Source organism: Eulemur rufifrons, chromosome 25, assembly GCF_041146395.1.
Source record: "Eulemur rufifrons isolate Redbay chromosome 25, OSU_ERuf_1, whole genome shotgun sequence".
NCBI classification, from domain to species: Eukaryota; Metazoa; Chordata; class Mammalia; order Primates; family Lemuridae; genus Eulemur; species Eulemur rufifrons.
In genome coordinates, this window is record NC_091007.1 from 20,519,863 (window position 1) to 20,590,677 (window position 70,815).

The window sequence follows — 70,815 nt, forward strand, 5'->3', positions numbered from 1 at the left end:
CAGATATTTGTACACCAGTGTTCAGAGCAGAATTATTCACAATAGCCAAAAGGTGGAAAAAACTCAAGTGTGCATTGACAGATGAATGGATCAACAAAACGTGGTATATGTGAATGATGGAATATTATTTAGCCTTAAAAAGGAATAAAATTCTGATATACGCTGCAAACTGAATGAACTTCAGAAACATTATGCTAAGTGAAATAAACCAGACACAATACGAGAAATATTATATTACTACTACCTAAAATAGGTACATTTGTAAACAGAAAATAGAATAGATGGTACCAGGGGCTGAAGGGTGGGGGGAATGAGGAGTTATTGTTGAATGTTTACAGAGTTTCTGTTTGGGATGATGAAAAAGTCTGGAAGTGGATAACGGTACTGGTTGTACAACAATGTGAGTGTACTTAATGCCACTGAAATGTACGCTGAAAAAGGTTAAAATGGTAAAAAAAGAAAATACCAAGAAAAAGTGTGGAAAGGTAAATTTCATCTGCTCACTTCCTTGGCAAGGGCTTAGGCACGCGTTTGCCCATCTGTCTTCCGGCCCCGGGTTTGTAAGCGTGCTGCCTGCACCGGGAGAGGCTGGCTGCGCTGACTCTAGGACGCAGGTGGGCCGTCCAGGCTGCCTCGCACAGAGCTGTTAAAGTACTCCGCAATTCCAAACGTCTTCATATATTTTTTCCTAAGTTCAATCAAATACGAGGGCTGTCCGGAAAGTATCCAGCCATAGTTAATACAACAGGAACATATTACATGGCTGGGTACTTTCCAGACAGCCCTCGTACGTGTCCATGTTTTGCCTTTTCTTCTGGGCAAGCGAGTTCCACTGAGGAATGTGCCTTCTCCTCTCCCTGAGAAACCCTTTCAAAATGAATAAAACATGGGCCTGAGCAATTCATCCTTCCCAGCTGGTTCTCACCAACATATAGGATGCCTTTTGTTTCCTTCTCCCCTTGATGGCTTTGCTCTCACGCTGACTTTCATTCCTGTGAAGCTGAGGATAACAGGCCTTCTGTCGGTTCCACCACACCAGAGTTCAGTTTAGATCCCCTAATGGCCAGCGATGCCATGGTACCCAGCACCACGTGTGTCCACGCATTGTTGTAGCTGAGCAGCGGTGGCCCTTCCCAACTTCACTGCGCAACTGGGAAAGAGGCAGCCGAGCGCCCTGGGACGCCTCCCTCGCTGGAAAGGGAGCCTGTTTCCATATCTGGCTGAGTGTGACCCACGGTCTTGGGGGATTAAGATACTGAAATCCAGCTTCAGCTGTGGCTTCTGCAGTCTGCAAACACCTATACCTGGTAACTATTTTGACAAAATAAGAACGTTGATGTTCTACCTCTAGAAAGAAATAATTGTCAGATTTCTGTGTAGGTACTAAATGCTCAAAAAGTGCCTGTTTGAACCATCTTTGTAAGTTAGAAGGGAAAACACAAATGCCCCAGGAAGCACTGGGCCAATTCCATTTGTCATCTCGGTCTAGATGGTTCAGAACAATGACAATGCTTGGAAACGGGTGTCAGGGTGAGGACAGAGCAGTGGCACGTTGAGAAAACAGCACACACAGAGGCATGGAAGCAACTTTGCTTCTCACTCCGATTCTTCGGGGGGACTTCCTCCTTCCTCTCACGGACAGGAGCAAAACAAGAGCACCCCTCCCTAATTTCAAATGTATTTTTTCCTTCTTGCTCCCATCAGATTTTCTAGTGTGCTGCTCCACAGTCTGATGGCGTGATTCTGACAGGTTGGCATCTGCTGCTGTTTGACACTTCTGCTGTGACACTGGCTTCATTTTATGCAAGAATTTTTACCCAGAATGGATGTAGGTTCCTAGGGTGGGTTAAGGGCACAGCTTCAGATTGAAATCTAACAGTCAGAGCAGACCCTGGGTAGCTCTGGCCCACTTAGTAAGTAACAATTACCTAATGCTATCTAATGGTAATCTAACAATTACCTAATGTCGGTACCTAATGTACTGGCATGAATATTAAATCAGTTAGGCCATTCCATGGAGCTGGGATAAAGCTGTGTAAAATGGCACCAGACCTATAGGTTGAGAAGAGCATGTTGTTCCTAAAGAACTCAACTAAAAACACATTGGAAGCAAGGTATGCTGGTCTGTCGTGCACATATATAGCATGAGCTTGTTCGTGGTACAAAGGGGAACTCTAATCCCCTTAACTCGCTTCAGAGGTTAGAACAACCCCAACGCTTTCCATGCTGAAGTCCAAGGCCTTTTTCCTCATGGAAGAATAAGAGAGTTCCTAGAAGTCTATATGGATTTCCAGGTTGTGCAATCAGAATTGAAATAAAATAATTAAGCTCTTTAAAAACGAGTCTGACATGGGGAATGGACAAGTGGGTTGCTGCTTACATGAGAATGTGGTACTGGGTGGGATGGTGGCCGTGCCATGGGAAACACGTCCTTCATGGGGACTGTAACGTCTTCTACACCCTCTCTGGACTCTCTCTCCATGTGGAGTTTGCGGGCAGCTGCAGATTCTCTGGTCTTTTCTTGGAAATCATTGCCGTTACGTGTTTGGGTGGGTGGAGAGCTGTGCACATCAGCGTCACCCCTGCGTGACCCACCAATATGTAAAGGGGATGGCATCAGCCTGGGAACACATGGGAGCCAGGCCCGGACAGCCAGGTGGGCTTTTCTGAATGTTCAGGCCAGAGAATTTAGCTCAAGGTACACAGAGTGTAGCTGAACTTGAAATCACTGGAACTTCCAGTGAGTTTATAATCTGGTCACATTACTTTTTTAGCTTGGCCAGTTGCCTGCTTGGCATTGTCCCATTAAACTTAGAATAAATGGTGAAAGGAAGTGAAGTAATGTCCTAGCCACAGGTACAATGTGTGCCAATATCCAAAGGAAGAGTCACGCCAATTTATCATGCTGCTGTATGCCTCAAAGGACGCTTGGTTTAGCATCACATGGCTATTTTGTCCAGAGCAATTTCATCAAGATTTCCAACACATTTTTTATCCCCTCATCACTGGGCCAAGATTACTCTTCTGAACTCCAAAATCTGGCTTGTGTGGCCTACTTCACACACACACACACACACACACACACACACACACGGAGCCATATGATCAGATTAGCCTCTGTGATGTCACATCTCACATTAAATAAGAATTCTGTCATTAAAGTGTTGTCTCGGCATCTTGTGCTATCTCGGTTCCCCGGCAGAATGAAGGTAGCTCTAAACATCTGCCTTTCAGGGTAATGGAATTAAACGCTCTATGGTATTTCAATCATTTTAAGGATCTCTAAACCCTTTGTTTTAATCTGAAAATGCACCTGCTATTTGCAATACTCTTCTGGAAGGAAGGAAGGAAAGAAGACGGAAAGGAAGAGACATGCACTCTTGCTTTGCAATTGAAAGACGAAGTGGAATGGTCCTTCCTAAAATTTTTTAATCATCTGTTATCTCTGTAGCATTTTTCTCACAAAAAGCAAATGAATATAGAAAGCCTTTCCTCCCATGGTTCTCACCAAATGAGAGAACTGTGCCCATAAGTTATATTTAGCCCCCAGGAACTGAAGACACCTCCTGCTTGCGAGCTCCGTGCTGTGCCAGGTGCTGTGCTCGCCTCTCGTCACTCTCACAGGAACTTCACGGAGGGCGCAGCAAAGAGCAGCTGGTGTTTGTGGAATGTTGACTCCTAACTGAGTGGCTTCACACAGTATCTCATCTAACCCTCGTCCCCAGACTGTGGTTTGTTATCCTACACAAGGAAACTGAGGCTCAGGGAAATTAGGTGATTTGCCTAAAGACACTGTAAATGCCAGTGTTGAGATCCAACCCAAATCTGTCTGACTCCAAAGCCCATGTGCTTTTTCCTCCAGGTTATGTTACCTCCTGACAAGCAGGGAAATTGGGGAGCACTTTATTGTGAATACATTCATCCCCCCAAATGGGGCTGCCAGTTGCTTTGTAGTTAATGAGATCCGCAGAGCCGGTGAACAGGGTTACTAAGAGAACCCATCCATGCCAGGTTAATGCTAGGACTGGTCACACACCATGGTTCTCAAACTTTGGTGCACACTGGAATCAGAGAACTTGTTTTAAAATGCAGATTTCTGATCCCCATTTCTGGGTTCTTAGTCAATAACAGCTAGCCACTACTTTTTTTCAAATGATCCATAAATTTACTGATTTGTGCTTTAATAGATTCAGACTATGACACTTCTAGTCTTAACAGTTTATTTTGTGAATGCTGGTTGTCATTGGGTATCTTGCCATTAAGAAACTTACAATCTGGTGTGATGAACGTGATCTTTATGCTGCAGGAAGGCATGGACTTACATTGAGATATCAGTAGCAGTGGTGTGTAATAGAGCATGGAACATAAGATGGATTGTGTAACCTGGAAGATGGCGATGTTAAATAGATTGGCATTACTGAGTAGCAGTGGGACTCAGTTATGCACTAAAGATGTTTCATGGACTTTAAATTCCAGGTAAGTGCTTACAATACTAGCCTCTGGTCACCTGACTTTATGAGGAAGAGGAGCATATTTTGTTTTCCTAAAGCAATGATGGTGGCTGTGGAATACCTTTTTTTGTTGTGTTTATATTAGTGTTTCAAATCCACATGTAAGAAATGTACCTGTCTTTTAACTTTTAATATATTCCCTTAAACACAGTTATTAAGATCTTAAAGTGGTATATCACACGGCTGAAAAGTCAGATTTATCATCCTGCAATTGCTTCAGCATTCAGAGATTTTGTCCTGAGTCTATCACCATCTCGGGAGGTTCCCCACTTACTAGGGAGCTATCCATGTTACAGTTCATCAGGACAGCTGGGAAAAGCAAACACAACAAGAATAATGATATTAGGACAATTTGTTGTGAGGTGGCAGCAAGGAAATGTACATTTTTAATTAATATTATAATATACAAAATCCATCATGACCCCCTATTTCGATGTGCCTACAGATAAACACGTGGCCCCTGGTAAATAAATAGGTGGGCCCTGACCACGAATAAGGCAACGTTCCCTGAAAAAGATAGTGTTGGTTGTTTTTTTTTTTTTTTTTTTAAGAATAACGTCTGTTCCAAGACATATAAAAATGATGGCTCCAGTGGATGTCGTTTAAAGAGGGGGAAAATAGGGGTGGATTTAATACTACATCTGTGACTAGTTAGTTATGGCAACTTCCAGGTATTTGGTGGTTTCAGCAAAAGTTCTAATACACACATCTAATCAAGAACTATCGGGAAGACTGTAAAAAGATGTAGACAAGCAGTTAATACAGGCACTAGTTTGAGAAAACTAAAAAGTGCACGTAGGTCCCTGCTGACTTAAAAATTGCATTCAATTTGTTCTTTCATGAGGAAGTTGCTCCGGATACCCACACCGGGCTAGAGGTTCTAGTGCTGGCATGTGCCCACACAGGGCGTCCTGTAGGATCTTACAGCCGACTGGGAAAAACTCACTCAATTATCAGGGCAGGAAGGGAGAAGGCAACATTGCAACAGTTAGCCAGGGGCTTAGAGACCCCGACCAGTTTTCCCAGCTACATAAGACACTGGGTTTGTACTTTCTTGATTATTTTTCAACTGTTGCTGATGAAAAGCTGTCACTTGATTTATTTTCTTTTCTCAGACTTACATTTCATGTCTATGAGTGGCCTTCCTACAAAGCACTCTTTGGCCTCTCTTATTTTCATGTTTTGATACGATTTGCTTTTAGAAAATTTGATTGTTGTGGGATTAAACAAAACATACAAATAGCATGCTCTCTGCTTCGCATCCACATCATCCAAGGACATGAAAGGCAAACCAACAGGTTTTAGGGTGGCAAGCTGGGCTTAAGGTAGAACAAGGAAAAAGCAAAAATAAAACGCCAACAGATTTAAAGCAAATTGACAAAGAATTCAAGACAACCTAGATATTTTCGAAAAGTTCTGGCCATTCTGTCTTTTTCCTTTGGCCACCCCTGGCCTCAGCGGCCCTGCGGGCTCCACCCACACGGCGAGGAATCCCAGCTCAGGATTTTGATGGTGAGAGCCCACGTGGCCGTTCCTACTTCAGAGATATTTAACAACTCAGTTCCACAGCCGGTTGTGTCGCCTGCCTGTCTGAAGGCGTGGTGCCAGGCTGTGGTAAATAAAGGGACTGGTTTGTGACTGAGGATGACACCAGAGAGGCCAATGCTATTGAAAGAAAATACTAAAGTCACTCCCAGTTTCCCCAGAAGCCAGAGTGGCTGCGTGCCCCGGGGAGGGAGGGTGGGCAGCTGTGCTGCTCAAGAGGCAGAAAGCAGAGCGGAGAAGGACCTGTCCCCAGCCTCGGTGCGGTTCCACAGGCCGGGCAAGGAGAGCAGCTCAGGACCGGCCAGCTGGAGGACGCCCGTGGGCGCTGGGACAGAGCTGTCCCGAGTTGTCTGCTGCTCTGGGTCGCTGCAGGGCAGGGAAAGTCTTGGCTTGCTGTGTGAGAGCGAGATAAGGAAGTGGTCTGGAGTGCGGGCTCTGGGTCACAGGGAAGGTGTCACCAACTTGGGCCATCTTGTGATTAATGGATGTCAAATAAACAAATACAGACCCTAAGCACACACAGTTAGGACAGGGATGAGCAGTTCCTTCTACCAGGAACTCAGAATCTGGTGGCTGGCCAAGTGTGCACGCTGACAAAGCCAGCCCAAGGCAAGCCTCGAGCACGTGGTACTGTGCCAGCAGCCTCCATGGTTGTGAGGGGAGCGAGAGGGAGGCAGGCAGGTAACGACATGGAAAGTTTCCTCCGATGGGAGATTTACATTCTCTTCAACATTAAGTAGAACAGTATAGTCACGTGCTGCAAAAATGATGTTTTGGTCAACCGTGTACCACATATACGATGGTGGCCCCATAAGATTATGATACCATATTTTCACCGTACCTTTTCTATGTTTAGAAACACAAATACTTACCATTGCGTTCCAACTGCCTGCAGCATTCGGTACAGTACCAGGCTGTGCAGGTTTGTAGCCGGGCAGCAGTAGGCTGCGCCGTATGGCCTAGGTGTGCGGTGGGCCAGACCACCGAGGTTCGCACCGTAAGCGCTCCCTGTGACGTTTGCAGAAGGACGAAATCCCCTAACGAGGCATTTCTCAGACCATATCCCCATGGGTAAGCGACACACGACTGTACTTCAAGATCACACAACCCTGTTACTAAATGCCACTCTTATGTACGGGGAAGGACATAAGTCAGTGCCTGGCACATAGCGAAAATTAAATAAAAGGCTGTTCTCACCTCTCCTTCCCACCTTAATGCCATTTTTGTGTCATTAGCCATCGCTAACTTGATAAAAGCCCGATGCATCATTCTCTCCCCCAATGGAGGCATTCTTTCTGCCATTGGTTTACGTAACCAACTTGGTTCATAGTTGTTCACATCTTTCCCATGTAAAAAATAAAAAGTCACATAGAGTTAAAAAAAAATACTTGGGTGAATTTTGATTGACGATTCTTGAACAGCTGGTGTGTGATGGCGGGAGGGGCAGCCCCGGTGGGCCCGCTCTGGTGCCAGCCACATCTCTGCTTGGAGCCACTTGGCATGTCCCTGCACCGGGGGATCCCAGCAAGCCACTGCCATTCTCTGGAAAGCACCGCCACTTGAGGGCTTTCCTGATGAATCTGGCGAGGGATTTTATGGACTGCAGGCAGGGGAAACTCGGAATGTTCTGTCTACCACTAGTAAACAGCTATAGTGAGGGTGACAGAGAAGCTGTTTTCTATTAATGTGCAGTTTTATGTGGGGAAAAAGCTGACACAAACATAGCAATTAAAAACGATTTTTCTCATGCAATGACCATGCAGATTTAATCCCCTTAGAGTAAAGATACATGATTTTTTAAGAAGTTTGTTATCCTTTTCTTGGTCCCCAGGGTTGTGAGTCAAGAGTTAGCAAACACCTAATGCACCTGCTTCACGGAGGAGGCTGACGAGTGACTCTTCCCCGCCAGGCATTGATGTCGGCGGCCGCTGCGTTTGCAGTGGGAACTACGTCCATTCTGTTCTACTCTGGATAATAATTCCTATTTCTTGTGCTCCATCCCTGCTTCTCAGACGTTACTATGGGCAAGAACCATTTGGGAATTTACGTAAAGTACAAATTGCAGGATCTCACCTGCAGAACTTAGAAATTCCGATTGTGTCCATGGTGACGAGGTCCGGTTTAGTCAACCCCGCCCCAGCTGATGCTGAAGTAGGTGGTCCATGGAGCAGACGCTGAGAAACAGACTTCTAGTTCATGCTTAAAAATAACTGTGTAGTATAGCCTGAGAATTCATATAGAGCATGTCAATATCTAAAAATAAGTTTTATTAGCACATGTTGACATAAAACTCTTTTAGTGTTTTTTTTCCCAATTTGACATTTGTTTATTTTTTATTGATACATATTATATATACATATTTTCAGGGTACATGTGATAATTTAATGTATTTATATAATCAAATCAGGGTAACAGAGATATCCACTACCTTAAATATTTATCTTTTCTTTAAACTAAGAAACTTTGAATATTATTCTCTTCTAGCTATTTTTAAATGTACAATTGATTAATGTTAACTATAGTCTCCCTACTAATATATCAAACACCAGGTGCCGTTTTTTCTGAGTATGCTTCTGTGCCCATTAATCAACCTCTCTCTGTTCTCCCTCACCCCCCTTCCTGGTCTCTGGTGACCACATCTGCTCTCTGTCTTCATGAGATCCTTCCTAGTTTCTTCTTGTTTTTTAAAAAAATTGAGATAGGGTCTCGCTCAGTCACCCTGGGTAGAGTGCAGAGGCATCATTGTAGCTCATCACAACCTCAAATTCGTGGGCTCCTGCCTCAGCCTCCCCAGCAACTGGAAATACAGACATCTGCCACCATACCTGGCTAATTTTTCTATTTTTTGTGGAGACAGGGGTCTCGCTCCTGCTTGGCTGGTCTCGGACTCCTGATCTCAAGCGATCCTCCTGCCTCAGCCTCCCAAAGTGCTAGGATTGCAGGTGTGAGCCACGAAGCCAGGCCCCTTTCTAGCTTTTGTATAACCATCACTGTCTGACTTTCTAAAACAAGCCAACAAGAGAGACTTCAATGTTGTATCAAGAACATTAATTTTATTTTTTGGCAATAGGTTCCAAGTTGCAGTTAGGAGGAATAAGTTCTGGTGTTCTGTTGCACAGTAGGTGACTATGGTTAACAATATGGAATCGTATACTTTAAAATTGCTAGGAGAGAGGATTTTAAAGATTCGTACTGACAAAGAAATGATAAACATATGAGGTGATGGGTGCATTCATCCATTTTCTGTAGCTTATTACAGAGTACCTGAAACTGGGTAATTTATAAAGAGAATAAATTTATTTCTTACAGTGATGGAGGCTGAGGAGTTCAAGGTCAAGGGGCTGCATCTGGTGAGAGCTTTCTCGCTGTCTGCACACTGCAGAGTCAGTCCCAAAGTGGCCCGGGGTGTCATCGGGCCTGGGGAGCTGAGCGTGCTAGCTTGTCTCTCTTCCCCTCCTCAGAAAGCCACAACTCCCCTCCCAGGATAACCCATTAATCCATTAACCCATTAATCCATTAATCCACAAATTAATCCATTAATCCAGGAATGGATTAATCTGTTCCTGAGAGCAGAGCTTTCATGACCTAATCACCTCTTAAAGGCACCATTTCTCAAAACGGCCACATTAGGGACTAAGTTTCAACATGAGTTTTGGAGGGGACCAATATTGGAACTGTAGCAGATGGATATGCCAACTACGGTGACTTGATTAGTGCACCGTGTATACGTGTAGCACAGCATCACACTGCACTCCGCGAATTTGTACAATCATGTGTCACTTAAAAAACATTAATTTCTTTTTTTAAAAAAGAGCATTAATCTTTTTAAAAAATGATTACTGGTAGTGCTTTTACAGACTAAGAAAAAAAACCAAAGATCTAAATCAGCTAAAGAAAACCTTATAGTTATTAGAGAAGGGCCCTAATGCAGGGAGGGACGAGGGTCATTCTAGGTCCCTGAAAGGGTAGTAAGTTAAAGAAACAAGGCCTTTGCATTTTTTTTTCCTTGAGCAGGCTGTTAAGTAGTCTTTCTCTGGTCATCGCACATCTGCCCGATGACTCAATAATCCAAGTTCCTTCCTGTGCCTGTGAAATCCCTTTTCCAGGACTCAGAGGAAGGCGGGGACATTGGGCATCCGGGGCTGGATCCCCGCACGTGTTCCCAGGGCTGTGCTGGACTTCCAGCAGCATCGAGCTAAAAGTTGTTTTCAATCATATTTTATATTTTCCATCACATAAACGATAGGTACTTTTCCCTGTGTTTACATCTCTTAAGATCAGGCAGGTGGGATAAAGGGACACAGTGGCCGGAGAGTGGGAGGGGGTGCGGCTAGGGGAGAGGAGGTTGGCTTCTGTCGCCTCTCGCCCACGTGCTGGCGGCTGAGGGGGGAGGTGGGTGGCCCACTGGATTCGCCTTTTATCTTCATGTGTCTTCCTACGGTTGTAACCAGACGTTCACCTGCTCATACTCGCCCATGGTTTCTACCTTCTCCGCCTTCCTCTTCGTGCTTCCCTTCCCGCATCTTCAGGTAAACCTCCCCTTCCTCCTTGCCCTCCTCTCTGCCCACCTCCCCACTCCCCTTCTGGCATTTTTGCCTTCTGCTGCTTCATTTGAAACGGCCTCAGTCGTGGCTGGAAAGCGTCAGAGTAAGACTAGTGATTGACCAGCTCCGAGGGAGACAGAAACCAAGCATTTGGAAATGAGGTGGACATGATGGAGACAAAACCATCAAGAACCATATAAGTCTTTAAAATTGTGAAGTTACCATCTTTAGAATCTTCCATGTTTCAGTCTCATTACTTACCCTGGTTGAATCTGCCTTCGCCAACCTTTCTACTGAAACACAATTTCTTATTAAATTTTATTTGGTTTGGTTTAGCTTAGTTCCTAGCATTGCATCAATGTCATCCTCTATTGCAACTCTACAGAATTTTAGGTACATTATAGAACTTCTCTGGGGCTGACCCAGAAACCCAGTAAGATGAGATCGATCTATGGGAAACAAGACCTAATCTCAATGCACTGGCCGATAAATGACCTTGGGAACATGTGGCTCCATGTGTCTGCACAGTGCGGGGTACGTATAGTGCCCCACAACAACAGAAGGTTATTTCTTTGAGTTGGCAAATTGAGGAGAAACAGGAATTTTATTTTTTTATTTTTATTTTTTTTTTTTTGAGACAGAGTCTCGCTTTGTTGCCCAGGCTAGAGTGAGTGCCGTGACATCAGTCTAGTTCACAGCAACCTCAAATTCCTGGGCTTAAGCGATCCTACCACCTCAGCCTCCCGGGTAGCTGGGACTACAGGCATGCGCCACCATGCCCGGCTAATTTTTTCTATATATATTTTAGTTGGCCAGATAATTTCTTTCTATTTTTAGTAGAGATGGGGTCTCGCTCTTGCTCAGGCTGGTCTCGAACTCCTGAGCTCAAACGATCCGCCCACCTCGGCCTCCCAGAGTGCTAGGATTACAGGCGTGAGCCACCGCGCCCGGCCTAGGAATTTTATATGACATTGAAGCAATCCATCTTTGAACGATGCTTTTATGACAAGAAGTAGTATCACCACTGTTCGTAACTGTGACTCCCCAGAAAAGCCTTCTGCATTTCATTTTCCTTTTTAATTTTTTTTTGTCATCCTATTTCCCTAGCCTAGAGAGGATGTCCTTTGTGTCTCTGCCTAGCCACAACCCATCTGTCCTTTGCAGGGTGCTCTCTATAACGTCCTCCCTGGGGGCTCCAGCCCCAGCAACTCCAGTAGCACATTAGTGGCAGCAGCTACCATTTCCTGCATTTGCACTCTGGACCTCAACCACGCCGAGTGCTGAATGGGCGTTATCTCATTTAATTCTCACGACTTTCCTAAGAAGTGAGCGCCACATTATCCCCATTTTCTTAGCGGGCAAATTGAGGCTAACAGAAGTAAAACAACACATCTAGAAAGTGGCAGAAGCAGCCAAGACTGAGACCCAAGCTACAGGGCTCTTTGAGCCCCTGATGATGCCGTCTGCTCCCATCTCCCCAGCCAGCTTCCTTGGATACACTGTTGCTAACGCACAGTGCAACACTTGATTATATTATTATTTCTTTTCTGCAATAGTGTGTTTGGCTGTATTGCTCTATTAGATTACATGTTTCTACTGACCATGAGAAGCATATAGTCCAATAGAGTGAAAAGACCACTTTGCTCTGGTGGTTCAGAACAAGGGTCTTGGGCCAGATTCTGCCACTTGCTGTGTTGCTCCCTCAGACCCAGTTTCCTCATCTGTAAACTGGCGCCCACCTCATTGGACTGTGGTGAGGATTAAAAGAAATAATGTAGCCGGGTGTGGTGGCTCACGCCTGTAACCTAGCACTTTGAAAGGCCGAGGGGAGGATTGCTTGAGCTCCGGAGTTCAAGACCAGCTTGAGAAAGAGTGAGACACCATCTCTACAAAAAAATAGCATGGTGGTATGCGCCTGGAGTCCCAGCTACTTGGGAGGCTGAGGCAGGAGGATCGCTGGAGCCTAGGAGTTCAAGGTTGTTGTGAGCTATGATGATGCCGCTGCCCTGTAGCCCGGGCAACAAAGCAAGAGCCTGACCCCTACCCCCCTCCCAAAAAAACCCAAGAAAACAAAACAAACAAACAAAAAGAAATAATGTATATGTAGGGCTCAGATATGGTGAAAATACAAAAAACTTTAGTTAGTATTTGTGTTTTGACAGCAAGCATAGTCCTAAAGTCATGGTGCTGCTAAATGGTTTTCTGAGAACTCACTTTGCAAGGACACCATCGATTTTTGCCTTGATGGACTTGATGTAGCTTAGCTAACAATCCCTGCCTTTCTCCAGCTCATCAGCAAAGTTTAACATTCTGTGTTTTCTGTCTGCTTTCCAAAACACAAAACCTTTTGCCCCTGAGCAGACCTGGGCAGCAGCATAATCTTTCTGCCCGAGCAGCTAAGTGTGAGGGCAGCAAGCGCTCCTCCCGCTGCCCTCCTCCACCCCACCCTGCAGGCAAATCCTGCCCGACTTCTGTCTCCTCCTCTGCCACAAGAGAGGACCGACCAGCTGACTTGAGGGTCACTTCCAACACTCTTGCTAAGACTCTAAGACTTTTTCTTTTGTTAAGAGACAGAGTCTCACTCTGTCACCAAGGCTGGAGTGCAGTGGTGTCATCCTAGCTCACTGCAGCCTCGAACCCTTGGGCTCAAGTAAACCTCTCGCCTCAGCCTCACCCCCACCCCCTTAGCCTAAAAAGACATCTCAAACTTTTTTTTTTAAAAGAAGTAAATCCCAGACACTAAGCTGTTGTCACCATCAACTGTTTTATGCTCTTCATGCCGTCAGTGTGTGGCTGTTTGTGCCTGTGTGTAGAAATATGTTGTGTTCATATGTGTCTATGTTTTACCTGTGCCTTTGTGCGCATGTGTGTATGGGTGTTGGTGTGGGTCTGTGTGTGGCTGTGCATGGGTGTTTGTGTGGGTCTGTGTGTGACTGTGCATGGGTGTTTGGGTGGGTCTGTGTGTGGCTGTGCATGGGTGTTTGTGTGGGTCTGTGTGTGGCTGTGCATGGGTGTTTGTGTGGGTCTGTGTGTGGCTGTGCATGGGTGTTTGTGTGGGTCTGTGTGTGGCTGTGCATGGGTGTTTGTGTGGGTCTGTGTGTGACTGTGCATGGGTGTTTGTGTGGGTCTGTGTGTGACTGTGCATGGGTGTTTGGGTGGGTCTGTGTGTGACTGTGCATGGGTGTTTGGGTGGATCTGTGTGTGACTGTGTATGGGTGTTTGGGTGGGTCTGTGTGTGACTGTGCATGGGTGTTTGTGTGGGTCTGTGTGTGACTGTGCATGGGTGTTTGGGTGGGTCTGTGTGTGACTGTGCATGGGTGTTTGGGTGGGTCTGTGTGTGGCTGTGCATGGGTGTTTGTGTGGGTCTGTGTGTGACTGTGCATGGGTGTTTGGGTGGATCTGTGTGTGACTGTGTATGGGTGTTTGTGTGGGTCTGTGTGTGACTGTGCATGGGTGTTTGTGTGGGTCTGTGTGTGACTGTGCATGAGTGTTTGGGTGGGTCTGTGTGTGACTGTGCATGGGTGTTTGGGTGGGTCTGTGTGTGACTGTGCATGGGTGTTTGGGTGGGTCTGTGTGTGACTGTGCATGGGTGTTGGTGTGGGTCTGTGTGTGACTGTGCATGGGTGTTTGGGTGGGTCTGTGTGTGACTGTGCATGGGTGTTTGGGTGGGTCTGTGTGTGACTGTGCATGGGTGTTTGTGTGGGTCTGTGTGTGGCTGTGCATGGGTGTTTGGGTGGGTCTGTGTGTGGCTGTGCATGGGTGTTTGTGTGGGTCTGTGTGTGACTGTGCATGGGTGTTTGTGTGGGTCTGTGTGTAGCTGTGCATGGGTGTTTGGGTGGGTCTGTGTGTGACTGTGCATGGGTGGGTGGGTCTGTGTGTGACTGTGCATGGGTGTTGGTGTGGGTCTGTGTGTGACTGTGCATAGGTGTTTGCGTGGGTCTGTGTGTGGCTGTGCATGGGTGTTTGCGTGGGTCTGTGTGTGGCTGTGCATGGGTGTTTGGGTGGGTCTGTGTGTGGCTGTGCATGGGTGTTTGGGTGGGTCTGTGTGTGACTGTGCATGGGTGTTTGGGTGGGTCTGTGTGTGGCTGTGCATGGGTGTTTGGGTGGGTCTGTGTGTGGCTGTGCATGGGTGTTTGGGTGGGTCTGTGTGTGACTGTGCATGGGTGTTTGCGTGGGTCTGTGTGTGACTGTGCATGGGTGTTTGGGTGGGTCTGTGTGTGACTGTGCATGGGTGTTTGGGTGGGTCTGTGTGTGGCTGTGCATGGGTGTTTGGGTGGGTCTGTGTGTGGCTGTGCATGGGTGTTTGGGTGGGTCTGTGTGTGACTGTGCATGGGTGTTTGGGTGGGTCTGTGTGTGACTGTGCATGGGTGTTTGGGTGGGTCTGTGTGTGGCTGTGCATGGGTGTTTGGGTGGGTCTGTGTGTGGCTGTGCATGGGTGTTTGTGTGGGTCTGTGTGTGGCTGTGCATGGGTGTTTGGGTGGGTCTGTGTGTGACTGTGCATGGGTGTTTGTGTGGGTCAGTGTGTGACTGTGCATGGGTGTTTGTGTGGGTCAGTGTGTGACTGTGCATGGGTGTTTGGGTGGGTCTGTGTGTGACTGTGCATGGGTGTTTGTGTGGGTCTGTGTGTGGCTGTGCATGGGTGTTTGTGTGGGTCTGTGTGTGGCTGTGCATGGGTGTTTGTGTGGGTCTGTGTGTGACTGTGCATGGGTGTTGGTGTGGGTCTGTATGTGACCGTATACAAATATATTTGTGTTTTGTGTATGTCTGTGTGTGTGGACAGTAGCACAGGGTTGATGGCTGGCCCAAACTCAAGTGGCAGGAAATCAGAGGGAGGTGTAGCCAGCGCACCTGTGCCTTCCGCGCGACACACCAGGCGGACCCCATGGACTCGCCTCGGACTCCGCCTGGGCGCCGCCCTGCCGTGCGTTTAGGAGCTTGGAGCCCGGAGGCAGCCTGGGCGGGGCGGGGGAGGGGGGGTGGGGCGAGGGCGGGGGGCGGGGCGGGGCGGGGCGAGGCCAGGGCGAAGCGAGCCCGGCGGTGGGCGGAGCGAGGCCGGGCGGAGGCGGGGCGGGCCCGGCGGTGGGCGGGGCGATGCGGGGCGGGGCGGGGCGAGGCCGGGCGGGGGCGGGGCTAGGCCGGGCGGGGGCGGGGCGGGGCGGGCCCGGCGTGGGGCGGGGCGGGCGGCGGCACTCCGGGCATGCTCGGCCGCGGCGGCTGCAGGCCGGGCGCGTCGCGCTGGTCCCCGGCCGGCCGGAGCGGCGGCGGCGGCGCGGGCAGCACGAGGGAGCCACTCGGTGAGTCCCGGCGTGTCGCGCTCCTGACTCCCACCGTCCATCGGGCCCGCTCCCACGGCGCTTCGCGGGGCTCAGCCGCCGCCTCTGGCGTTCGTCCCCAACTTCCCCGGCCGGGACGGGGCTCCGGTCGGAGACCTCCCGGCGTCAGAGGGTGTCCGCCTCCCGCCCGGGCCCCCGCGTCGTGCCAGCCCCGCAGCCGGCCGCGGCGGGCGGGGGGCGCGCCTGCGGGGCCGGGCGGGGCGTCCCCGCCTCCCAGGTGCCCGGAGCGCGGGGCTCCCGGGGCGGGCTCCGCGGGCCGCGGCTGGCGTTGGCACTCGGCGCGGGGAGGGCTCGGAGGGCGGGGGTCGTCCGTTCCCCTCTCCGCGTCGCGCGCCACGGCCCGGGTCCGGCCGACCCCTCCCTCGCCCGCGCGCTCGACCTCGGGGACCGCTGCACCCAGGAGCGGACAGCCGCCGCTCGGGTCGCCGCGGTCCCGGTTTCCACGGCGGCCCCGGCGGTCGGGACCTGGCTGGCACGCGCTCGGGTGTCCGCCCGGCCTCGCACGCCGCCCGCGCGGCCAGGCTGGGATTAGGGCGCTAATCGCGGTAGGGGGCGGGAGCCCGCGGGTGCCGTAAATCCCGCTAATCAGCTCGTCTGGGGATCTGGAGCCCGCGGGGTCTCCGCGGCGCCCCCGGTCGCAGTCCCTGCGCCCCAGTGCCAGGGTTTGCCCGGCGCCCTGGCCGGGGCGGGCGCAGCACCGGCAGCGGAAAGCGCCCTCCCGCTCCGCACTGGTGGAGCCGAGCGCCTGGGATCCTCCGGGTTTGAAAAGAAGCGGTGATTTCGCTACTGAAGGAAAAAATAAAAATGGGAACTTGAGGCCGACACAGCCTGGGCATGCCCTGGTGTTGGTCATCCGCGCTCTCCAGGAGCAAGGAGGACTTCACGGGATTCGTTTCGGCATATCACCCCTCCCCCAAAACACGCACCCCTCCCGCACCCCTACTGCCCCGCTGCTCGGCCCACGTCCCTCCCAAGTCTGGCTGCCTGGCCTGTCTTGGAGAGAGGGGTGGGGCGGTGCGGACCACACAACTCCCGGGGTTTCCTGGCGGTGACAGTTTAATGTGATGTTTCTCCCACAGCGTCATGTTTTCCTACTCTGGCTTTTTGTCTTTTCAGATTTTCGAAAAATACACATCCCGGGGATTGGGGGTGAGGGTCAGAAGATGGGCGGATTCTTGGGAGGGGCGTGGGAGGTGGCACTCGGGCAGCCAGAAGCCCGTGACACAAAAGGCAGACCGGGCAGTGTACGCTGAGCGCTCACACTCTGTGCAGGTAAAACTTGAGCGGTGTGGGTGGTTTTAGAATTTTCAAATGACTGCATTGAGACCATGCAGGGAGGCAAGAATGCATACAGGATTTTTTTTTTTTTTTTTTTGAAATCATATAGATACTTACTCAATTTCATGGGACTTGTGGTGGTTTTCATGTGAAATTGGGAGTTTGGTAAGTTCTTTTGGTTTTCCATAACTTTCTTAATTATTTCCATAATGTGATTGTTTACCTTAATATTAGGTGTCTAATTCTTAGTCACCAGTGGAACAAGCTTCCTGAAGGTCTCTAAGTGTCACCGTGGGCAGGCAGCAAGTAGCAAACTGTTTTACTCTGGCCCGAGTGGGCGAGCAAGTATTTGGCAAACAGAGGCCTTTAATCTGCAGGGCTCTCCTGCAAAACTGTCCCCTTTGCTGCAGAGACTGGAAGGTCAGGCCCTTGGCAGGCCCCAGAGATTTAGGGGGATTGGGTTGGTGGAGGAAGCGTGTTTCAGGAAAAAAGAAGTTTGTCTTTCCACCCCCTAGGACAGAACTTAATAGCTGAGTGTCCAGATGCTCTGGAGAGTTTGACAAGCTCATCGGAGTTATCTGTAATCATATCTCATGTGAGTGGTCACAGATTCCAGAAGTCTATGATGTATTATTTAGTAGCTATAAAATGTAACTGGGGATCGACGTACACAGGTAAAATAAATAAGGACCAATTTTTCAGTTAAGAAAAAAAAAGGAAATTTGAAAAGATTTTTGAAGTCTAATTTTTTAAATGCAATTTAGAAAAAAATCCTAGAAATACTAACGGTAGAGAAAGCCCAGGAGTCTGCTCCTCCCTCACCCTGATTTCTCATTGTCCTTACTGGGAGAGCCCTCTAGTTTAGGAGGACAGTAAATACCCGTCATCCATCCTTAGGGTCGAGAGTTTCTTTTTTAATGAGCTTGGCAAAACTCCACGCTAATTAATCTAGAGAGAGAGTTTAGAACACAGAATGGTGGAGTGAAACAATTGTTCTATTGTGGTTTTTTATTTTGATAAGCAAAGATTATATCCCTGAAATCCTCTGGGCCTATTGCTGAGCCCATTACTGCAGTTTATCTGGGTTTTCAACAGATGTTGTTTTCACCTTTTGGATCAGAAGGGTTATCTCCCTTGTTAAAACCTTGCTCTTGTGCTGTGTTTGAAGAGCCTGCTGACTGAAGGAATGCGAGGTCCAGTGACTTGCTAAGGCCAGCAGCCCAGGGAGCAGAAGCCAGTCTTCCAGCACTTTGATATATCCTTCAAACCCTAAATGGCGATTAGGAAAATATAGGAACCCCTCTGCCAGATACTAAAACTTCAGTTATCTTGATTTGAATTGGGAGTGTCTTGTTTAAAATTTGGATTGTTACCTTTACTTTCTATAGCTAAATGTATTTTCCCACAACTTTCTTTGGATAGGATTGGGAACAGCCTGTGCAAACTGGCAAGTGTACTGTCAGACCACTAACTATCCTTATGGCTTGCCGCTTGTTGGTTATCTCTTTATAGTTCACTTAGAAAGCTTGTTTCTTCTATATGTAAATGAAACAATTTAGATACTGTTTTAAAGATGAAAAGACAAAAAAAAAAAAAAGAAAAGAAAAAGAAAGAAAGCAACGGTATGTATAGGACAAATAGTTGGAGAAACAGAAACCAAACTCTTTCTTCTGGTTATCTTTTGGCACAGTGGGGTTACTGGAAACTTTTCATTTTCACTTAAGCACTGAATTTTGCAATGTTTACTCTTGAGAGAACTTCATGTGACTCTTGTGAAATATTAAAATGTAAAGATTATGTGAAATAATTTAAATTTGAATGTTTTATAAAGCCTTGGATCTTTTATTCTAAAGATATTTAAAAACAAAAGCAAAACTGGTATGTTATAACCTTAATAGAATATTTTAGGAATCTTTACATGTAAATTGATAATGGAATAACATTCTTACCTAGGACAATTATAAGTTTTACAGTTATTTTTGCGTATAGCCAAAAATTCCAGAATATTAACAAAAACCAACTCATCCAATTTCAGGCCTTCCTTAGTGACTTCTGATCTTTCAGAAATGTGAGTGAGGTACTTAGGGTTTCATAATGGGACGAAGTAGCGAAAGTGATGATTGTGTGACACAGAATTTAGAGGTAAAGGAGACAGGAGGAAGAGTATGCATGTGTGTGTGTTCACACTAGCTGTGGGAAGAAAGACAAGAAAAGGATTTAAAAGACATAATAATTATGAAAAAAATTAAATGCATTATACTGGGCACTTTTTTCCTTCTCTTTGTCTCTCTCTTTCCATCAATGCCTTAACACCAACCCAGCCCCTCGAGATTAATGTTCCAAGATCCTTTTGATCTTAGACTCAGGCTTTCCATCTCTTTTTTTTTTTTTTTTGTCACCTTAAGAAAACCTAAGGTTGTCCTCCTAAAGTGATTACTTAACAGCTTAAATATGCTTTTTATGTCTTAGGAGGTTTTAACAACTTGAGGGCGCTGGCAGAGTTGGCCATCACACTCTGTGGTATGGTAGCAACAGGCTGTGAGAACTTGCTGTCCCAGGACTTCAACTGGAACTGTTGACTTATTTAATCATTAAGGCTGGAAGGGGAAACGGCAGTCCTATTGTTCATAATGAAATACACAATTCTACCATTAAAAAAAAAAGCTGTAGAAAGCATTACAAGTCCGCTATCATTAGCAACACGCTCAGTTCTGGTTTGCTTTCTGTCTTGGCTGTTTCCCTCTCATTTAAAGAAAGCACTTTGTTGTATATTATTCGTAACATTAGACATGAAAGTTGTCAGTTGAAGAAATATTTACACTGAACTGCCAACAATTTGAGGGACCAATTACATCCTAAGTGTGGAATGTCAGTGAATACAACTGAGAAGTTTGAGGGTTTTTAGAGGAGTGGCAATGTCTGGTGAAGACCTTGAGAATGCTAGTTGTTATCTAGTATCCGGTTTCTTCAGCAGAACATGCGATTACACGTACCACACACTACAGCTTTGTGTAATTTAGTATTCATTTGTTCTTTTCTTCAATGCTTCTTTTATTGTCACTAAGTCTTGCAAGTATGTAATATATTTTCAAAGATACATTTTCCTAGTCCTATCTAAGCAACTCTGTTTTTGAAAGTTTTTTTTCTGATGACAAAAAACGTTGCACTATATAACCTAATTAAGTTATAATTTAATATATTGCTATATTAAGTTATGAATGATGATGGCTGATGATGAAATATTGGTATATTAACATAACTTAATATAATAATGTATATATTATACATGTTAAGTTATATATACTTAATATCAAATATAGTTAAGTATTAATATATGAAATTGCCTATCTTTGACCATATTGTACCTGCAAAATAACTTTATATGGTTGGACCTAATGCATTTCATGATAGAACATCATAAAATACAGTAAAGTATAAGTAAGGAAATTTTTTTAAAAACCCAGAGGCCAGGACCATTCTTGATGTTTCAAAATGTTTCCACGTTTCTGTGTTTCCCCCCCTCCATGTGCATATGCGTAGAAATGAAACCGGTGTTGCACTGAAGCGAGGGTTCTGTGTCCTGTCTTTATTGTTTAACACGGTATCGTGAGCATTTCCCCGTGCCATTGTATACCTGAAACATAATTTTATACATGGGTATACATATTACAGTCCACCATGTGGATGACCAGAAATTTTTAAATCATCCCTTAAATGGACATTTAGTCTAACCTTTTATGATCATAATTAAAAATCAGAAAAATATCCTTATATAAAACTTTGTGTGTGTCTGATTATTTCATTAGGATGGATCCTAAGAAGAGAGATTATAAATCCGTAGAGTTTCATACGTTTAAACATTCTATTGCATATTAATCACTTTTAAGAAAGGAAGTATCTATCTATACACAGCCCCCCCCATTCATATACCCACAGATAGGAAGGTCCTTATCGCTCATTACACTCTCACCAGCAACAAACATTGCTTGAAAAAACTTTAATAATCTGATAAATGAATAGTGGCATTTTGGGTTAATTTGCATTTCTCTGATTACAAATGAGGATGACCTTTTTTCCCCCATATTTTTAATTGAGTATTTATCTGTTTCTTTTATTTTCAGTTTGTGTTCCAGGCAAACTTTAAAAAGGAAAAAGGTTCTGGTTGATTTAATGAGTTTATTAATATTTCATTTCCTTTCACTGTCTTGGGAAGCCTTATAACTCTAAATAAGAGACTAAGAAATACTTTTATTTTTATAAATGGAAAGGGAGGAGAAAATGGTGCCTGTGAAACGCCATTCATTTGCTAGTCTCCACCCCTAGGGATGAGAATATCCAGAATTGAAATAATACCACCTAAACCTATACCTAATACCCAATACCACCTGACCTGTAACATCCACAAAGAGGGTGTCACCAGGGTCTCATTTGTCTTCAGCGCAGAGCCCAGTATTGCCGGGCACGTCCAGTGTGGAACAAGTGCCTTGTTGAGCTTAAGTTGGAGTAAGTGTGCAACACCTGGGCTCTGGGAGGGAGCGTTGCTAGATGTTTCCCTCCAGGCTTCATTCCTCTCTGCTCCTTCCCCTTCCCAGTGTGTGGCCATTTATCTCTGCTCGCTTGGGTGGCCTCTGTATGGGTGCCAATGAGGCCAAGGTCAGAGGTTCTATCTTCATATGACCTATTTAGCTTTGTTCTGTGTCATGGCTACAAGCTATACTCTTTTTCCCGTGGCCAGATGACTCAGATGCATGCTGCCCATCCCAGGGAAGAACAGGCTGTAGAGACGAGGCCAATTTCTAGAGCTAGAAGGACCCTAATGAAGTTCAGCCTTCTCATTTTACTCTAGCAGAAGCAGCTCCAGACCCAGAGGGTTCCTCCTCTTCTCCTGTGCGGCGTCCCAGGCTCCATTCAACATGCAGATACGTACAAGCAACGTGGAGAAACAGACGCTCATCCCAACAGTGAGGGGGAGCTCCGTGCTCTGATGCCGATGGATTGTTCACAGCGTTCTAATTTCATAATCCCTGCTACTTGACTATAAATGATACAGCCAGGATTTAAAGAACTTAAAAATTTGCCCCACAATAAGGTTGCTCTCAGTGGTCTCATTCAGATTCTTTAGAAGGGACAAATAATTGATCTTTGGGGAAAATCCATTTGATGATGATTTTGGGGAAAGAAAATTCTGTGGGAATAGGTTGGTTAAATCAAAATCAAATTGGCTGTCATCTTCTCGAACTTGTAATTATTTCCAATTTCTGCACTTCTGTTAGTGGAGTGATCGTTATCCTAGTCACCAAGGCTAAAATCCATTGTACTTTTCCCATGAAAATTACTCTTATTACTCCTTTTCCCCTCTGCCAGTACCCTGCATGTTACAATGGGAGGGACTTGTCACTGCGTGTCCCCATCTGTTCTTGCTCTAACCACTGCAGTCCTCCGCTTTCCTGCCAGATCTCCCTTGCCCGGACCCATTTGTGGTTTGCCATTGTCTACTCCAATAAAGTCCAAATTATATTAATGTTGCAGATAAGATTGGCTATTTCTGTATAGATCATTTTCTTCTTTTAGAATTGAATTTTTTTTTTATGAAGTTGCTCTTCTCCCATTTATCATAGATGTCGTTCGTCTGCTGTTTAGTTTCATACAGCAGGTTTAATGATAGCTCCATGTTCCTTAAGAAGAGCCTGAAATCCAGCATGATGGAGGAGGTCTGTGCAGGTCACAAAGCAATTGAACGGTGTTTTCACAAACGAATCATGTTACTGAGTATTTAACAATTAACACTAGTGTTGCCCTCAAGACATTGCAGTTAAGTAAGGCATCAACCCGTGTGTGTGTGTGTATGTGTGTGTGTGTAAAGAGTCATGTAGAAGAGCCACCCCAATTCTAGAGAATATAGGAAATTTTTTTCCTTTTAAATGTATACTTTTAAGGCCACCATGTCTTCTATCTTTTCTTATTTATGCATTATTTGGCAAATCAGGAAACTTTGTCTTCCACGTGTGCCGTGGTTCTGAGCTGACAGTGCAGGTTTTCCTTTGTGATTTCTGTGCAGACGCATAGCTGTATCGGACCAATCCACCTAGCCCCAGCAGCAAAGCGACCCACATGTACGTTTTGCAAGGATTATTTCTTGTCTACCACTCTGACAAATGGATTGCAGCATGGCCCGCCGTGTGTTGGACGCTGGCCTGTGCCTCGGTGCATCGGATGGCCAGTGGGAGTGCGTGTGCAGTTTGCTTTTCATTTAAAGAGACTGACAAAGTAGGAGAGAGAAACTGAGTGTCGTGAGACCCAGACCCTAACTTTAACTGTAGTTCTGACCGAATGTGTGACATTGAACCAGTGAGCCTTGGGACTTTGGTCTAGGCTACTATGATTCAGTTGCTGAGTCATTTCTTTACTCCTGGGGTAATTATACTGACAGTCTATTTTAAATGCCAATTCCCCCTCACATACACACATGCGGTTTATCTAGTGAAGTCCCCAATCATTCTTCACGTGCCCCTTTCTCTCATTTCTGCATTCATTCAGCAAGAATTTATTGAGCACATACTATGTGTTAGATGCTGGGGATGTAGCGTTGAGCAAAACAAAGAGCCTGCCCTCTCGTTGACTCTGTGTTCCTGTAGCCCTGTGTTTGCAGCGGGATCGCTTTCCTCTGCAGTCCCGGGCCGGTGACTTGCTCAATTGAATCAGAGAGCAAACGCTACCTTCTTTGGTCCTTCCTTTTCAGCTTAAGTGAATGACCCAAGTCGTACAGCTCCCTGAAAGACATACGGGGGGAATGTCAGGAGTGGTGGAGTTGCTGTGGGGGTTTTTCTATTAGTATAGGAGCTGCCAGAACTTGTCGGCCTTCCAGAAAATGTAGGGACATCATGGAAGACTACAGAGCTCCCAAGTTTGAGGCTCTCCGTGCTGACACCCGAGACGTTGCTGCTGCTGTAGTCCAGCAGGTGCTGAAGAGAGAGGCCGCACACGGCAGACGCACGTGTGGTGGCCCGAGTGAGAATTCCCAGGGACAGGAAGCACACGCACCTTCCTGTCACCTGTGCACGGGCCAGCAGGCGTTTCCGGGCCATTGTTCATGGAGGCCGCAGCGGCCCTGTTTCCGTCCAGCAGCCGAGCGGAGCTGGAGCTGGCCGGTCTCTTGCGGGGCTGGCTTCACGTGCGGCTCACACAGGCCACCGTGAGAACCAGCCCCGCGGGGACAGTGGCGGGTCCATGCAACCACGGCTGTCTCACACCCGGCCAACAGGAGGAAGACTCAGGCGAGAAGATTCTCTTGTGGAGAAACCAACATGGCAGCTCTCCTTGATCTGCCCCTACGTGGGTTTCTGTCCGTTTGATTCTGCTGTGTTGGCACGCTCACCTTTGGGCAGTTTACGCTGAGGAAGTTGCTGGTGTGGGTGACGGTCCCCGGGCAGGATTAGGGCGTGGCCACCCTCAGCTGAGAAATGCAAAACTTCTCCCCAAGATTCACTGGGAATAAATTGCACTGATAAAAGTTCCGTGAGGAAAGGAGTCTCGGGTTGTGTGGCGGGCTGGACGTGTGCGAGCCTGAAGAACCTCAGATCTATTTCCGGCTACCGGTCCGCTGCCGCGGGGTGGCTGGCCTTGCAGTGGCATCTAGATCGTTGCCGCCGCGGTGTGTCCCGGCTGCGCCCTGATTAAAGGGCTGGCTCTGCCCTGCCAGAGCAGAGGTATGTCTGCGAGATGAAAGCAGGCAGTGTAATAAGATTAAGCTGCATATTGGTGGTTTCTCTTTTTAGAAACACAAAGCAGCAGTTGCAGCTTGCACGTCTGTGTTTATTTGGTCCCCACTCCTTCTGCCTGCTGTTTTTAGGTGAGTGGGACAGTGTTAATCACTTCGCTGTGTAAACACTGTTCCAGACCCTTCTGCGAGAGGCAGTCGTCAGAGGGTGGTCCGCAGAGCTGCCCCCACGTCCTGCAGGGCCCGGGCTGCACCCGCCCTCAGTGGGCACGAAACGGGGACTGCAGGCAGAGCCCTGAGCAGGGTGGCGCAGCCTCCACGGCCATGGTCTGCCTGGGCGGGGGGACGGGGATGGGGGTCACGGGGGCAGGGGGGAGGTGTCAGGCTGCGCTCTGGGAGAACTGGGCACAAACAGAGCTCTCTGTTGCCCCCGCAGTGCTGGGTGCCGCCACCACGATGGTGCCAGCGGTTGAACTCTGACGAAGCCAGGGCACCATGTACAGTGTGGAAGACCTCCTGATCTCTCATGGATACAAACCGTCAAGAGACCCCCCGGCACCGCGCGAGGATGACCCCGAGGGACGCCAGCCAGCGAGGACAAGGACGCGCGCTGGCCACAGCCTGCTGAACGGGCACGAGGATGGCCCTGCAGCCTCCGCACACCGTCAGACGTCCGCGGGGAAAGGACGCACGAGTGACGCGGAAAGCCGCCGCCGCGCGCCGCGAGGCCACGGGGAGCCCCCGGGAGCTTCTGCTTCGAGAACCTCTGAGGCCGGGTAAGCTTCGCTGGTGACCTGCCCATTTCTTTTGCCGTGGGAGTTTGGCAGTGGGTTCCGTGTAAGTACACTTTTCAGCTCTTCTGTGTGGCTGGGGCAGGGGGGGAGAAGGGGAGTCGGAGACAAGAACGCTGCTCCCCGCTGGGCGTCGGTGCTCCAGCAGCGAGCGTGGGCCGGCCGCGGTGGCCCCCGGCACGTGGCGGCGTGTGCACACATCCGCGTGCTAAGTGCTGCGTGTCCGCTCTGCTGCCTGTTCCCGTCTAACCTCCTCGTCCGGCCTCAGACAGGAATCGTTGAGGACTTTGCAAAAGCTCGTTCACATCCTGGCTCATCCAGCTTTCTTATTAATTAATACATTTCAATATTTTGTCAGTTACCGAGAGTTGAAGAGGGGTCTGTGTCCCCTTCCCTTTGTGAGGACAGAAACCTTTCTCCTCGTGTGTTGTGTCATCCCACTGGCTTCTGACCCCTCTTTCCCATCCCCACACCGGGCCTCTGAACGCGGGTGTCCCTTCTGAACACAGCCGCGTCTACAGGGTCCCTCACGACAGAATGAGGGCGGTTGGCCGGGGGAACAGGCAGGTGGACAAGGGGACTTCCGGCAGATTGAGGCAGAGCCAGCCCGGGAGAGGAGCCCTGGGACCCTCCTCCAAGCAGCTTCAACCTGGAGTGAACCTTGGTCGTCACTTCTTGACACTGTGTGTGTCTCTGATGCTTTGCCGGGGCCGGGCACAGGCCGGGGAAGGAGAGCGCGGAGGAGGCAGAGCGTGAGTCGCAACCGCGCGTCACCGGCCAGAAAGGGACAGAGCGCGCCCGGGGAGCAAGGGCCTCTCTAGGAGAAACAAGCAAACGAAAAGGCGGCGACTGGGTCTGATGGGAAAGAACTGGGCTTCTGTGGTGAGAGGTTGACTTTCACGGAAAGGATCTTCCTTGTCAGATGACAGCCTTCAGGCGGAGATGGCAGGGGCTTTGTTTTTATAGTCGGTGTATCTAACCCCTGGCTGGCTGGGCAAAAAGCAAAGGCGAGGGCCCCTCTTCTTGCCTGGTATGGTAAGAACAGGCTTCTGCTGCCAGGTGAGAGCCCGTCTCTGGGGGCCGCGGGAGGGCATCCCAGGGAGCCAGGCAGGAGAGGAGCCCGAGTGGAAGAGGACTGGACGCTGTTCTTTAGCCTTGCGCTTCAGCTCATGCCTGCGTCCCCGACTGTCCTGGCTTAACTCTCGTCGGCCACGTTCCCTGGAAAAGGTGGCCGCCACGGCTCGGGCGGGAGGCTGCTTGCGGGCGAGCTGGCTGAGGGTGAGGACGGCCGCGATGGCTCCATGTTGTCTCCCGGCTGTTTCCGGCTTTGTGCTGAGTGTGTCTGAACCTTCCAGCGTGGTTTCCAGGGTTCTGAGCTTGTGCCTTGTCTCCTGTTTCCTAAAGGGCTTGTGGCAGTACTGGGCACACAGTGGTTATTTAAAGTACGCTGATGAGTGGGATTGTCACCCCGGCCCCCCCATTGTAACAGCCGTTGAAAGGCAGAGGCTCAGTTCCTAACAAGGTGGAGACAGGGCCAGGGAGCCCTGCGAATGTGCAGTGTGGGTTACGTGGGGTCTCTCCGACTGGAGGGGCCAGGCCGGGGATGAGTGTCACAATAGGAGGCACAGGGACCCTCTGTAGAGTTCTGTGTGGGCAGTGTGGCTCCCAACCTCATCCTCGACCTGTGCCGGACTCTCTGGCCCGTCCTGGGCTCAGGGCCCTGCCTGTGGGTGGGTGGGCCCAGTCAGCTCTGCAGGCAGCCACCTTTCTGTCACCAGTGCAGTGCTCAGGGAAGTGGCTTTGTGTAGCTCTAGGATGTTTTCCTACGCGGCAGAATTCTCAACCCATCTGGCGTCTTCTCCACGGTTCTGAGATTGGCGATGCACTTAGGAGGAGCTCAGTTGGACTGGACGTTGGCTCGCAGGGAAGAAGGAACAAACGCATGCACGTCTGCAAACTCCGTGCCAGGGCCTCAGGCCCCAGAGAGCTGCAAGGCCCCCTGGGTTGAAATGAAAAGACATTTTATTCTTTAGTGGCCAAGAGAGAACTGAAGATAGGAGGCGAACAGAGGTAGGCACGGAGCATTATTTTTCCCTATTAGAAAAACAGGTGCTATGGGAGGAAATAAATAGGTGCCAACAGTTAACAGCTTAAAAGGTTTTTGTAGGAAGAGAAACCAATGATACTGTGGCTGGTGTGGGCTGATTCCAGATGAACGAATGGTGCTCTGCCAGACCCTAGCCCTTGGTCACTGGAAAGTGCAGCCGTGGCCTTGCAGCCTGTCCTGTCCCCCACTGTGACCTCTGCCAGGCTGGCTGCGGGTCCAAGGCCACACTGGGCCGCCCAGCTGCAGGCCGGAGTGACTCGGGAGAGTCCCAAGGGCTCCTCTCCTGCAGCCCCTCGGGCGGGTTGAGGGGTGCCCTGGGGCGAGTCCCCACACCGTGGCTGTCCTCCGTGTCTGTCCTCCATGTCCCACCTACTTTCTGGGCAAGGCAGGGATCAGGGTGGCTGGGAAGGCCAGAGGGCTTGTTTTATCTGGCGGGATGGTGGAGATGCGGGCGTGTCAGCAGTGTTGTCGTTTATAGCCGAGGAGCCAACGTCGTCGTAGTTCATTTCGTGCTGCCGTGACGGGACAGCACAGCCTGAGTGACTCACAGGGAGCAGAGATGTGCTGGCTCGCAGTCTGGTGGCTGCCACGCCTGGTGGCTGCCGCGCCACGTGGCTGCCGCGCCACAGCGGTGCTGGGCCCGCTTGGCCCCACTGCGTGCGGAGGCCTGTGCGGGGCTGAAAGGGGGGCTCACGTCCGCGCCCTGCTTTCACAGTGCCCTGCGCTGGTGGTCTCCTCCCACTCCCTTGGCCTCCGCCCTCTCCCCTCACGCGGGGCCATGTGACAGCTCTGGCAGCACAGCTCCGCCCCTTCCTGTCCGGGTGAGTAGCGCCCCTGGCCCGCCCGCCGAGCTCACACATGCAGAACCGCTTTTCTGTGCCGCTGCTGATAGCTGCACAGACGGGAGGTGGTGTGAGCCGTGACCTGGGGCTTGGCTGGAACATCAGGACCCTCCGGTGAGAATGTCGGGACTTATTGTTTCCTGCCTAGCAAGCAGCATCAACTTAGAACAGTTTCTTATTTAAGGACTGGTCATATCTAATACAACTTTTCCTTAAAAAAGGAACCCAGATATGGAGCTTTGACTAGATCTCCAAACATGCTGGACTCTTGTTTCCTCACTTGCCGAGGAGGCTGTGCTTCGAGCTCCCAGCATGGTTAGAGCGAGCAGCCCTGAGCCTGCGGGGCGGGAAGAGAGTGGCCATTCTGCTGTGAAGAGAGCGAGGAGCGTGGGAACCTGCTAACAGTCGAGTGGTGGAGAAGAGACCAGAGTCAGTTCTCGTTTGTACACAGTTTATCCAAACTCACACGTAGAGAGGAATTATTTTGGAAAGCTCCGTGGTAATGTGTCCAACTGTCCTCCTTATGGCCGGGAACCTGCGAGCGTTGAACATACAGAGGATGACTCTGGACCCAGGTCCTGGACTCACCGCCTAGGGCCTTCCCTGGCCCTGTTGCCTGCATCGTCAACCCCAGCTCTTTGGTGGGCACCCAGCTGCCGCCTCCGAGCCAGACCTGTGTGCGTGCTGGCCACACGGGCCACGTGTGCTCCCCGCTCTCTAAGTCCTGCCTGGAAACGCCCACCGCCCTCCCCACCCCGTGTCAAACTGCAGAGCCCTCCCTGTCGGTTCAACTTTTTTGGGTTCCTTCTATTGAAGTTACTCTCTGCCATGCATTCTTCTAGCACTTTCTCCTGGCCTCCAGGATTGTCAGCTACGATAATTTCATTTGTCTCTGACATGGCTAAATACTATTAAAGAATTTTGCATTTAGTAAACGCTCCTATTTTTTGTTTAAACCAGTTCACTGGGTGGACCTGGCTCTTACCAAGGCAGGTGGGCAAGGGCTGAGTGTTTCCGGACATCGGGCCACAGTGGGACGGGAGGGAGAAGGTGCTGCGAGTGACTGGGTGAGGCTGGTTTGGGAAGGCTCCTCACGGGCAGGCGACGGAGCAATGTCGGTGGCTTCGCCCTGGCATGCGAACTCGTGGGGAATGACCAGGGAGCAGGGAGGGGAAAGTAGCAGCCGCAGACTCGGAAAACTTCTCGCGGCTGAATAGTTCCTAGGGTACAGTTCCTCTCCTTTGGGTTCCAGAAAGTGGACCGTGCCTGATGGAAGCGTGCGGGTCGTTGTAAGGGTACAGGACCAGGCGCGTGGGCCAGCCGCAGGCAGCTAGTGCAGAAAGACGCGCTGGCCTCGTCAGGTGTGGCAGTGACAAGGCTGGCGGTTGGCGTCTCCCTGGGTGGCGGGGAGAGAATGACCAGGCACGGAAGCCTGAGTGTCACCCGCGGCAGGGGCTGTGCTGAGGACAGTCTCCAGGCCAGGGGGCTGACCACGCACCCCAAAGCATGATCTCTTCTCTCTTCACAGACCTTTCACTAAGTAACTCCCAAAACTTGGCATTTCCCCCCTTTTAAGTCATTTGCTTTGCAGAGAGGTCATCTAGATGCTCAACGACTCCCAGTGGTCTCAGTGGACAGACTGTGACGATGGAACTGGCTGCAGGCTTTGCACGACGCCACTCTCAGGGAGCAGAGGAACCCCACAGGCACGTCCAGAGCTTGCTAAACACACACACGTGTACACACACACACGCACACAGAGGAAGTGGGCAAAGGGGAAATGCTGTGTGTTATCTGCCCGTGGAGGAAGCTGCCTGCTTAAAATGCAAGTAACCATAGCTAAATAACACTTAGCTACCATTAAAATATGTAAAAGGCTGTTATCGGGCACTCAGGGCTTCCTTAATGTGTTTCCTTGGCAATACTATAATCAGAGGAAGCTGTGAAATAACTGAACGTAGCAGAGGTTTGACTCTGAAAGTCACACTGTCGTCAGCCCTCCTCCGCTCAGCCCCGGGGATTCTGGTAGGGTTTTTCATGAGTGAGCCACTAGGATAGCTCGTCCTTGCCTCCTGTCATCGCCGGCAGTCATAACTAATGAGAGACTTAGCAACCTAGAGAGTCTCTGATGTGGTGGTCTGGGGCCCTCGTCTTGGGAGGTTTGCGTTTGTCCGTAAACATCCATTCTGGAGAGCGCTACCGGCCAGGGTAAACAGTCGGCCTTCAGGGGCTTTTTAAGCTTCTCTCAAATCATGTCCTACTTTTTATAAATGGTTTTCCAAAAAAGGAGTGCTTCAAGCTTAACATCTGTTTCTATGTATCTCTTTCTCTTTACGAAATTAAAAGTCCACAAACATGATTTCTCTTTTAACTGCTTGTTTCATATCCCAAGCACCAGGCATTGGTGTTGCACAGGGACAGGTTTCCTGAGCGGGCTCTCGGGCACGTGAGGGCCAGGCTGCTTCCCCCGCTGTCTTTAGCACAGACGCTTCCGAGGTGCTTTGTCGTTGTTCGTGAGCAGGGCGCCCTCCAGAAGGGCCCCGAGGCCGGGCCTCTCTCCTGCATGTGCTCCGCCTGGCTTTCCGATCACCAGTTTTCCCAGCAAGAAGCAGGTTGGATCCTTGGAACGTGAGGTTTCCGGAAGCGCGGTAATGAGGAAGTGCTTCTGGAGCTCTGGGAAGACGTCAGCGGCAGCACAGCCTAGGACGTCATTGGCTTGGCAGCCACGTCGTCACTGAGAGGAGGTTGTTGGCGTGCAGTTTCTCCTTCGCCCGAGGATGGATGCGTTAGGGCGCTAGGAGGCGCCCGAGGGTTGCTGGATGGCTAGAACACGAAACTGAGTTGAAAAAAGACCCAACGTGGGTCCTGTCCAGTCGCTTTGCCTCAGAGACGACCGTCCCTCCGAGTTCTTGACGAAGAGCTGAGAGTCTGGACGAGGGTCCGACTGACGGCTGCCACGCGCCAGCTGTGGGACCTCAGGGCCTTCGGGCGGCTTCCCCAGGGTGTGGTCGTGAGGGACGGGGCTGCAGGCCCCGGGCGCACTTGTCCCTCCACCACTGTCCCCTGCTCACGACCCTCAGCGAGGCGCCCAAAGAGCCCCGTGTGCGAGGCAGGGAGAGCGCTCCGTGAGGGCTGGCCGAATGAATGAATGAAAGTGAGTGTGGTGACAGGGACGTGGAAGGGACAGGAACAGCCAGGGGGGCTGTTTCCTCGTGTCTGCGGTGGGGCTCTGTGGGCTGCACGAGTGAAGATGGTTTAACTGGGTGAACATCTGATCCATCCTTATTAGAGACAATGTGAAAATACCGAAACAGTCTCCTTACCTACTGGGCTTAAGGGACAGAAGACAGACGAGAGCTCGCTGCTCCTGCTCTGTTTTAAGAACCGAAATACTGGTGTGCCCTACATTGTCGTGGAGATGGGTGTAGCTTCCTCCTCGGAGACCAGCCGTCGGGAGGGGCAGTGTCTTGTCCCGACGGAGCCGTGGCGAGTTTCCTGCTATTGTCAGGGCCTGTCGATTACGACTTAGAAAAAGGCAGCACAGATCTAATGTCATACCACGTTAAGACAGAGACGCAGCTCCTGTCCTCTCTTCCCTCGGTGCGCCCCGAGCCCCTCCCCAGGGTGCAAGGAGGTAGGGTTTCAAGGTTCCCCAGAGCTCCCTGGCCCTGCCGGAGAAGACACCCCGCGGGTGGGCTTCCCGCAGGCTCGGGGAGGCCCCTGCGTCCTGATGGGATGTGGGTGATCGCTGTGTGCGGGGCCGGGGGTCTGTCCGCGGGGTCCTGGTGTGGATAGGAGGGTCAGCGCGTGTCTGGGGGCTTCTGCTGAGTAAGGGGACTCCAGGGTGTCTTCTTGCCTTTTGACTCCAAGTCGTCGGTGTGTCCCTGCCATTTTAATCTGTAAAACAGTGGGCTCATTTTAACAGCTGACCTGAGCGGAGCTGGGGGTTTGTGGCACAGCTTTCTTCTCTCAAGTGCAGTTGTAGAGAGGGTGCTGTTCAGAGGTGTGTGAGGGGTTCTAGCACTGTCCACGGAGGACAGCTCGGAGCACGCAGCCAGCGCCCCCCTGGGTGGCCCCCGCCACGCCCACTGCCTGTTCTCTGTGGCATCATTTTCCTTCTCCCTCCACGGGGACCTTTTACCCCTGCCGGCATTTGTGTTCCCTCCCCGCCGCCTCCTTCCCTCTCCTTTTCCTTCTCTGAGCGCAGGTTTGTCAGTGGTCCGCATGAACGAGACTTAACTTCAGACGTACCCCCTTCCCTGAGTGGTTTTCCCAGGCCCTGATTTGGTTACATATGTTAAAAAGATATCCTGCTAGAATGTTTCACCACAGTCTCTAGGATGGCTCCGTCTTCATATCAGCACCAGCTGCGAACTCATTCATGAAAAGGAAGCAAGAACCCCCAACCCCAGTCCTCGAGGCGGGGCCTCCGGAGCCCTCGTGAGTCTCTCCCAGAGTCTGCCCTTTGCCCTGCACATGCGAAAGGTCTTTACTAGACCTGCAGAATCACAAGTCAGAGTTAAAGTCCTCGCCCAAAGGTGATTCCAGAAAACTACTGGCAACCACAGAAGAGCGATTTGGGTCCATTTCTAGCCATCAGTGTTTTAGTACTGTGGGCCTGTGGCATAGCCAGTTGGCACCCCAGCAGGGATGGCTTCCAAATGATTTTTTTTCCCTCATTCTGAGCTCATCTTTGTGGAAGCCAGACCTAAGCCCAGGAGGTCAGAGCCTGTGTGGCCGAGGAAGTGTGACCTCAAGGGCTCTCAGCCAGGTATGTCAGAAGGCCCTTTCCCAAGGGGCGTCCGACTTAGTCACCACTGTGTGGGCTGATGACTCGGCTGCCTCTGAGTTGTCTCCCTGCACCCCTCATTTGTGTGTCTAAATGTAGCACCATTTGTGAGTCCAAAAATTTATTATGCTTCCTCTTGCAGACCCATTATTATTTTTGTGTATTTTTAAAGAAGTAACAAAAAGGAACCTCCTGGAATAGTCTGCCAGGTACTTTATTTCAGCTGCTTCTGTGCCGTTTCTCCTCTGCAGTCATTCGCGGGGACGTGGCAGCAGGCAGGCCTAACAGGACACGAGCAGTCTGTCCAGGCGTCGGTGGATTTTCTAGCTACAGTTCTGCCAGTGCAACCTGCAGTTCGTGTTCCAGTTGGACTCTGCTGAATAGTGAGATTCATCCATTATGTGTTCAGAGCAGCGTTATCTTTTCTGACTGATCTTTAATTTATGCTAACCCCTAGACTGCAGTCTTCATCTTCTCCTGACCCCTTAGTTCCCCTTTCCAAAATTAGCCAATTTGTTGCCCTGTGTCAGAGGGTAATTTGCAGTACACCAAGGCGTGCTGAAAAGCGAAATTGCAGACTTCCCGGCCAGGCGAGCATTAAGAGCACATTCTGTAGGGGAGGATGTCTGACCCTGTCACAGCATGTCAGGCACCTAACACTGGGGCAGGTGACTGTGACTAAAGAGATGCCTTCTGCCAACCTAGAGGAGAAAGCTTCTCCTAATTCTTTTTCTTTTTTTTTTTTCATACGGACAGTCTTACTCTGTCACCCAGCTAGAGTTCAGTGGCACAATCATAGCTCACTGCAGCTTCAGACTCCTGGGCTCAAGTGATCCTCCTACCTCAGCCTCCCAAGTAGCTGGGACTACAGGCTATAGCCACCATGACTGGCTAATTTTTAAATTTTTGGTAGAGCCGGGGACTTGTTATGTTGCCCAGGCTGGTCTCAAACTCCTGACCTCAAGCGATCCTCCTGCCTCAGCCTCCCGAAGTGCCAGGATCACAGGTCTGAGGTTCTCCTGGTTCTTTAAGCGATTGCTGCAACCTTCATGCTCAGCTTGTCCATCTGGATGCCAAGGCCTGACCCCTCTGGAAGAGGAGTGGCTTTTGAGGGAATGGGCTGGGTAAAGTGCCACAACCATCTAGAACATGACACCAGGGTTGGAGGTGACCCTCAGCAGCGGGCACCTGCCAGACTGCGGACCTGGGAACCGGGGAGGAATCACAGAACTGGGACATGGCTCTGGGGGAGTCTCCCTGCCCCCCACCCTGACCGTCACCGTCAAGTGCAACTGACTGGACTTTGAGGGCCGCCCACGGAGGTCCAGGTTCAGGATTTTGTTCGTGGAGGAGGGAAGGGGTAACTGCAGTGTCTGTTTCACTCCCCGGGAGCCCCGGCTCAGCCAGGCACACAAGAAGCCTCGACTCATTTTTGCTTTGATTAAAGCACACGTCTATGCTGCGTCCCTGGGCCTCGGCGCAGTGCTGGGCTGCGGCTGCCCAGATGGTAGCAAGTCAGCGCGGCTCGCGAGGACTGAGCTCAGAGTCCACTGAGGAGATAATTAGAGCGTGTGGGACACTGGTTAAAGTCACTTCCAATATTGCCATTCTAAGTACACTTCTTTGTTTTAAAGGAAGGGCATCATTTTTCTACTGTGCTTGAGAACTAACAGGAAGTTCTCCTAACTTTTCTCATAGGTGCAGTGAATAGGTTTGCTAATTTTCCGTTAGACATGTTCATATTTTGAATATTTTCCAAGTGGTTTTTATCACTAATTTCACTGGCCTCATCCGTCCTTTCTGTGTTGAGACATGGGGCTGTTAGCAAGTGTCACTTCCGCCCTGTCTGTCCTGTTGGCTCAGGAATCCTGCGTGGAGACCCCGCTCGTGCGGGGAACTTGCTGACGCGGTTCGTGTGGCCGTCTCGTGCCACGTGGGTTCCTTGTCCTTTCTCCCAGCCTGTGTTAATGTGTTCAGCATGTTCTTGTAAGAAGTCCCATTGTTAACTTTTTAAAAAATGTCAATTATTAGTTTGATTTTTCTAAAAAGAAAAATTTGATCTCGTCTTATTTCCTCAAAGGTATTAAAAACGCGCTCTTGGCGTTGGAGCGGTGCGAGGTCCCGCTCGGTTCAGCTGGGAGCGGGCGTGCCACGTGCCACGGCGCAGCCAGGACAGAATCCGCACTCGGCGACGCGTCTGAAGGACAAAGTTGCCAGAACGATCCCGTGTGTCCCACTGGTGCCTGCCAGAGCCCGGCTTCGCTGGGTACAAAATAGATGTTTATTAATTAAACATTTTTATAGTTTTCTATGTCACGTGGACTATATCTTAAAATAGATTATTCAGAATTTCCCAGATGACTTGTTATTTTCATTAAATTGGAATGTTGATGGATCGTGCAAATAGAAGAAAGTTTAACCGAGAACTCTTAGCCATTTCGGCCAGTGATGTGTGTCGGTCATGACCAAGCTAAAGTGGTAACGTAACATTTTGGGTGGAGAAGAAAACTGACCGCGTTCCCGCTGTACAAGGTGGCAGCCTGTTTGTGTTCTTGTCCTATTTGTGTCATTGTCTATCTGTCTGGTTCTGCTCACGGCATGTTCGTGCACAAGCAGCACCTCAGGGTTGCAGCCACCTCTCTGCACTCTGGAACCCGAGCATCAGCCGAGAAAATGGGCCAAAGCCACAAAGTGCAGTCTTGTCCTTGCAGTCGGGTATTTCACAGGGACGCTCACAGGACTGTACGGAATGAGGACGATGGTGTAGCGAGCCCACGTCCGCAGGGCTCTGTGACAATCGGGGCGTCTTACCAAGTTGCGGTTTTTAAGCCTCCCCCTTGGACCTTCCCGGGTCTGAGAGCCTGCGGCCAGTGGGTGCTGCAGACTCTCGGTGGTGCATCTTCCACAGTGTTTCTCAGGGTGCCGACAGGCGGTCACACAGGTGCCCCCAACGGAAGGGACAGTGGCTTCTGGAGCTGCTAGGCCGGCTCACCTAAGGTGGCACTTGCTGGTGGGGGGCGGCGGCCTGCAAAGAGGCCAGGAGCAGCTTCCAAAATGACCAAACACTGTAGAAACTGCCCCAGGACGTACCCTGCTCAGCATTCAAAACCTAAATGCTCACAAGGTGATTTCAGTGACAACAAAGAAACGGTGACCTCCTACCACGCCCCGTGCTAAGGCAGCTTGCGCCACATGTGAGTAGCAAACTCGGAAGCATTCAATGCTTTGCCTCAAATTGATTTTGAGTATTTTCTGCCTTTCAGCCTATAACTAAAGCTTTTCTGTAAGTGGCTGCTTGATAAGTTATCAAGGGATGGGCGTGGACACAGGATTTGAGGAGCTGCCCTCGCCTTTTAAGGCAAAGAAGTAATTCCAAAATAAGAATAAGAACATAAATTTTTGCCAGGGCTCCTACAGAAGGGCGGCGTCTGCCTGTGTGCTGGGACTGGTTCTCCGTCGCCGTTGCGCACAGTTGCTGCACGGCGCTGGCGGCCTTGGGGCGCCTCTCTGTTCCTAACGTTTCCTGTGCCCCAGCTGACAAGCAGGCTGCGCTGGAGGAGTCATCTGAAACCACCAAATATGGTTTGGTGACATCTAAGCACATGAAAAAGAAAAACTGACCTCCCTAGCGATCAAGGAAATGAAAATTAAAATAATGACAAGTTATGGAAAGAAAATAAGCAAGACCAGCTCTCCTCTGCACTGCGGGGGACTGTGCATTGGGATGGTTTAGCTCGGGTCAGAGTGACCATGCCTATGACACAAAAGCCCACGGTCTGCTCGCCTCCTGTCTGAGGATGTGTTCTAAATAATCTGAGACCCGCATTAGGTGTTTGAGAACAGAATCCACACTGATGTCCAACACTTGGACGATGCTTAAGTTAATCGTATACATACAGAATACTATTCATCCCTTAAAATTAAGCACTTGAGGAATTTTTCTAAAGAAGTAAAATGCAGGGTTAACTGAGTGGGTTTTATGTTCACACTTCTTGGAATGGAATTCTTTCCCAACTCCTTACAGACTATGTGACTTGGGAAAATTGTTTAACCTGTCCATGCCTCAGTTTCCTTACCTTTAAAAGGGGGAAATAATGGTGGTTGTAAAGTTTAAATGAAGGGATTTATTTGGCGTGCTTAGCAAAATGCACGACATAGCCTTCGTGCCCAGTAAATGTTAGTGTTAAGCAAGTTACTTAACTTCTAGGCCTCAGTTTTCCCCACTGAAAATGGGGATGATGGTAGTTCCGACCTCAGAAGGACGTGGCAGAGCTTAAATGAGTTCATGTGCAGAAAGCAATTACGGACCTCGCACCCTGGGACCACTGTGTAAGTGTGAGCTGTTTGTGGTCTAAGTGTTGGGGCACTAGTAGACTACTGAGACTGCTACAGCTATTTGAAAATCCACATCCTCCCACACGCGTAGACTAGAAGATGTATGTCACAGTCACCAGCTGTGAGTAGAAAGACTACAGCGACTTTGGTTTCGTACTTTTCTGTATTCTTCCAACACTCATTGTCAACAATGAATACGTATTCCTTTAATAATTTAAAAAATGAACAGCAATTTTAGACTTGAAACATCCTTCTGCTTGGCCCATGGTTAATCACAACAGTTAAGTCCTCTGAGCTTCTTTCCAGTAATGGTTTTTCTCTGTTCTCGTCCTAGTCTCTGGTCATTTGTAGGGAGTAGCTTAATATTTCTGCGCAACGTAACAGCGTTATTCAGATACCTTCCCCGGTTGCATCAGAACCACGATTCTAAACTCTAGGCGTGTGCTGGAGTCCTTTGGGGAGGTTTTGAATATACCGGTGTCGTCTCCTCTCTACACCTATTAAGTGCACATATGTGGGCTGGGCCCTGGGTGTCTGAGGAGGTTCTGACGTGCAGCCAGGTGGCGTATAGCTGCCCGTGTTGGACGCACCCTCTCCTGCCTCACAGAGAGTTTTGCTGCAGTAACAGAACCCCCCCGCCCCCGTCAGTCTCACAGGCAGCCCTAGCGGTGTTCCCAAATCTCCCAAGGACAAGGGTCCCTGGAGATGCTTGTTAAAAATGCAGATGCCTGGGATCTCCCCACACCCACCAGATCTGAACTTCCAGGGGAAGAGGCTGGGTCATGTGTATATTTCACAAGCCCACTGGGGGATTCTCACCAGCAGAGAAGGGTGGGGACCCTGCCAGGGCTGCGGTGCTCAGCCTTGGCTGCACATTGGGACTATCTGGGGAGACCTGGAGAAATTCTGGTGTGTGATCCCTGCCACCCACTGTGTCCCCCACTTCCAAAACTCTGATGTAGTTCATCTAGGACACCACCTGGGCTCGGGAATGTTTAGCGTCCTTCTGGTTTCTAGTGTGCAGTCACGGCTGACAGCAGCCAGCAGGGATGGTTCTCACAGTGAAGTCCCAGGACCAGCAGCATCAGGGGTCACCTGCGAACTTGTTAGACACACAGGTTATGAGCCCCATCCAGACCTACCTAGTCAGAACCTGGGATGGACCCCAGAAATCCGCATCTCAGCAACCGTCTCAGTGATCCCGATGCTCGTTTAAACGCTAAGAACTGCCGCTCTCGGGCAGGTGCCCGGACAGCCCCAGAGACTGCTCGGTAGGTTCCGGCGCAGCAGGAAGGCGCTCCACGTGGTCCGGCCCACGCTGCTGCACGGTTTGCCCCTGCTCGCTGGGGCACTGTCAAGTCGGGAGGGCCTTGCCATCTCTGGAGCACACCCAGCATCCCGTGTTCTTGTGGGAGCCCGCCGAGGGCAAAGCACACAGCTGTCCTCCGGCCACAGAGAATAGGACGTGTTTTCTTTAAGGTTGGCAAGTCCCGTGGTTGGGAGCCAGTTCTTCAAAGGTGCTGACCCGAGTTTGATTTCGAACACCAGAGAGAAGAGCATGTTTCTTCTGTGCCTAATATACGTGCCTCTTTGTTTTGTAGGTTCTATAATCAACCCACCTCGGCGTGGTGCCCCCAGCCCCAGGCTGGCAGCAGCCAGGCCTGCCGGAGACGAGGAGGACGCGAAGTCAGTGGCGTGCTGGGCCCGAGGGACGGAGAGGACCTGGAGGTCAGAGGGATGGCCCAAGCCCACAGCCTGCCTGGCCACATGAGGGAGGGACCCTGGGAAGTCGGAGGAAGGACAGAGAATGTGATGAAGAAGGCAGTTTGGGAAGAAGAGCTGAGAGTGCCGGCTCCTGCCACGTGGCAGGACGTCAGCCTGGGGATCTGGGACCAGCCCCGGAAGGTAGGGAGGCAGATGTCTGATGGCAGTGCGGAGAGATTGTTCCACGACCTGTACCCGTTGGTTCAAGGGGAGCATGTGCTGAGCTCCCACAACAAGAAGAAATCGCAGTCGTTGCCTAGAGTCCTTTCCCCCGAGAGCCTGAGCTGCACGGACATTCCCCTTCCGCTAAGCGACGGACGTTTACCTAAAATGCCACTGTATCCTCCAAATGGTGTGCCGAGTCTGGAACCCACAAGGCACCCGGAGAAGGGTGGTGCCTCGGTGCCTTTGCCCCGGCCTAAGTTTGGGAGACCCCTCAAGCCCCAGTCTCATGGCTCGCACCAGCCGAGCCGGGGAGGCGTGGAAAGCAGCGACCCCCAGGACGGCCGGCGGACGGACCCGCACGTCGCCAGGCACGAGCTCTGTGCATCCGACTCCGGCTTGGAGCCGCCGGTGTACGTGCCTCCGCCATCGTACAGGTCGCCCCCGCTGAACATCCCAAACCCCTACTTGGAAGACACGGTGCCCGGACCTCTGGCTGAGAAGGCCGGGGCCGGCGGTCAGCTTCCTCCCGGCCCCCCGGGCACTGGGAGCGAGTACGGCGCCAGCCCCTGCTCTCCGCGAGGGCCCCCTGCACACCCCCGACCTGCCACCGCCTACGGCGGCTCCGTTCAGTACATCCCCTTCGACGACCCGCGGATACGACACATCAGACTGGCGCAACCGCAGGGTTTCTGCGAAGGAACGAAGCTTGACGATAAGTCACGTGACTCCAGTCCCGTCACTCCCCAAGAGCCACCTCGTGGGAAGATGCAGCCGGATGGTGCCACGCTGCACCCACAGAGCCTGACACCCCCGTCAGGCGATGAGAGGGGCCCTGGCGCCGGGCCCTGGTGGCTGTGGGGCCAGCTCCCCAGGGACGGAGAGCACAGCGGCTTCCCCGACCGGAGAGACCCCCGTGTCACGAGAGGACAGCGGCCGGACGTGGGGGGCAGCCAGCGCAGACACGCGGAGGGCCAGGTTTCCTCCCCAAACTCGCAGGGCGACGGTACCTGCGAAGCGCAGGCCAAGCTCAAAAAATTCGAAACGGGCATTCAGAGCAAGAAAGGTTCAAAGAGAAAAACAAGCGAGACTATATTTTGTTTGGTTTCCATCCCGGTCAAACCCGAGGCCCACCTGCCCGACACGGACACGAACAACAATGAGCTGAAGGCGGGCGCGGGCGCGGGGCGCGGGCCGGAGCGCAGCGCGGCGCTGCGGGAGCAGAGCCTGCTGAGCACGTCCGCCACCGACCTGGAGCTGCAGGCTCTCACGGGCAGCATGGGCGGGAGGACGGAGTTCCAGAAGCAGGATCTGGGGCGGCCGGAAGACGACAGAGACACACTTGACCTCAGGGTCCTTCACCTCGCGCCACACGGAGCGCTCACGTGCGCCGGCTCGTGGCCAGGGCACCAGTACCGGGACCAGCAAACGCAGACCAGTTTCCCCGAAGACCCGCAGGGCGCTCGGCTGCCCCCGGGCGCGCAGCTGGGAGGGTGGAGCGACGCGGCACCCACTGCAGGACGCCCAGACCCTGCGGCCCCCGCAGCGCAGGCGCACCCGGCGCTGGCTTCCGATGACCGCAGACCGAGGCCAGATGCTCAAAACCTGAAAGGTCAAAGGTCCCTCAGCCCATCCGGCAGCAGCGTTGTTTCAAGGACGTCCTCGTCCACACATCAGGCGCCTGGGCCAAGAGCGGGCTACAGTCAGCCCCGTGTGGACGGCCGCGGACCCCCGGCCAGCCCCGAGCCGCCGCGGGAGGTGGTGAAAGGGGAGCCCACGGGCCCCTGCAACAGCAAACAGCTGTTCGGGCAGTTCCTCCTGAAACCCGTTAGTCGTCGCCCCTGGGATTTGATAAGTCAGTTGGAAAGTTTTAACAAGGAGCTTCAGGAAGGGGCAGAAAGCAGCGGCAGCAGCGCCGGCGAGGACAGTGAGGCGGAACCGCGGTGGGAGGACGGCGCCGACGCCAGACCCGGGGATCCGGGCTTCCCTGGACACAGCCCGGGGAGGAGGGTTGAGCAGCAGCGGGCCGTGCGGGTGCCCGAGGGCCCTGTGTGCAGGGCGGGAAGAGGCGAGCATGAGTCTGAGAGCTGGAGCGAGGAGTCCGGGCCGGGCCGCCCTCCGTCCCTGGGCCCCTCGCAGGTGGAGGGCGGCAGAGCGGACTCTCCCTGGTCGGCAGACAGCAGCTGGAGCACAGAGGGGAGACGCCAGGAGGCTGGCGGTGCAGTGAGTGAGCCAGTGGTCAGCCCAGCACCTGTGCAGGGCATGATGTCTTCCAGACCAGGTGGCACAAAGCCAGTGTCCCCATCCTATCCGGCTGAGCCGAGGGAGCCCCAGGAAAGTCAGGGACTCCCCGGCGCTTCCATTTCTGTGACACCCAGCTCAGCAGGCCCTCCCGGGGTCCATGGTGGGAGAGAGAGGGGCACGGTGCTCCCGCTCTCCCTGATCAGCAAGAACCGCGGGCTCTCGGCACCCGACCTGCGGTCTGTGGGGCTCTCCGTGGGACCAGGGCAGAGCGCCAGCGAGGTGGAGGGGTCTTTGGGGGAAGCCGTAGAAATCCCTCCGGGTGAGTCCCTGCAAGCGAGGGCTGCGAGGATCCTGGGCATCGAGGTGGCTGTGGAGTCCCTCCTGCGGGGCACCAGGCGAGCAGGGCAGAGCCAGCCTCCCGAGCCTGACGCAAGTGCCTGCGGCCCAGAGTCCCCCAGGGATGAGCCATCCTCCAGCTCAGCCGCGTCCGATGGCCTCACGGTGCCTGCCGATGCCTTTTATGGCAGGAGGAAGTGCGGCTGGACCGAGAGCCCCCTCTTTGTGGGGGAAAGGGACAGTGCCAGGCGGGCTCCCCTGGTGTCCGAGCACTCAGGTGTGGACGGGGGCATTGCCAGCGACGCCTCCAGCCCTGAGCCTCACCTCAGCCCCTTGGAGTCCAGCTCCTTCGACCAACAGGATGTGGGGGCAAGACCCCCCTTCAGGTCCACTTTGTTCCATTTTATAGAAAGGACCCCAAGTGTGGCGGGCTCAGAAAAGAGGCTCAGAAGCCCTTCCAAAGTGATTGAGAGTTTACAAGAGAAACTGGCCTCCCCGCCCAGGAGAGCGGCCCCCGACCGCCTGATGAGAATGAAGGAGGTGAGCTCGGTGTCGCGGATGAGATTGCTGAGCTTCCAGAGCGCCGACTCCACGGAGGAGCCCGAGGAACTGAAGGCCGCCAGGGGCCAGCCCGGGCCACCTGGAGGCTTTGTGTCCCTCAGCGGCGGGGACCAGGCTTGGAGAGTGGGTCCCTCGCTCTCCGTCTGCAAGGAGGGCATCTCTCCGGGAGCACGTGAGCATCCGGCAGCACCAAAGGACGAGCGCGCTGATCACGACTTCTGGTGCCCAGGTGAGGAGTGCGGCCGGAGGGCTGGTGTTCCCGGTGAGTTTGGAGTCCTCGGGTCATAAAACATACCAGGGTGGTGGAAAATGTAAATCTGCATGTTCAGAAAAGATCAAGTTTGACCCTGTGAATCATTTTAGCAAAAGATTCTTCCTTTTCAGAGAGTTACCCCAAAAGCTCTCCTTAAGAATCAAGATCCTGTAGTATATTTTAAATGATTGTATTTCTATAGAAATTATCTGTGCAAAAAATTATGTAAAATTATCTGCATAAACAACATTTTGGGCCTCTTCATGTGGAGAAGTAAGTCAGTGAAGTATTCCAGCGTTGGTGCAGGCACCTGGATAAATCTCCTTGGAGACCGTAGCATTTCCACCCCTTCCTCTCCTCCTAGAATGGCGGGCGCTCACTCGAGTAGCCCCCACTGCTCTTTATTAACCTGATAAAAATGGCATCCCGGGTTGATTCAACAAACCATCCCATTATGCTCTGTCTTGCATTTGCACCTTCCAAAATTCTTTGCCTTCCCATTTTTTTCTGTTTTCACCACCACACCATTCACGAGACTTTAAAAGATTTACTAGATAAAATCAACAGTTTGGACTTTCTCAACACCCCACCCCCAGAAAATCCACCCACCAACTGTTTCTTAAAGTCTGCTAAGTTTTGGCGTAATCTGAGACAAGGCCTCCTGCAGGTCTTTGGGCCCCTCTGCATCCGCCTTACGCTGGTGTGTTTTGGAGCCTTCTCTGATTCATGAAACCGCAGGGCCGTGTCCCATCATGGTAGCAGTGGTTTTCCCCAAACAAGGTTTCACCGTCTCGGCTCTGACACGGAGACCCAGAGAATTCCTGGCATGTCTGTTTCAGACACTGTCCTCAGAGACTGGGAATCAGTCCTGTATCCTAGAAATGATGAGAAGAAGAGTTGAGATAAATATCGAAAGGTCTACTTTGTGAAGCACAGCTGGAGGGGACCCTCTGTCACTCAGTCTGAAGTCCTTTCCATAGTTAGGGAAAAACTGCACCCCACCAGTATTGGGGCCACCCGCTCCCTCCTCCCGCGCTGCCTCCAACAGGCGGCTCCCCTCCTCCCACTCCTTTTCATTTTCTGACTTGAAATCCAAGACTTTAGAAATACATGGAAACAAACAGTTGTTTCCACTGGAAGAATCCAGAAATTTTTATTAAAAGAAAATCTACTGGGGTACTTCTCAAATTTTCCCAGAGACACGGTGCGATTCTTAGGGCCGTTGGCCAGTGTTGCCGTGTTCCTTACGCAGAACACGAGCTCGCAACACTGCACCCGCCGGGCTCTGCTGGGTCCTCTGATCAGCAGGGGGGTCTTTGCTGAGGAGGTGAGCACCACACACACGGGGCCTTTGCCCTTATGGTGGGAAAGTGTCGCCTGGCCCGTTTGAGCTGTTGGGGTTTTTTTTTTGTAGGCTCTAGCCTCCTCCCACCCCCCCAAAATACGCCCACTCTGTTTTAAGGACTAGCTGAAACTTGGCATAGGCTTCTAAAGCGAGTTTCCTCGTCTATAAAATCGAGATGACTTTATCAATCCTACCTCTTTCTGAGAATTGTAAGGATTTTAAAATAAGACAAATCCTGTTACAGTAAAACTCCAGTTTGTAAACAGTAACTATTTTGGTGTCTTAGTTCACGGGCACCTATTTCCGAGAGGGTTTGATGCCATGACGTTTCTAGCTTAGTGAGTATCTGAAAACCCCCAGTGATGCACATTCTAACTTTACGCAGCCATTAAACACATCTCCCTTATGTCCTTTTTATTTTTTTTTAAATATAGTTACCAACAACTAAAAATTTTGATTATTTTTCCCCCTTTCCATCTGATGCATTTGTTAATATACAATAAAATGGCCCCAAATCTGCAGGCCGAGAGCTGCTGGTGCTGACAGCCACCTCGGGCGTCCTCAGGCACCGCCACGCATCGCTTGATGACGGGATGTGCTCTGGTGACCGTGTCGCCGTGTGATTCGCTGCTGTCTGAGCGTCACACAGGGTGTTTACGCAGGCGTAGACGGTGGAGCCTGCTGCACGCACGGCTGTGTGCAGCCCGTGCACCCGTACGGCACGTCACGTGCTGGTGTGACAGGCAGTGTTTGGGTCCCTCAGCACCTCCAAACACGGAAAAGGCACAGTAAAAACACGGTACAAAAGATACAAAGTGGCACACCCGTGTAGGGCACTGGCCACGGAAGGGGCCGACAGGACTGGAAGTTGCTCTGGGCGAGTCAGTGGTGAGTGGACGGGAGGGTCTAGGACATCCCTTTCCAGCACCATAGACTTTCTGAACGCTGCACACCGAGGCCACGCCAAGTTCATACAGTCGTGCCAGTGTCACGGCGGCTGCAGTGTCACTGGGTGATGGGAGTTTTCAGCTCCCTCAGAAGCTCACCGGCCCAGCATGGTGGTGTGGGCTGTCACTGACCGAGACGTTGTCATGCGGCCTGTGACTGACTGAAGAGCAGGCCACCACTGGGGACAGCGTCTTACCTTTGCTTTGCTGGGTGGCCCCGTGAGCCTTTCATGGGGTGGTCACGGGGCTTTACATGAACAGAGGTCATGGGATTGAGGTAGCGGAACTTGTGACGTGTGTCCACTTTTCCACGCACTGTTACTTTGCAAACTGGAGTAGAGCCTGTGGCCACGTTGGCAGTGAGCTCTGGGCTTTGTTTTCCTTCTGATGAACTTCACCGCTTTACACACAAGACTCCTCGCCCCCACCCCGTCCCCGCGGCCCCAGGGTGCTGGAGCCACTTCGTCGCTCCTGAAGTCACAGCCCACTTCAGCCACACTCCGTTCTGGAGCTGTAAACCCATGACCATCTCTGGTCCCCTGCACCCCGCACCCTTCTAGAACCTTGTTGTCTGTGTTGTGTTGTACCAATCATGTCACGAAGTGCCTTTGTTTCAGATTAAAGGTGGTCACTCCAGCTGACACCTTTTCTGTGGTCTTCTGTGGCTCTGGGTAAGGAATCAGCTCAAAGCGAGTTCAGGTCACGGAATCCCATCTCTGCTGGATGGCTCACGTCCCAGTTCGACAGGCAGTCACGGGCCCTGGTGGACACGGAGCCTCCTGGTTCCACCAGCCTCTGCCGCAAACCCCGTTAATGTGCAACGGGGCAGAACGCGGAGGGAGGTCAGCCGAGGCCCCGGGGATCTGGGAAGGCGTAATCATCCCCCACGGGCCGGACACTAGCTCCTCTCCAAGGACATCAGCTTTCCGGGGTGTTAGCACGTCGCATGTCCCCAGGGGCAGGCCTCCACGGGCTGTCACCCGCTGAAACAGCCCACGGGACGCAGGCTCGTAAGTGCTCTGGGGAAGCGCCGTGCCGCCCAGTGTGGCAGTCCCGCACGTGAGCTGCGCCGCACGCGTGAAATACACACCGATTCCAAAGCCTTAGTACGAGAAAGGAATCCAAAACATCTGAATAATTTTCCTATTGATTAGAGGTTGATAATATTTTGGATATATTCGGTGAAGTAAACATTAAAATGAATTTCACCTGTTTCCTTTTGTTTGTTTTAACGTGGCTACTGGAAAATTGGAAATAATGTTACGGGGCTCACATTGTATTTTTATTGGACCTAGACGTCCATGAGCTGAAGAAAGAGCCGGTTCTGCAGAATTCTGCCCGGGGCTCGCTGGGCCCGGGCCCTGCTTCAGCCGTGGGATTGCAGGCGGCGGGTTCGTTCTGCAGAGCCATCTCTGGGGCACCTGGCACCAAGGGGAACTGCTCAGTGCCCCTGTGTCTGTGTCACTTCAGGCCCAGGAGATGCTCAGTCTCTCCCAGGCCTCCCACGAGCCGAAGTGTGACCTTTACACATTCTCGTCCGTTAGTGACCTCGAGTCTCATTCTCAGTGGGGAAACAGACGTCGCTGCTCACAGGAGGGCCCTCTGGGGATGGGCACACGGGGAGGCTGATCGGGCACCCCCATGCGGGGCTCAGTGGGCACTGCCTGGCGTCGTGTCCGGCGGGTGGTCCCTGCAAGGTGTTAGAAGGCGCTAACGTGGACTCTGCCGCCTTCTGGCCAGACCAGCCATGGGGGCAGCTAACGGCGTTTGCGCAGGATCAGATTCCCTGAACGCAGGCGCCCCCCACCCGGGCTGTGTGTCCCACTCAGAGTGCCCCACACACTGTCCCGCTCGCTGCAGCCGTGGTGCCCGTTGTATCCCAGAGACATCGGGGCATGTTGGAAAGGAACGAGGAGGACATGCTGCGAGATTTTGCTGCTGGAGAAGCTGGAGCCTCTGTGGCCTTAGAGCACAGCTGTGCGGATGGATTTCAGAAAAGATGGTTTTGTAATTGTTTGTCTATCAAATTGCACCATCCTTCCAGATTTTTGGTAGCGAATCACCTGTTTGCACTGTGCTGAGATTTTTTTTTTCTCTTTTCCCCTAACTTTATCGAGGTATGATTGACAAAAATTATATCTATTTCAGAACATGATGTTTTGAGATATGTATACATCGTGAAGTGAGGACCACAATCAAGCTAGTTAATACATGCATTGCCTCAAATAATTACCGTTATTCTGAGTGTCTGGTGAGAGCACTTGAGATCTGGTCTCCTAGCACATTCCAGGTCCCCAGCACAGCATTGTGAACGGTGGTCCCCACCCTGTGCGTGGAGTCTCCAGTACTGTTTGGTCTTACAGCCCCAGGTGTCTACCCTTTGACCGGAGTCTCCCCTTCCCCCTCCCCCCCTCCCCCCCCCTCCCCTGGAGACCACCTTCCTACTCTCTGTTACCATGAATTCAACTTTGTTCTTTTTTTAGATTCCACTTGTTAGTGACATCACGCAGCGTTTGTCTTTCTATGTCTAGCTTACGTCACTTACCGAAACATCCTCAAGGTGCATCCATGTTGCTGTCAATGGCAGAGTTTTCTTCTTGTTAAAGGCGGAATGATACTTTAGTGTGTGTGTGTGTGTGTGTGTGTCCACACGTGCGTTCGTGAACACGAGAGCCAGGCTGTCCCCGTGTCCCGTGTCTGGGCTGTGTGAGTGACGCTGCGGTGATCACAGGGTGCAGCTCTCCCTTCCATGCCGAGTCCCTTTCCTTTGGACACACACCCCGTCGCGGGTTTGCTGGATCACAATGTAGTTCTATTTTTAATTTTTTGAGAAAACGGCAATTTAGGGTTATCGCTGCTTTGGATGGTGTCCCGTTTTGGAAACCCAGGTCATCTGGGCACAGATTGGAGTTTCTCCAGTGTAGGCAGTAGAATGTATCGGTGTGGTGGCCCAGACTCACACATGCCTGTGTGTGAAGGTTCTAGAAGCCTTGTGCTGACAGGTGAGCACCAGTGGCCATGGGAGACAGGAAGTGTCTCTCTGCCAGCCAGGCAGTCGGGATGTCAGGATCCCACACCTTCAGGGGACAGTGTTTGATCACAGAGATGCACATTCTAAAGCAAGCTTTCATTAGAGTTGGCATGTGCCAAGAAAAGAGAAAAAAGAAGAAAGAAAAGAATTCCTCCTTAGCACCAGCCAAGCATAGGTTGGACGCATGGCACTCAGAGCAAGTTGCCTCCCACGGTGACCTGCCAGGGCCACGAAGACATCAGGCCGCCCGCGCTGCCCATCCGTGTTTGGCTTCTGACCACACGTGTCCTTGAGAACAGCCTTTGACAACAGTTTCTTACTCCTCAGTGAAAACAAGGTTGTGGAAATGCCTAAAAATTAATATACTTTTCTATACTTGTGGATTTTGTTCCCTAAACAAATTTGTGGTCTGAGGATGAAACAGAAAACAGACCAGTTGAACAAACCACCAATTTCTCTTCTGTTTTTTCTTTTTTCTCACAGATTCGTATGACCCCAGCAGAGTGGAGAGGGTATGATGAGACGCGGCGACACGTGGGCCGCTCTGGCTGCCAGCCCAGCCTGTCCGCGTGGCAGCCGAAAGCTGCCGGTGTCTGGCGTCCCCACACCCTTCCCCACGGCCACCAGGACCCTCCATCCACACGGAGGTGCTCTGCGGAGATGGAGCGAGGGCGCGTTGAAACCACCTGCTCTGACGGCATGAAGACTCAACACCTGTAGTCAGAAAAGAGTTTCACAGACTCTCTCCTTTGGCCACACCGGCAAGTGGTTTGGGGTCACCTGGTTCCGTGTGGGAACCCAAATGTGGGAGATGGAGCGAATGAGTCCGAAAGGACCGTGAATGTCACCAGTGCCCCGTGCGTCTCCGTGGCCTGCGGCCTGTGCTCACGTTAAGGGACGTGGACACGGGCCGCTGCCCGGTGTCCCGCACTGTCAGTTTGGGGGACGTGAACGAATGCGTGTGACCCATTTCTAATCAGTTTGGCCTTCTGCTGCTGGAAGTAACTTTACTTCTAAGTAACCTGCCATCAGAGAACGAAAGCAATATCTCTTAAGTTCCTAAAAAGATGTAAAGCTGTACTGTAATACCCTAAGAGTATTATTTATCTGGTGATGAAATACTTCGATCACTGCGAACATGCGTGGCCTGCTTTGCACTCAGTAGCGTCTAGTTTTATTTTCTGTATGGGTATTTAGAGATCCTTTGTATGGAAAAAATGCTGGTTTAAAATAGACCATTTTAACAAAGTAACTATATTTCTTTTTACAAAATTGCTATTTTTCTATGATGTAAACAATTGTTAGGTGGCAGATTTTTAAGGAAGTATTATTTTATTTAAGAGTCTGTGTCCCTTCGTGTGAGAGGAGCCCGGAGAGGGTTCGCTTTTGCTGAGGAGCGGAGGCCCCTTGCCCGAGCACCAGGCTGTTGCTTCTGTCTTCGCAAATGTCAACACAGACGTATCACAGGGTTAATAAAATACACTTTTCACAAAGATTTTTGTACAAATGTAGCTATAAGATTATATTTGAAAATAACCCTCTCAAAACCAGCCAACATCTTTACGACAATTTTTGCTGCCATATCAACTAGAATGACCAAAAAAGCATAGTTTTATCTTTGTGTGTCTGTGGGCGTCTGCCCTGAGACCAGACTTTGCTCCCCTCCCCCACTGCTCCTTTAAAGAAATATGTATTTTTATCTAGAATGATCCTGAATTAGTCTCTGTGTATTTTTTAAAAGTGCTTGGGGACATCATAGAGAGAGATACATATATGTATATGCCACTACAGAAGTATTCCGAGGCCTATGTAGTCTGTGTTTAATATTGCATTAAGCTGCATAAAGTGTGTGCATTTTTATGCATTTGTTGCTTCTTTCTAAGTAAGGTTTTCGTGTTAGCTCACGTTCCCTAAATGGTTTCCTGCCTCCTCCCTCCCTCCCTTTTTCCCTTCCTGCTTTCCCTCTTTCCTTCCTTCTCCCCCTGGCCTTTTTCCTTCTCTCTCTTTATTTATTTTCTTTTTGAGAAACCACCTTATCTATATTCAAACATTTCAGATTCCTAAAATGCGAGCCGTTGGTGATTTGTCCTTGGCCTTCATGGGCTGTTCTCATCTGTACTGTGTGATTTTATTTCCTAAGAGCTTCGTGTGTTTGCACCGTAACAAACAAAACAGACTCTAAGTAGCCCCGAAAAACCTTTTCAACCCCACTTATCAGCAGTCTTGGTTTTTACCTGTGGCTCACGGTCACCTGCCTCCAGAACTCGGCTCTATGAAGTCGCAGCAGCCATGAGCCGGGCCGGTCTCTTCCCAGGCAGTGCGGAGTGGGGGGTCGATCACCCCGTTCTAGCTGGTGACCCGCCCAGTCCCCTGGTCATACTGAGGGAGGGCTGAGCCACCGGGAGACCTTCGCGGGGTCCTATTTCTCTCTTCAAATGCAAGTGCACGCCGGTACATGTATATACACATACATACATGTACACATACACACATACATGTGTGCACACACACACACACGTATACATTAGCCCTGTCCTGATTTCCTCTTAGATTGTGTTGATACCATCTGGAGACTTCTTGTAAACAAAGGATTAAATTTTAGCTTATTCCTCAAGAGAAGGAAAAGGATCCTCAAGGAAAAAAATGTTTATACCCTTATATATCTCAAACCAACCAACATAGGATGCTCTTCCATTTTGTTTTATTCTAAATTATTGTATCATATCTTTCTGAAACTATTCTAAATTTAATCAAAATTATCAACGTTTATATTTCAACCTTAATTTTTCTGCATTCAAGCCTGTGTGTAAATCTTTTTTTGGTGAAAAAGGTCACTTTAAAAATTTAAGTAACTTAAAAATTTGACTTTTAAACTTTTATATTCTGAGACAAATAAGGGCCTCTAATCAAAAATAGCTTTCCCAGAGGTTTTGAACCTAATACTAATTATTCTTTTATTATTTCTATTTCTCATACATATATAGCTCCATTATTATTTGTGGCTGGAAAAAAAAGGTTTTTATATTTTGTATTTGTTCTTGTTTTTTTCTCAAACACATGATTTACTATTGGTGTTTAATAATTTGGAGGTTATAAAATTAAATTAAAGGTTCTAACTGTGAGCATTTGGACTAAAAATTGTATGAGGAATTATATACAAAATGTATTGGTATTTCTCGATTTGCAAAAAAGGGGGAAATGATGGTAAATTGCCTTTCTTTGAAGAAAATTTCTGAATGCCTGAAAACCAATACCCATGTTAGGATTTTCAGCCTCACGGCTCTGCAAACCGCGGCAAACTCCTCGCTAAGATGCAGCTGGCCCCTGCTCGGACCTTTAGATTATTTCCATGTTCATAACCACGTGGATTTCTTTTGCAAAAGCCCCTAAAACATGAATCTGCTCTTCAAGATCCTGGTTTCCTTAGTAGAACTGTAGGTTGAGGTTTTGATTCATGTGGAAATTCTAAGAACTTTTTTGGTTCCATTTTGCCGCTGGTGAAGGGCTGTCATTAGGAAGCTCAGATGACTCTGAGACCAGGCCCCGGCCACTTTCGCGTCACCAGGACGACCTGCTCTGGCTGCCTCTGGGCTCAGGGCTTCTGAAAGAAAAACGATGACGCTGATGTGTTGAAACAGCCACTTCCCAGCCCTGAGCGGAAGGGACTGGCGGAGGACAGAATCAGCCAGTCATTCCATCCTGTCGGCCCCCCAAAGAGTATGTTTGTGTGTTTGGCTGTTTTTCGTTGTTGTTTGTTTAAAATGATTAAATAATGCACAATGAAGTGTCAGGGTAGCATCTCTTGCAAAGTGGCCGGTACAGCAGAGCTCCGTCTCTGTGAGTTTCTGAGCTTAGAGAGGCGCTTCCATCTCCCGAGTTCTCGCAGGCAGGTAACGTTTGTGTGGGGAGCGTCCTGCAGCCAAGATACGTCTGTGCCGGGAGACGAATCTTGAGAGACGGGGTGTGGGCTGGGATGTGTTTCTTAAGCCGAAGCTGTTGCAGGCCTGGGGGATTTTTGTATTTTCTTTTTGTTTTGTTATTTTTGCTGCAGATTCTCTACATCTGTTTGTGGGAGGAGAGCTGCTACCCAGGACGGGATTTCAGAGCCGCGTTCCAGGGACCTTTAGGAGTCTGCATGGTGGGAGGTCCTCTTCCAGGAGCGTGGGGTGGTCACGCTGGGACCCACCAAGCTAAGAAGGGGGGGTGATAATATAACATTAAAGGAAGATTGGCCTCCAGCCTGCCTATTTTGTTGGCAAGAAATAAAAAGGGAGCGGTTACGGCTATGAATTCAGCTTGGGGCCTCTTGAAAAGGTCGGTGCAGTCCAGCAACCTGCCCGTTCAGACAGTCCCTGGGGTCCTCAGGGGTGTCGGGAGGCGGCCGAGCGCCTGCAGATTCCTGGCTTTGACCTTCAAGAGCCCTCGTCACGTTCGTGCTCACTCACGCAGCAGAGGACAGGGAGGGCCTTGTTCTGTGGCCTCTGCTCACGGACTGAGACTCAGACCCAAGGCAGCCCGGTGACCAGCCGCGCGTCCCGGTGCGATGACAGCCCCTGGGGGGGAACCCCCCACCCCCCGTCCCAACACAAGCCAGCCCCAGCTGGGCTCGCAGCGGCGCCTCCCTCGTCCTCCTCCCTGCACCCCTGCCCCGCAGCAGGGCCGAGGTGTGTGACGTTCACCGTCACAGAGCAGGAAGGAGACAAAGGCAAGTTCAAGTTGGGAGGCACCAGGCAGAACCCTCTGTCCCAGCCGGGGAGAAAAGCAGTAACCTCCAGACTGTAAAAGTCAATGACGTTCTCTCCACCCCGGTCAGCCGAAGTCCAAGCCCTCGCAGTCGGGCCTGTCAGAGAAGCTACGCAGAAACATCTCCAAAAATATATACATATATTTCTAGAATTCGGTGACAACAAGGCCCTGAAACCCCACAGAAACTCATATCTGCTCATCCTTTCTTGGGTCACCACTGAGTCCCCAAGGCAGGTAGAAGGAGTCCTACAAAGACACAGTTGGTGGTGGCCGCTTGCCAGCTGCAGTCACCGCCCCCAGATCGGGCAGTGGAGGGGACCTTGAGGTCATGAGCAGAGTATCGGCTGGAATGCCAGCGAGGCACAGAAGAATGTCTTCCAGGAGCGCTTGTCTTTCTCTGCGCGATGTAAATTCCCTGGCTGTTTCAGGGTGGCTGCCAGCCCGCCCAGCAACACGCGTGTTCCAAATAAAGATTTTGCATGAAAGTACCTGTGTCCATTGTCTTTGGCTGTGGGTGCAAGAGCTGCCTGTAATCCCTAAAGGCTGGTTCCCAGAGAACAGCAGGCTGCGCAGGGAGGGGCTCGCGTGGCCTGGGCCATGCAGGGACCCGTGGCCTGTGGAGTTCCAGCATCGCTGGTATCCTCTGAATATTACCTGGGAGTGAAACCTGCTGTTTGCATCTCCCGAAGCCTTGCTGACATGCTGGAAAGAGACCTAGAGTCAGTGCAGGGACCGGGTGTGACCTTTAGCTTCATGACTACCCATGTTGCCTTGCACATGTCACATCCCTGGCCTCTGTGTCCTCCCCTGCCTCTCCCTGGCACGATGTGGGTGTTTAGTGCACGGAGAACGAAGCTATCCATAGGCCTTTGCCTTACGGGGAGAATGCTGGTCTGGAGGTGTGTGGGTTTCAACACACAGACCTTGGTCTTCTTGTGGGCCTCACCTCTTGCTTCCAGCTTGGCGCTTCTGGAAGCAGACAGAGATTCCATACACCATCATGCTCTCAATTTGTTCTTTCCAGTAGTCAGACCAATAAACTTCTAAGCTTTTGTTTCTGAGTTTTTATAAAATGCCCTTCGTCCCAGCTTAGGCTTTCTCTCTCTCCTACTAGCTTGGTAGGCTGTTTTCCTCTTTCTTTTTTTTAAGAGATGGGGTCTCACTATGTTGCCCAGGTTGATCTTGAACTGCCGGACTCAAGTGATCCTCCTGCCTCGGCCTCCCAAGTAGCTGGGATTGCAGGCTGTTTTCCTCATTTCTTCTTGGCTCTGTGTGTGCCGGGCCCAAAGCTCGAGTGTCCCAAGGCCCTGCAGGCAGTCTGACATTTCAGATCACACTGAGATGCAGGTTTTGAGGGAAGGCTTATCCCCCAGCTGGTTGATAATTGAATCCACATATTAAAACATAGCTGAGGAAGAAATCCCTTTACCACCTTGATGCTGGAAGATGAAACACACACCTCGGGACTGGGGGACCCCGTCCTGGGCCCGGCTCTGCCATTAGCTGCTGTGACCTGGGCCACGCTCTCTGGAACACTCCCCTCCGTGGGTGGAGAAGGGGATTGAACGCATCAGCTGGTTTCTTGCAACTCTAAGATTATATAACCATTTTTTTTGGCAAACCTGGAAGTCCATAGGGTCTTTCGCCCTGCCAGAAGGGTCCAAGAGAAAAATGATTTGGAAACGATGGCTGTACACGACTGTGGGCTGGGTGGCGGCCAGGGTGGGAGTCCTGCCATGCTTTCTCCCGCCAGGGTGGTCCACTCCCACCCCCGGTAACTTATCACGCGTCTCCCCCTCGCATCGCCGCGGCCCAGCCACGGGACTGATGATACTGCATTCTCCCGACATATTTTTCTTACTCCGAGGCAGGGCACTGGGGCGTTCATGACCTGGGCACTCAGCCCAAGGCATTAATCTACAGCGGCCCACGTAGACGGCTGTCTCAGAGTTTGGCTGCTGGGGTCCTTTTAAATGCACGTAGGTTCTGAGATGTTTGTGTCTGGCCAGCTAAACCAGCCTTTCTGCTTCCAGCCTCACCCGCCCCCTCCCAAATTCCCCCCCAGGTGGTCACCTTGCCATTCACAGGCTGGCGATGCTGTCAGTACCCGCAGTGCTCAGGGTTGGGGGACAACTCCATGAAACCTGGAGTGTGCCAGCCCCCAGGGGGCCAGTGGCCTCTGGTCTGGTTTCCGCTGGGGAGCTCAGCCCTTCTGAGTCGGAGGGTGTTCGTTCCGGGGACTCTGTTTGCTGTTTCTTCTCCCGACGACCTCACTCTGTCCTGAGCTTCCTACTGCACTAGCTGTGGGCATTTTTACCTGGCCCACCCCCACCAGTATTTGCTAAGGTTCTGATGGCAGCGTCAGCTCGCACAGAAATAAACGCAAACATGCGTTTATAGGTTGAACATCTCTAATCCCAAATACTCTAAAATCTAAAACTTTCTGAACACCCATATGATGCCACAAGTGGAAGATTTCACGTGACCGCATGTGATGGGTACACAAAATTATTAAAAAAATATAAAATCATCTTCAAGCTATGGATACAGGTATATATGAAACATAAATGAGTTTTGGGTTTACACTTGGGTCTCATCCCCAAGATGTCTCATTATATACCTGCAAATATTCCAAAATAAAAAATAAATAAATAAAAATCCAAACACTTCTGGTCCCAAGCATTTCAGATAAAGAATACTCACCTTGGACCTAGAATTTCTTTTGAGTATTTAAGATAAAATGTTCAACATGAGCATGAGGAGAAGACAAGGAAACTAACATTGCTGAGTCCTTACTGTGTTCCCAATATGTTGTATACATTCATTAATTTAATGCAACCCATTTTACAGGAGACAAAACAGGTATAGAGAGGCTGAATCACTGCTTGTGGCACGTGGCTAGCAGCTGAGCAGGGAGTCAGACCTATGTCTCCTAACCTCAGAGTCCATGCTGTTCATCTTAGTTCGCTGCATCACACTGCAGGAGGAGAAGAGCACGACCTCCATTTAGTCAGGAAATTCAAAGGTAACATCCTTACAATACTAAATGCATTTGTTAGGGTCAGGTTCAGCTGCCTATGCCAGAAAATTGCAAACAACAGTGACTTAAAGAAGATGGAAGCTTATTTATCTCATACTTCAAAGGAATCTAGAGGCAGGCTGTCCGGGGCTGGTGTGTCAGCTCCATGACATTCAGGAGCTAGGCTCTCTGTATCTTTCTGTTCCAGCATCCTGTCACAGTCACTTCCATCCTAGGGAACCTCATGGCCCACGATGGCTGCGAGAATGCCAGCCATCTTGGATACTTTCCAGGTAGCTGACAGGAGGAAGAATTCTCCTCCCAGGTGAGTTAGCTTCCTTTAAAGAGATTTCCAGGAAGTTCTACACTCTTCCACATATTCAATCAGTCCTCTGAATCCACAAGTTCAACCAAGCACAGATCAAAAATATTTGGGAAAAAAAATACAAAATAACAATACAACAGTAAAACATTACAAATAATACAGTATAACAACTACATACATAACATTGACATTGTATTACATATTACAAGCAATCTAGAGATAATTGAAAGTATATGTGAGGATGTGTGTAGGTTATATGCAAATACTATGTCATTTTATATAAAGGAAGTATCTGCGGATTTTGGTGTCCAAGGGGGGCCAGGAACCAATTCCCCGATTACCCAGGGAGGACTGTATTCCATTTGCAAGAACTTAGTCACATGGTCAAACTAGCTGCAAGGGAGTCTGGGAAATGTAGTCTGTTTAACTGGGTACCATTGTGGTTCTGAAACAAAAACAAAGTTCTGTTATTAATAAAGAGAGTGGCAATAGGTTGGCAGAGGCAACCAACAGCCTCTGCCACACTGAAACTACCAGTGGGCATTAGCCCCAGGTTGGCAGATGCTCACCAGCCAGCAGTACCCAGCAGCCCGTGGGCTCTCAGGTCCCTGCTGAAGCTGGTATGATGGGAACCTTGCCGGCAGCACTGAGGATTTTGTCTTACCAAGGACGAAATCTGTTGCCCCTAAGAAAAAGGAGGGTTTTAATAGTGCTCTCAATCCAACCAGGGAGCAGCCACGAGGCCACGAGGGCCAGTTGTAAGCAGCTGCCTCTGCAGTCCAGTCTCAGGGTGTGACAATGCGAACCCTGGCGTTCCAGGGGGATGCCCCCTCCAGCGGAGGAAACGACTGTGTCCCGCAGTGGCACTTGCTGTCCACAACAGGGATACGTGGGGAGAGGCAGGTGGCAGACATGGGGGTGCAGGTGCCGAGTGTCTGGGTTCTGGGGCAGCAGACCTTGTCCATCCTGGTGCACTCTGCCGTGGAGACTCTTCCGCCTTCTGCAGGCAGAGGCTGGGGCCCTGGGATGTCTACATGAGGGTCCTCACTGTCTCCAGGGTGGCTGGGGGAAGGGCGACTTGTGGGTGAGACCAGAACCCTGGGGGACCCAGGGAAGGATGGAGCCACACAGCCTCCTGCATCCTCGATGCAAAGTCCCCAAGAAGGGCCTATGTCGCTGCCTTCCTGCCTGAGACGGCCCCTGTGTACCGCCTTGGAAACCCTGCCGCTAGCCTTGTGTTCACAAGGGAACCCAAGCAGACCTCTCTGCTCAGAGATCGGTTTTGCCCCGGAACACGCTGCCTTTCCGTTTTGTTATTCCAGCGGGTCTCAGCTGTGGGGAAGGGTTCTGAACCTGCTTTCCTGGCTATTGAGGTTCTTGCTTATAGGATTATCTCACTAATGAAGAAGGAGCACCCCAGGACCACTTTTTAACTTTTTTGGTCAGACTTCACCAGTGAAGGCAAAACTGAAATGGGAGCCACAAGGAAACGATCAAAGACATCAGGGGCAAAAGTTGCGGCAGGTGACAAAGATCATGCCATATAAAGTGACATGGCAGGAAATATTCCAAAGGGTGTAGATAAGATTGTGCCCCTGTGGGTGCTTCAGATGACAGAGGAGAGGCTGGGGACGTGAGGGAAGCCACCCCTGCATTCAACACGTCTAGAAGACTTGCCATTGCGTTCTCTTCATCCTAAAGAAGAGAGAAAGTGCTGCAATGACATTGCGACTTGTCTTTGGTGTAAGTGCATCCCAATTTCAGAGATGTTCAAACGTGAGAAAGAAATGTGCCCATGTAGTTCATGAAATACAGTCAGTAAAACCTCCATCCGCTTGCTTTCCCAGGATTCCACAAACACGCTGTCCCCCGTGCCTCCCGGGGAGCCCTGCAGGGCTGGTTCTGGAAGCCTCTGTAGAACCTGCACTCCAGGAGCTCCCAGCCATCCGGCACCAGCAGTGGAGACTCCAGGGCTGTGGCTCTCAAACCTCGGTGTGTGTGCCAACACCTGGAACATGGCAGAAGAGAAAACGAGGCTGGTTTGGTGCCCTGGCCTGGGGGCAGGGATACTTCAGTTGAACCAGCGCATGTGTGACTCCGATGCGAGCCATCCCATGGACACTTGAGGTCAAGAGCCCAGCCCCAGCTCTCCCCTCGGTCCTCCGTGGGTACTGGGTCACTTGTGGCTTTGCTTTCTCTCCCCCAGACAATGTCCATTTGTCCTTTGGGTCTCAGTTTCAGCCTCGGGTTCCACGGTAGCTTCCCTGACTGGCCAGATGAGTTGGGTAGCTCTGGGTCAGGCGCCTCATTCTTGGCACTATAGAGATTGTAATGGAGCGCATTTAAAGTGTCAAATGTCACTGTCCCCTCCTAGGCAACACTGTCAAGGAGGACTTGAATTGTGCCTGTCGCATGAATCCACAGGACCTAACAAAGTTCCCGGCACATATAATAACAGGCTACCAACAGATACGTGTCTTGAAGCACGAACACGGACGTTCAAATGTTAGACAAAGGGCGGGTGGGCGAGTACACCCACTCTGCTCTATTTTATTTTGGGAAGAGCAGGAAGTCAACACCATAGTAACAAAAGTTTAGAATAAACCTGGAAGTGTTTTCACCTAAATATTAACAATAGTTATCGTTGGAATGGGGATGATGGGCATGTTGGTATGGATGGATTGCTCATTTGTATTTACTGCAAGAAATAAAATATTGCATGAAAAAAAGATAAAAGGGTTAAAAAAGAACGAGAAAGGGGGGAAAGGGCAGTAAATGGTGCCGAATCCTGCAGTGGTGGGTGGGGCTGGAGTTGGCGGATCAAGAGGGGAGTTGGGATTGTGAACAGGTGAGGGAGCCGTGGGGAGGGAAGTGCTCTAAGCGAGGCAGCGGAGTCCCGCGTCTGATCGCCAGGGCAGGCGAGGGTGGGATGTGAGCAGGAGCCCCTCCAGCATCCCAGCCTGCGGAGGTTTATTCTCCCACACGCACAGCCTGGGCTGGACCCCTCCCCTCCTGCCGTGTCCGCGGACTGTGTGGCTGGACCGAGGCACGGCCCCAGACTGGAGAAAGCCGCAGAGCACACACGGCCTCCCCCATGCACTTGCTCTTGCAGGGTCCAGTCTGGTTTCGCCCTCAAACGTGACCCCCATGTAAGTCAGCAGAAGGTGACTTCGAGGATCCCTGTTCCTCTTTGTCACACCTACCATTCTTCCAGTATGGGACAGCGCCCTTGACTGCAAGTAGAGGGAAAACCCAGCGCTGGTTGACATAACTCATGACCGAAACTCATCTTGGAATCTAACCACTCAATGAGCCTGTGTAAGGCATTGATATCAGATTATTTTCCGTTTTAATAGGAGAGAAAAGCTTGGTTTTTATTCTTAAAAGGCGTCTGAACGTGAGCTAGAGGTATGGCAGCCGGAGTGGACCCACCAACGATCCTGCTCTAAGACATTCAGACCCTCGCGCATTCTCCTCCCACGTTAAATAAGGCTGGACTTTCTAACCTGCTAGCACCTTGCAAAGATTATGGCATGTGAATTTTGAACCTAGGTCATGAGATACACTGAGCTTCCAAGAGCTTCTAACTTGCTCTCTTAGATACCTCAGTCTGGGGGAAGCCAGCCGGCTTGTCGTGAGGGCTCTCAAGCAGCCTTGTGGTGACATCCACACGGTGGGGAACTGAGGCCTCCAGCCGACAGCCGAGTCCAGCTTGCCAGCCCCAAAACGAGACGCCTTGGAAGCAGATCCTCCAGGCCCAGGGGAGCCTTTAAATGACTCCTGCTGCCATCTTGAATGCAGCCTGGTGAGAGACGGCCACGCTCAGCCACAGAAACAAGGTGAAATAATAAATGTTTATTGTTCTTTTTAACCTGCTAAGTGTGGGGGCAATTTGATTTGCAGAAAGGGAAAACTTATTTAGGACGTTTAAACCTGAGCCAGAAAAGTTAGAAAGCAAAAAAGGAAACCTTACGATTGCTTTTGGGAAAAGGAACGTTAACAACAGGCCCTGGGAGGATCCATTCTGACGGCCTCGTAAGTTTGCCCCAGAATTTGGCTTTTTTGTCTTGGACTACGGAAGAACAAACAGAAGCTGTCAGAAGCGTTTTTACTGTCTTTGGGAAGAACCTGCATGCACGGACTTAGACGGAACACCGTGTTCGAGTCACGCCAATGTTGTGCTGCACAATTTATGCCGAAATTTTTAAACGATGGTCTTTATTATAAAGATCCGTTACTCTCAGAGGATTCTGTCAGAGCTACGACTGTGCCCATACGACATCTGGTTCAGACCCATCCCGCATATATAAGGTTGTACCATGAAGAATAAGCTAAACTTGGCAACATTTTTTATGTTAATTACAATAGATTGTCTTTGTTATGTTTGGGTACTTCCAATGTATGGTGCCTATAATGGGTTTCGTTTTTCTCTCAGTCCCGTGAAGTTCCGAGTCACGGAACCATCGTGGAGACCGTGATGTCACATACGGGGGAGAGAAAGGATCGTCTGAAAGTAACAGGCGGGTGCCCGGGCAGGTTTCTCCGCCGCGCCCTGCACACGGCTTATCTAACAAGCCACTGGCTTCAAGGACTGAGCTCTGGAGGCAGGTGAATTTCTTTTGAAATACACATCTGGTTTCTAAAGGAATGATGGCACGGGGGAGAATAGGAAATACTGGAGGTCGGTGGGGTCCGAGTTGAAGATCCAGTCGCATTTCAACACTGATCACCAGCCACTGGGTGACAGACTAATAAATGGAGTGTAAAAGCCACCTGCAGAGGAAAAGTCCCTCCTTGTGGAGTGGAGCCAGCAGAAACACGACGCCTGCGACATTCGCAGGCAGAGGCCCTTGTCATCGGTGTGGACCAGGCCGCTGGGAAGTGACCAGTTCTTCAGGGTGGAATAACGCTGGGCTCTCTTCTGCCACTCACCGACGAGGAGGGCGGCCACCTGCCCCCGTGCGTCCTGAGCAGAGGCGGCGGCCTGTGGCGTTCGAACACTAGGGGGCAGCGTGCGCTCACGCCGAGGAGGTTTGCTCGGCGTTCGCGGTGCAGCCGGCTGCCGCAGTTGCTTGTTTTTCTTAGAGACGGAACCGCAGACCTGCTTACCTGTGGATCTAGGCACTTCGCTGCAAAAGGCTGGCACGAAAGAAAGGCTTTCGGGGGGCTCTGCTCCTGGACCCCTACTTTATCTGTGCAACGTGCAGATGGCTCACGGGCCCTTTGTGGGAGGCGCATCTGGGCCTTAGAGCTGGGCAGTGAGTCGGAGCTTTGTCATTTGCTGTGCGATGCAGGTGTGTCACCTGCAGGAAGCATCGCTGTGAGGATCAAGTGAGAGGATGCATGGGAAGGACTCGGCACGGGGCCGCGCCAGGCGCGTGCGGGTGTTCAGTCGGCGCTGAGCGGTGCTTGTGCTGGTGCGCAGGGAAGGGCCACGCCACGCCCGACCCACGGGAGACAGGGAAGAAGTGGCGTTCCTACACACGCCCACTGCCCACGGGAGCGCAGCGAGAGTCCCTCCAGGGCAAGGGGCCCCTGACGACACTTGTGGAACCACAGAGAAACCTCAGTCCCTGTTGAGCCCTGCTGCCCTTTGCACACAGGAAGAGCCCCCTCCCTTTGGCAGCTCACAGAGTCCCCCTTGCTTGTGGGTGCCGTGACCGCCTTGTTACCCCGACACCCAGCCTGGCAAGGTGGAGCGCGCCATAGAACTTTGATAACCTCGAGCAAGGCCCAGGTGTTCAGCACGCGCATCCCCTGCTACGAATGAGCTCAGCCTGGAAGCTGCAGAGGCCTGACGGCGGCGACTGCCCGGTACTCACGGAGTACTGCGATTTGCAGATCGCGGTGGGGCCCAGTGAGGCTCGAGGGACATTGGAGATCATCTTGCCGGTGGCGTGGCAGAAACAGCGCAGCGCCTGGGGGCCGGGTTTCCCAGGGTTAGACACTGCGAATCCCCACCACCGCTGTGGCTTTGGGACCATTTAACCTCCTCAAGCCTCAGATGCCCCATCCGCAGAGGGCGTGGGAGTGTGGCTTCTGTCCCCTCCCTCCTCGCAGTGTCGTCCTCAGAATAAACGAGGTTAAAATAGTGCTTTTGTAGGTAGACAGTTCTCCAAGGGTCTCTTGCCTTTCTGCCTGTTTTGTCTCTGTTCCAGGGATGTTTCTGGAAGGGGCAGCCTGGGAAGATGGAGTCAATGTCTGCCTCCAGAGGAAAGCACAGGTCTGTTTACTGCCTAGTAGAATAAAGATAATGTCCCGCTCTGGGGCAAAAGCCTGGTGGGCGTGCTACCCATTCCAAAAAAAAATTGTGAGTTTCCTAAACTCACGATTCCTGCCTGCGTGCGGGTCTCACCGGCCTCTTCACATCGCCCTGTGGGTACGTTGGGGTCTCGGGATCCCACACAAGAGAATGCTGAGACTCTGGCCCCTGCTGGCGCTGTGAGTGACGTTCTGCTGGCTCTGACCCAGGAGTCCTGTGTCTTCTGCCACCACCCAGGAAACTGGCAGGCTCCCCTGCAGCTTACAAGCCCGGGCAGAAATCTCAGACTCGTCGCAGTCCTTGGCAACTTTCAGCTAGGGTTTCCTTATCGAGTTTTCACAATAATTCTGCATGCCAGGCATGGCAGGTATTTTTATTCCTGTTTTGCAGCTGAGATGACAGAGGCTCGGGAAAGTTAGGGACATTTCCAAGGCCAGCTAATACCGTGACAGGGAAGATAAATACTGATACCTCAAAAATAAATGCTAAATAATTAAAGAAAATATTTTCTCCGCATTTTTCTTCCCCTATATGGATGCAGTTAACTAGGAGTTACTTTGCTTGTTTGTTTTTAAAATTAATTTTTAGTTCCCTAGGAAAAAAGTGATGTCGGTGGATTTTGCTCTATTATCCTCTTGTCCTGGGGGCCCAAAGTGCACGGGTGTCTCTCAGGTTTTCCTTCTGCACTCTTTTCCCCGAGGGAGGAGGTGGCCACTGGAGCCGGAACAGCCACACACCTGGACACCTGTGCCTGGAGGAGCTGGCGGCCTCCAGATGTCCCCGCCCCCCCCCCCCCCCCCCCCCGTGAAAGCTGCCAGGCCCCGGCAAGCAGCAGAGCTCTCCCCACTAACCAAAATGACCGCAGGCCAGGAGCCCTTACAGCCCCCATGCTGACCTCCGTCCCAGGCCTGCGAGTGGAGGGCCACAGGGAGGGGACAGAGGAATGGGCTCTGACAGGCTTGGAGGGACAGTGACAAGAAGAGAGCCCTTCCTGGGCTTGGCATCTGCTGGGGACACGAGGACAAAGGCATAAAGCTTCTCCCAAGTGACCTCAGCAAGAGCTGTGGGGCCCACAGAGTCCACCAACAAGGAGACGAAGGATGATTGCCTTGTCTCTCTCTCTATCCCTTTGTTTTGTGTTTTGTAATAAAAAGGACCTCAGTGGAAACTAACTTTCGACTCCAGAGTGTGTGTGTGTGTTGTGTGTGTCTGTGTGTTGTGCGTGTGTGTTGTGTGTGTGTCTGTGTGTTGTGCGTGTGTGTTGTGTGTGTGTCTGTGTGTTGTGTGTGCGTGTGAGGGGTGAAGGATGGAGCTGCGTGCTGGGGGAGGGGAAGACACGGGGCTGGCATCGGTATTCCCGCCATCACCTCCAGCTTTCAGACAGAGGAGAATTAATACCTCAGGGCCTGGCACTGTGTTCGTGGTTGTTTTTCAAGCACAATGTTTTTGAACAGCTCCCTGGGTGGCTCTCACACCCTGCAAGTCCTGGGAACCGGTTCTCTCGTTTGCTGCTGTTCAGAAACCACTGGCCACAGGTGACCACTGAGCATGTACAGTGTGGCTGGTCCAAATGGGGACACGCTAAAATATACCCTGGATTCGAAGATTTCATAAAAAAAAAAAAAAATGAATGGAAACTAGCTTGATATTTTTATATGACGTGTTGAAAAACTGGTTTTGATATATTGGGTTAAATGAAATATATTACCAAAATTAACCTCATCTGCTTCTTTTTCCTTTTTCAGACTGGCGCTGCTGGAGGACTTAGTTATGCAAATGGCTGTGGGACAACACAGCGGACCCAGCGGCTGGCCCGATGTCGCAACCTTACTTAGCGCTGGATCCAGGGCGGCGGCTCCCACCCAGGCAGCCTGGGAGCTGGGCAGGCGCATGTGGGCTCCGGACCCCCCCCCGACCCCCCCCCCAGCTCCTGGGAGTCTTGAAGGGAGCTCAGTCTTGAAGGGAGAGACATTTCTGTTCCCTTCACTGTGGGCAGCACCTACACGATGCCTGGCACAGAGTGGGCACAGGATGCTGTTGCAAAGTTAACGCATCCTTCGCGCTTGTTGCCACTGGATGGCGCATGCTGGCCCTGCAAAGCCTTTGCAATGCTGTCCCCTGCTGGCCGGTTGCTGGACGTGCTCAGTGAGGTCCCTCAGAGGTCGCTTGGGTGTATGTGTTGTGTGCACATGTACTGGGTGCCGTGTGTGTTGCACGTGTGTGTACTATGTGTGCTGTGCATGTATGTGTGGGTGATGATATGTGTGTACACCATGTGCACTTGCTTTACCACTCCAAAGGGGACAGTGTCCCTTAGCTTAACTCTTTTTCTCCCATCCCTGGAGCAGTGGTGCCTGGCCCAAACATCTTCAGACAGCTGCGGAAGAGTCCCCTGTGTGTGAGTCGGGATCCCCAGGCCACATGAGGGTCTCATTGCACCACTGGCTCTTCTTTCTTCAATGCAAAATTATTCCTGTAATAGTTTGCAAATGTCCTCTGCAGGCCTCAAGAAGTCTCAAGCAGGAAATTCCAGCGCAAGTCTGTTTCTGTGGTTCAGCTGTTCTAGTCTCTGCACTAAACAGCTTGTTTCAGGCCATGGGGTGATTCAGGCCCTTGGGGAAGGTGGCAGTGAGTGACTGAGGGCAGCCGTGGGACAGTTAGAATCTGCAAGGCGGAGGGAGCCTTTGTCTTGTGCCAGACAAGAAAAAAAAAAAAAAATGAGACATGAATAGTTGAGGGCTGAGCTTCCTGGAGAGCACAAAAACATGTAGAACAAAAGTTCACACATTGGAAACACGTGTAAACCCAAACCATTGGCTGAGTGTTCCCCCCTCTCTTGCACGAAGGCTCGTCTGAGCACGATGCATGGAGCGTGCAGGGGGCCCAGCTACTCCAACAGCTCTCCTGCCTTAACTCTTCCAGCAGTGAAATGAAATCGCATCATCTCTAGACACCATGTGACCTGTGAATCCACTCTAAAGAGCTTTATATTCTTCCTCCAAGGAGCAATTAAATTGTGGTTTCTGGATAAGAATCTAATGACTAGTCTGCAGATGATCTTAAGCAAGTCATATCACTTTGTGAAACTTTCCTGATCCATAAAATGTCCCACTTTTCTCAATGGGATAAGTTGGAAGAGGACTTAAGATCCTACATGTCGGCGGTTCTCAGCTCTGGTGGCACATTCAGAAATAATCCTCCCTGTGTCCCTATCCAGACCAATAAGATCAGGATTTGTGGGTGTTTGGATTAAGCATCAGTGATTTCATAACACTCTACTGTGTGACCATGGCTATTACATGCAGAAGCCTATCTGAGAACCATGGCAAACTCTACAGGCATGAGGAATTCTGTGTGTCAGACTTCTGGTTCCAAATGGTGGCACAGAGGCAAGCTGGCTTCTCTACCTGCCCCCCGGCCCCCACAACCAAGAAAAATAAAACCAAATATACAGCACTGAGATCTTCACCAGAAACAACTCAGAGCTCAAGTATGTGACAGTTTCTGGGGCCACAGAGGAGTGGAAAAAACTCCAAAGTGACGGTAAGAGAACCAAACTTCCACATCTGCGATGCCCCTCCCCTGCCATTCTTCTAGAAACCAAACGAATGGAAAATCTCCCCTTAACTCACAGTTCCTGCACTAGAAAAAGTGAAACTGAGGTAGTCAGCCAACTTCCCCACCTTCTTAGGCTCCCTGGCAGGAGGCCTATCCTTGCTTCACCCCACAGGTACCATCATGACTGACTGAAGTGAGAACTATCCTGGAAGACAAGCAGAGACAGGGGGAGGTGGGACTACCATCCCCAACCCAGAAACTCAGCTCTATATCATGGCCAAAGGAGAGAGCAAATAAGAGTGGCTGTAGGAGGCATGTCCCCTGGGTCCCCTGGGTCCCCTGGGCATGAACACCCAGCCACTGCTGGGTTATCCCACACTGCTGGGACAATCCGTTTGGGACCTTCCCCATTTGGGACAGGTAGTATCCTGACCATTTGCTAGAGCCAAGGTGAACCTGGGCTTAAGGTGCCATCTAGAGCCAAAAAGGAGGCAGCGACCCAGCAGTGAAGATTTTCTAAGCAAACATGTTCAATAAAAACTAAAAAAAAGCTGGACAGAGAAAACTGAATAAATAATTAATCCTTCAATGCAAAGACATAGATGTATGAACTCAAGAGACAAGAGCAAATATAGAACCATGACCTCCCCAAAGGTACAAAGCAAAAATCTAGTGACTGACCCTAATGAGATGGTGATGTATGAGCTCTCTGACCAAGAATTCAAAATAGCAGTTTTAAGGAAAGTTGTAAAGACTGACACAAGACAAGGATGCCCACTTTCACCACTGTTATTCAACATAATACTGGAAGTCCCGGCCAGAGCAATTAGAAAAGAGAAAGAAATAATGAGTTCTCAAATTAGAAAAGAATAAACCAAATTAGCCTTTTTCACAGATGTCATGATCTTATTCCTAGAAAAACCTAGAGACTCCACCAAAAAAACTGTTAGAACTGCTAAGTGAATTCAGTAAAATTGCAGGCCACAAAGTCAACATATAAAAACCAGTAGCATTTATATACACCAACAGCAAACAATCTGAGAAAGAAATCAAGAAAGCAATCCCAGTTATAATGGCTACAGAAAATATGAAATACTTAGGAATCAGTCAAATCAAAAAAGTGAAAGATCTATACAAGGAAAACTATGAAACTCTGATAAAAGAAGTAGAAGAAAACACACACATACAAATGGAAAGATACCTCATGGTTATGGATTGGAATAACTAATACTGTTAAAATGATAATACTACCCAAAGCAATATACAGATTCAATGCAATTCCCATCAAAATACCAATGCCATTCTTCACAGAAATAGGAAAAAATAATCCTAAAATTTATACAGAACCCCATAAAACTCTGAATAGCCTAAACTATCCTGAGCAAAAAGAACAAAGCTGGAGGCATTACAGTACCTGACTTCAAAAGTTATGACAAAGCTACAGTAACCAAAACAGGATGACATAGAAACGGACATATGGACCAAGGGAACAGAATAGAGAACCCAGATAAAAATCCACACATTTACAACCAACTCTTCTGTGACAAAGGTGACAGGAACTTACAATGGGGAAAGGACAGTCTTTTCAATAAACGGTGCTGGGAAAACTGGAAAGCTGTATGTGGAAGAATGAAACTAGAGCCCTATCTCTTACCATGCACAAAAGTCAAACCAAAATGGATTAGAGACTTGAATTTAAGACCTAAAACTATGAAACAACTAAGAGAAAACATTGGGAAAATGCTCTAAGACACTGACCTGAGCAAAGATTTCTTCACCCTGGGCCCCTTCTCCAATCCTGCCCAGGCACTGGTCTCAGGGCTTTTCTCAGTGCCTGAACCAAAAACCAAGGGCAAGGGGAGGGAGGCTCTTTTGTTCTTTTTTCTTATTTTCTGTGAACCTTTTGGTTATGCACAGTTAGCTCTGACCCCCACGGAGAGGTTGAGACAGTGGTTCCTCCAGCACAGAAATTCTTCAGGGAAGCAGAGGAACATCCATAGGTATGCCCACTGCCGGGCCACAAGGCGCCTCCAGCCAGATCCCAGCATTTCCAGGGAGGCCCCTAAGGGCCCAGTAAAATGTGGACCACCCCCCATCTGCTCCCAAGCATCCCCTATCCTGGGAGGGCTTAACTGTGTCTCCACCATGAATGTGTTTCAGGAGTGGTAGGTGCCTCTTTTTAAACTGTCTTTGGTCCAAAATCGGGAACATGTGGAAAGTTCCAGGAGGTCAAGTATAACGTAGAGAGATTATGAGAAACACATTAGTCCTTTTCTGAAGGGTGTCTTACTTCTTTAGAATTTGAACTCACATTCCTCCTTTGGTAGACGTTGGTTTCCCCCAGACCTGTTCTCCCCTTCTTCCTGGGTGACCACACAGTGGATGTCTACATGTCCCAGTCTTCCTGGTGGCTATGTGTGGGCAGGTGACTGGGTTCTCCCCGGGGGAGCCTGGGCAGACGAGGCAGGGGCACTTCCGCTTCACTCGCCCAGGAAGGAATTTACCGCCCTGGACTCTCCCTCTTTCTGCTTCGGTGACATCGCATGACCTGGCTTTAGCCCTGCAGCCAAGGGCAACACCTAGGAGGTGCTGGAGCCACAAGACAGACATCTGGGGCCTTGCCGGTGAGTGTCACCCTCTGATTTATTTAGCAGATTGAGTCCCCCAACATGGGGGTGACACACAAGAGAGAAATAAGCCTCTGTCTTCCTGCAGGCACCGTGGATCTTTGATCTCATGGTTACAGCGGCTCAGCTTTTGCCCTAACACACTCGGCCACGTAAGTTCCATAGACCAGCTTCTCTACACCCCAAGAATGGCAACTTGCTTGTCTCAAGTTTCAAAATTCCTTAAGTTCCATCAGTCTTAAGACCCCAGGAGCAGCAGAGGGGTATCAAGATAACAAGCGTCCTGTTCCTATTGTACAGGTGAGGCCCTAGAGTTGGAGTGGAAGGTGAAAATCAGAGTGTCAAAGCCATCGTTGAAAAGTGCCCTAGGACGTCTCCCCGATCACAGCGTCTCCCCGTAAACCCAGTGGGGACCAGCTTAAAGTGTCTGGGCTGCGTCCACAAGCCACGGAGGGGAAGAAATGTCTCTGAAACATGCTCAGCGCTGCAAGGTGCGCAGAGCGTGGCACAGGCCTGGGTTCTGAGACAGAGCAGCCAGCAGATTCTCACGGGGGCAGCGGTTCCCAGTCGGAGGCAACTTTGCCCCTCCAGGGCACATTTGGCAGTTTCTGGAGGCATTTTTGTTATGCCTGCTGCTGGCATCTGGGGGGCGGAGGCGGAGGTGCTGCTAAACATCCCCCCCGTGCACAGGGAAGCCCCACAGAAGAGAATCTTCCAGCACAAAACATCGATATTTCTCAGGTTGAAAAACTCTGTCATAAGGCATAGTCTGATTGAGAGGCATGGCAGGGAACATTGCCTGTGCCCTTTCCAGAACTCTCCCCAGCCCCTTCCCAGACTGTGCATGTTTATTTCAATTTGAGTAAGTTAAACGTGTTGCTGCTGCGGCTCCTCCAAGCCCAGCAGGACAGGATACCAAGGTCACGGACCCTGGGCGATTTCTTGATGTTCTAGTGTCCCAGAGACCAGATGCCCTCTCTTGGTCAGTTTCAGGCTGGTTCAGAAGTTTCATGAGTAACAATTCACAGCCCTTTATCTTGTCTAATTTTTCGCCTTCTAAACGGCGTGGGCTCCCTGCTCCTGCGGAAGGAGAGCTCTGGCCCGCACCTTCCCGGCCAGGGACACAGCCCACAGCAGCCCGTCTCAGAGCCGCTCTCCTTAGCTCTGTCCTGGAACGTGTTGAGAAACACCCACCTCGCGCCAGCCTCACGGCGCATCACGGAGCCGCTGTCCCGGGGTGTCTTCGCACTCCCTCACCCTCCCTCTGGCCTTGCTCCTAAATCAGCCCACAAGCCGTCCTCTCCGGGCATTGCTTTCATCTGAACTCGCTCCAGGGGGTCTGCACTGTTCGGTGACGAGGTGCTGGAGAGGAAGGGACAGCGCCCGGTGCAACCCGTGGGTGCCTTCCAGAGCTGCCCGGGAGACCCACGGGGCAAGCACGGGCTTCAGAAAGCTTCAGCGCTTGGAGGGCTCCACAGGCGCCTCGAGGCACTATTGCTGTGGATGCCCCAGGCGTGACCCTGGACAGCTGGTGAGCCACACACACGTCACCTGCCACCGTCACACGGTCAGAACAAGGATGACAAAAGCCAGCACGGTACTAGGGATCTCTTGGCCTTGGGCCTGTTCCTGCTGCCTTATAGACATTATGAGCAGCACTTTGACTATCTGATGCGTTTCAGAGCTTACTTTCCCCCTGATGTTGCCGTCCCGCTCACCGTCATAGGTAGGGGGAGGGGTGTTTGGGCCCTGAAATTAAACCCAGCGCTCCGGGACAATGAAGGCCTCTTTCTGCAGACAGAAGTCTGTGCCTGTGTCCTGGGTCCCATGAAGACAAATGCCA

General features: G+C 50.8%; 1 protein-coding gene across 2 annotated transcripts; it reads left to right on the forward strand.

Moving 5' to 3' along the window:
* The first annotated feature begins 25,378 nt into the window (after positions 1-25,378).
* JCAD (junctional cadherin 5 associated) lies at positions 25,379-49,332 on the forward strand. 2 transcript variants are annotated; one of them, XM_069458626.1, is made up of 3 exons: positions 25,379-25,704; positions 39,394-43,088; positions 48,919-49,332. In XM_069458626.1, exons 1-3 carry the CDS (start codon positions 25,424-25,426, stop codon positions 48,951-48,953), a joined length of 4,011 nt encoding a protein of 1,336 aa, XP_069314727.1. In that variant the 5' UTR covers positions 25,379-25,423; the 3' UTR covers positions 48,954-49,332. The 2 variants fall into 2 exon arrangements, with proteins under 2 accessions (XP_069314727.1, XP_069314725.1); XM_069458624.1 differs by lacking the exon at positions 48,919-49,332 and having other exon boundaries at positions 39,394-43,205.
* Positions 49,333-70,815: the final 21,483 nt, after the last annotated feature.

Bases quoted from the DNA above. Each gene is read 5' to 3' on its own strand.
- JCAD (XM_069458624.1), top strand. From the start codon at position 25,424: ATGTACAGTGTGGAAGACCTCCTGATCTCTCATGGATACAAACCGTCA. The intron at 25,705-39,393 runs GTAAGCTTCGCT...TTTGTTTTGTAG, and splicing joins TCGAGAACCTCTGAGGCCGG to GTTCTATAATCAACCCACCT.